Genomic DNA, 70012 nt, shown 5'->3' on the forward strand with positions numbered 1-70012 from the left:
CTTACTCCTTTGAATTTCAACCTTGATTTGTTGAATTCTGTAGTAATTGAAACAATTTTTTTGATAATTTGTCACAAATTCATAGAAATATTCAGATTTGAAAATGCAAAAAATGGGTGTAGAGCGAGAAAATGTAGAAAATGGGTGAGGAGAGAGAAAGTAAAATGAGAATGATGGTTTGATTTTTTTTTTTTTTTTTTTGTATATATGGGGGGGGGGGGGACAATACATTTATGTAGTGAAAGTGAGTATTTGGGGGAAGGGGGTGTAGGGTAAGATATCTAGACTAGAGTCTAGCCATAAATAATTACTCTCTTTATACTACGTATATTACTATAGATATATTAAATTTTTAATTTTAAATCATTATAAAGCCCGACCCATTTATTTATTGGACGGATCTGATTCATTTGTAACTGGGGCAAGTTTTTTATTTTTTATTTTATTATAGAAACAAAGTGGGGCAAGTTAGGGCTTTTATTAACCCATTGAATTAATTGCTCTGTCAATAAGGAAAAATAAAAATAAACGGATGAACATAGCCCTGTGCCCCTGTCTGGTGCCTCCTCTCGCTCCTTCCTCTCTCTCAGTTCTCCGTTGAAGCGCACTCAACGTCGCACTTGACGTTCGTCATTACAAACTATTTGTTCTCAGCATCTTCTGAGGTAAATTGTCTCTTTTATTTAGTAATCATATCAATTTCACAATCTAGGGTTCATCTTTGATCTTATTTAATTTATGTCAGTGCAGTAAATTTAGGGTTCGAAAATCTTAACTATTGGTTCTAAATACTAAGATTATGAAAGATCATTACAAGCGACTATGTTGATAGAAAAGGAAATTATGTTTGTTTGATAACTGAATCAAATCTGGTTGCTTTAATGTTAGGATTGAACTATGAAATGAAATTAGACCACTTCCTGTGTGACCGCCCCTTCTGCCCTCTGCTTATTTTCATTTTAATTTCAATTAATAAGTTAATCGTACGATAATCATTGATTAATGTAGTTGCTTTCTTTTAAGAATTCAATTTTAGCATTACAATTAGTAATTTAGTTGCATTCTTTCTAATTTGATCTACCAATTCAACTAAATTAATGTAGTTTCTTTGTAATCTGATTCATTATTTGATTTTTAGCATTTTCATCAATAATTTACTTATGTAATTTTTGAATTGGCCAATAAAATTTTTAATATCTTCAGGTGATGATGGCATAAAAAATTAATGAGTCGCAACTAAAAATTTGCCTACTAGTGGAGCATGGAACTGATGAGATGCCTCATTCGCTGTATACGATTGACCTACCAAATGATCTGGAGCGGCAAAGGGAGGTCGATTCTGAGGGGTTTCAAGTGTTGTCACCCTCGCTAGTCTTCCCTCAGCGTAAGTTTCTGTACCATACTGAATTCGTTAACCTCGGATCGAAAGTATACTTCTTTGGAGGTGTTAGATCTGATAAGCTTGACGAAGACCTATATAGAGCTGTACATGTCCTTGACATGAACAATTCTGAGCATGGGCTGCGCCGAGTTGCTTCCCTGAATGCCTCCAAGGAAGATGCTTGTGTGTTTGTGGCTGGATGGTATGATCTACACGCTTGGGAAGGCCATGAGAGTAGAAGCATCCGGCAAGTCAGGTTGTTTCGAGCGTTATATTCCTCGTATTGACAGGTGGGAAGTCCTTCCCGACCCCCCACTTCCGCGGGTTGAGCTTTATATAGCTGACTGGACTGGTCGTGTCACGGTTGTGGGTCGTGAGGTCTTCATAGGGAGTGATGGCAGGTATGCCATTTTTAACTTGGATACGTTAGAGTGGGCTGAACCGCCATCTGCATCTCTGGCTGAATGTTTCCCTTATGGTGCGCTTTATGTCGATGGCTTCCTCTACCACCTAAGGGGAGGAGACCTTTGGAGGAGACCAGGTCCAGTTTGGGATCCTCACTATGTTCCTAACCCTCTACAGATTGTTAGGAGAGGCCCCTTTCCCAAACATGATGGTTTTGGTAGTAGCAGCAAGGATATTCTCAAGAGCGCCTCTTTACAACCTGGGAAAGCGCAGGTCATGTCTACAGCTGCCGAATTAGCCGGCGAAGACAATACCTTCTTCACACATAAAAATTTTGATCCTTGGCGACTTCTCCTCCACTTGGGGGGCCCTTACTTCTGCTATCTTATCACTGCACAAAATATAAACTTGAAATGCCAAACGGTTGATTACTACACTCGTTTTGTAGGTATCATGATCTTTAAGAAGCCCCAAGGGGAAAATATCAATATTAATGAAAGCTGTCTTGTATCCTCGTTGATCTATAGAATCCACACCCCGTTCCGTAACTTTGCATATCGCATCCGCTCCTGCGTTCTTGGTGATGTCCCGGAATGTAAGTTTTGTCTTTTCTCCCTTTGTTGTCTTAAAAATTAATGTGGTCTGATTGGTGGATTGCATGAGGCAGAATAAGATTGCTTTCTTTAATATGTAGCTGCGATGGCTTTAGTTGTAGTCTGTAAAAAGTTGCCAGCTTATCTTTGAATTCATGTTATTATTTTTAAAATCTTAACTTACACTATCAGATTTTTAATGTCTTAAGGAGTAAGGACCTTAGTATGAGCCTTGGTTTCATGGACTTGAATACTTGAGCTTTGCTGGACTATGAAAGAACTTTTTGTAATTGAACAATACTTCAAATGGGTTTTTTTATGTTTGGGCTCACCAATTACTATAATGAGTTTGAGACGAGCAATGGCCCAATTTGACAAGCACGCTTTGAGCTAGAGGTTATCGAACTTGGCGAGTATAGATCACGTTGTGTTGAGCACAGTTCAACTACGAACTGCTCACTCAGCAAGAATCGGAAGCTCTCTGGTTACTCTGTCGGGTACATGCATTGATAGGCCTTTCAACATGATATCTTCTGATAGCTGTGCTATGAGGCATGATCTGCCTGTGCTGCTGTGCATTGCTATTATTATTGCTGTTCTGACTTCTGAGATGTCAAATTTGTTCAGTACTGCAGTCAATATGTATGGTTTTGCAATTGAATTGCTGATTTGTGTTCAGATTAAGATTTTTTAATTGCTATTGCATGAATTACATACACTATGGTTGGATAGCATTTATAGCAACGTGGAGGGAAAGGTAGGGGAAGGAAAGATGAATCTTTCCAACCCCTTCCCTTCCACCATGGGGTGTCAACTGTCAAGTAAGTGATTTTGAACTTCACCCTCTCTCTTTCTTTGACTGGCTTAAACCAAGGTAGTCTGTGACGAAATAAGTTTTAAAGGTATTTTTAGAAAAAGAGGGAAAAAAGGAAGATAAAAAGGATTTTTCCTCAACTACCCCTGAGGTTTGGCCTAATCCCCCATATACCCCGAATTTTAGGAATTGCCTTAGGTATCCATGAACTTTGACCAATTCCCTCATATGTCCTTACTCTAACAAAATAGCTAACGCTGTTGGTCTTTTTATACCTTTTAGTCTTTTACCTCTCTTTCCTTCACTTGTCTCCCTCTTTCCTCTGTTTTACGTCTTGACATGAGTACATGGGGGATTCAGCCAAACCGGGTACCTTTGAAACATTTGTAGCGACAAAATCCATTTAAATATTTTTATCTCAAGGGTAAGAAACTAAGAATCTCTTTGGATGCCTAAGATCATTAAATTACCATGTTAAAAAGTCTGGGGCATTAAAGTAGTTTATAAATTGTAAATCGTTATTGTTTTTTTCCTTAAATTTTTTATTCCATCTGATTTTAAGCATGATTGTGTTACATAATAAGGTGTTAATGGTGTTTATTGAATGAAATTATTTGTTATTGATTACTACATAGCTTGAGGCCCTCTCTCATTATTCTTGTTTACATTTGTGTTATTAGTTGCTGCTGAACAGTTTGTTTTCTCCTCTTTAAATTCACTGTCCATGGGGTATATTAAACTTATACTTCTACTGAAGATTGGTGCATATATCAATCAATCAAAGATTGGTGCATATACAATTGTTAAATTTATAATTACAATCATGTTTGGCGGTCTTGAGTAAATCTTATCTGGCGTATCTTAAAATGCAGCCTGGAATAGAGTGGTGCCAAACAAAAAGCAGGAAAGCACCAGGAGGACTAAAAAGAATGAGCTCTTTCATATGGCTGCGACCCAGCAGGGTAATCGTCTTCAGGTTGACAAGGACGTGTCAAAGGAATCTAAAACAGAGAACAATGTCCGTGTTGGTGATGTTGAGGAGGTTGGCAACCTTAAGAAGGTTTTGGCAGGTAGAGTACTAATATCGTGTTGTCCTATTCTTTTGTCCTTAATTTTCAATTCCATTCGGTACAGTTGAAACGAACATGGCTTAACTCTCTACTTCGCAAGTTTTATTCTGAATGTGTTATTGATAATAGTGTGTTTTTTGTTGCAGCTCAAGAGGAAGAACTCAGCAGGCTATATTCTGAACTGGCAAAGAAGGATACACTTTTGAAGACCTATGAGGTGGAGTTGGTTAAGAACAAACTTTCGATTTAGTAGAGAGATGGGCGCTTACAGTGGTATGAGATAAGAAAGCAGAAGTATTTAAAGTAATAAGTATTTATGTGTATCTTGTTTATTGTTAATAATGTTAAGCTTGGAAACACCGTGAACTTTCACTGTTATAACTATTGTGCTACTACTTTATTTTTTGTTCTTGATCTTGCCTTGACAACTGCATAGTAGTAGCAAAGAATATTTTCTTGCCAAAATCTTTTAAAAGAATATTTGTGTAATATGATTTCCTTTTTTGGCATATTTTTGGGTAATCATGCCTTTTTGGTTTCAATGACTTAAACTGTTAGCATTCTTTTAATAAGTAACCAATGACTTAAGGGAATATGATCTATAGTTTTGCTTTTTAGGTTTCAAAAATAAAACCAAAATCTCACTTAATAATCATATTGCTATGCTTAGCTCTTTGTGATTTAATGACTTAATAACGGGCTTAAGACGGACATGAAGGCCTAGAGTTGAATTTAATCAATACAAAAATCTGAAAGAATTCTTTTCTTGATTCTTCCCCTTATTTTGCTTTCTCAAATGAAATAATACTGTATTTTACGCTTAATCAATGGGGTCATGGAGAACTGCCTTTACAACATCTTTCATGTCATCAGAAGTAAACCCATCATCCTTCATGTAGAAAAAGTGCAGCACCTTGCTCATTTTCCAGAACACTTCCCTGCAATCTTTTGGAACTACACCTACATTGCCTCGCAATACTATTCTCAGCAGCTCTCTTCTTTCGTCTTCAATTGTCTGTCTTATGTCTTCAATAGCATCTTCTTTGTTTATAGTTCCATTTTCGTGAAGGATGCGCAAGGACACTGCGTTTAGCTTCCCCTCCTCCGCTTCCCTCTGATGCAACAGCCAAGATATTAATCTTTTTTAAGCAAAAGCAAACAAACTAGCTAATCCTATTTGGAGATTAGTATGACCAAAGTGACTTACCTGAAAGCCTTGGTAATCATTGAGGAGGCGGCCGCAAGTGCTCATCAACTTGAATAGATTTTGGTACTCATCACTTCTAATAACCTCTTCAGATAGCTTGGGACCGATGAAATACAGAGCTGGAAGAACGATTGGTCCCAAGGCAAAAGATATGTAGCCATTGTCCATGTATTCTTCCTCTGTAGGTACTGACTTGTTCCTCTCTACCTCTGCTTCTTTCCACATTGACTTTACGAGGCTCAACCACTGTCACACAATCAGTCCCAAGGTACAGATTAAATATTACCCCGTCTCATGGCTTGCATATTATGGAAGAGCAACAAAGAAGGTATGAAAACTTACAATCTCAACCAAATGATTGGTTATGTTACGATCTTGCCAAGTACATGCTTTTTCAGCAATTTCATAAATAGTGTCCTGGACCGCTGAGAATATGATGTGAACATTCTCCGAACAGGTTTGGATACTCTTATCTGCATCCCACCTGCCAATTTCAGCTGGTTTTTAATCACACGACGCAATTTAGAGGGAGAGGGAGTTGTGGCTTGTGTGTTTAGGGAGAAGTGGGGTAAGAACACATACTTGTCAAACAACTGAATAAGATTTAGTTGCTCCTCTTCTGAGCTGCCAACATCAAAGAAGTCATCAACCACAGTAGTCAGAATGCCGCTCTTTGCCCATGAAATGCGTGCATCAGCTAGTTCAGGGGAGGAAAAGCTTGCAGCAGCAGAAAAGTAGCAGTAGCTAAGCTTCTGCCTAGAAAAGGCTAACTGGTCCAATTTGCATTCTGCAAGCCATCTGCTTTCAAATGGAAAATAATTTTGGAGCGTTCGATGAGAACATAAGAAATCGACATTACAGGTGTGATGTTGTGATCAAAATTATAAAAGAAGTTAGGGCAGTTCATACCTCTGAAGTTGTTTAAATTCCTGGAAATGTATGGATTGGCAATAGCTGAAATCATCCTTTGCTAGTTGTAGGAGAACTTTATTGCAGAAGTTAGTGCAGCTGAGATATGAAGTGTCTTATCATGAACACTTGAGAACAGATAGGCAATACAAACGAAAAAATTATGAGTCAAACATGATACAGATGCAGAAAAAACATCATATTGCTACCTTAAAGAAGACTTCAAAATCCTTATTCCATCCAAGTTATTATGTTCGATGAATTTTCTGCTTTGCAAGCACTCCAAATTTGCATGATAGGGGCTCTTTAGGCTGTCAGCAACCTGTGAAACAGAAAGGTGATGAGCCTAAGAGATGCCTCTGATGTTCTATAGAAAAGGCATGTATATATGAACATCTTGCCTCTTGGATTAGATTTTTCCTGAGCCTGTCTGCTAGTGTTGAATGTTCAGAGATTTTCCCTTCAAGAAAGTGCCTTGAATTTGTTGCTTGCTTCTCTAGATAAGATTCATGAGCATAAATTCTAAGTTGAGATGCCCTAAAGAGCTCCAAAGCAGATCTTATGTCCTCTGAGTGTCCTCCGAATTGGTGAAAACAGCAGTCTTCATCATGGACTTCAGCCAACAGTTCTATACAAACAAGAAAAAATGCATGTTGATTCAATAACTAGTATATACTATCACCACCAAAACCATACATAGAATATCTTATTACCATTGAGATCAAACACCAGGTTAATGATAAGTATAAAAACATACCTGAAGATACATCATATCCATTGTCACGTAGCAACCGAAATGCCATCCTAGTGGTAATGACATCAGAAAATATCTTTTCATTTCCGTGCTCCCACAGTCTGCCCATTAACAATAAGTTCACAGGTTATATAATATACCAACTAGAACTAACTTTGATGATATACTCCATACTTTCATCAAATGTTATTTGATCAACACGTATGCTCAAATCTTACCTGAAAGTTTCATTCAACGCAGAAGCAATCTCTTCTTTAAAATGCCCATTGATTCCTAATTTTTGAAGGGTGTCAACCATATGAAGCCGGAAATATGCATCAAGTGGGTATGCAGTTGGGACTGAAAATCAAAAAACCGTAAAATTTAAGCATAATACATAAATGTTAATACAGTAGACATAGCAGAAATAAGCAGGTAACCTGCATTTGCAAATTTCTGCAAGACTGAAGACAGATAGCTGTAACAATTTGTATCTTGGAGCGCAGAAAAAGCAGCTGCTGTTGTGGATGGTGAATTAAACAAAGAGCCATTCTTCCTTTGATAATCCATTACCATTTTCCAGTCTTGTGATCCTCCCATTGCTTCCGAAATATATGCCAAAAGTAAATTCCTTGCCTTGGAGTCCTTTCCACGGATTCTGACAATAATACAAAGAAATGTTATGTTTTTGTTCTGAAAGAACAGAACTTTATCATCCAGTATAAACTGCACTTGCATGGATTTTGACAGCTCTTAAATGTAAATTGCAAAGTGTAAACATCACAAGATTCACGGCTATAAAAAAGAGAACTGGAATGAAACAGCATACCTTTTGAGCTCTAAATCCTTCTTTCGAAGCACAGCATCGATATCTGAAGGCGCCAAATGAAGATTCACTTTCATATTAAGAGCCTTCTCAATCATACTAGGAAAAATAACATCAAATCCAATCGGAGGATGCTGCTCTTCATCCATTGCCGAAGCAAAATGTGACACAACAAAGTCAAGGCCTGCCAAAGGGAAAAAAAAAAAAAAAAAATCAGTTTCTTCCTCTAAGAAATTCATGCAGAAAGTCCCTAAGAGTTTACCCTTTGTCATCTGTTCTTCTCCTACAGACCATCTTTTGAGCGCGAGGACACAAGCCAGTGTGGAAGAAAGCGAGTCTTTGATTAGAGAAGTATCACGATGATCAAGAACACCCCATGAGCCATCACGCAGCTGGTTCTCTAATATCCAGTCTATACTCTTTGGAAAACAAGGAGTACTTGGAGCAGCAGGAGAAGGGGCCATTGCTACCCATGCAGTGTCATAAGCTGATATTGAAAGTTCAGCTTTTCGAAACATGTTTCGTATTCTTTCTTTGGCATCCTCAAACCTCTGGTTATCGAGTTTGACATATCTAATTAGTTTACATACGGAGTTTTATTTCTGTAATAATGTAGAAGAATGAAATGATAAAATTACACTACCTGTATATCAGCATTAGCTGTTCTGTTTATAGAACAGGATATTCTACTAAAATCTGGCCAAGTAATATTAACAAAGTCAGATATTGTGCCAGAAATCGGCTAATTACAGTAATAACGTAACACAATAAATGTACATACGCCATAAATATAAGGCCTAACAATGTCCAATATGACTATACGCACGTGCACATATAAAAGCGAAAACAGGAATTAGATAAAAAAAATGGGAAAAAGAGAAAAGGGGAAAAACCTGGTGGGAGACGAGGACAGCAGCTGAGTTGGTGAGGAGAAAGGGAGAAAGACATGAAGAAACTTGGCAATCAGAAACCCAAAAACTGAGTTTCAAAACAGAAAAACCCTGAAACTGATCAAAATTCAAAATTTCTGAATTTCTTGGAATTTGATACTTGGTATTGATGTTTGACACTAGAAAACAAAATTATATAACTAATTTAATTTTTAATTTTTGTGTTCTTATTATTACCCCTTTTCCAAAAATGGTAGTGTATCACATTGTTGGCACAGTTGCTACACTGTGAAATGAAAGTGATAAAGCTCCTCTTTCTATTGTCTGCTTTCCTACTTTTTCTTTGACCTTATCATGTGTGATTTGTTTCCAAATAAGGGGAAGGTGGGATTAACAGATGATTTATTACCATAAAATTTTGATTCTTTTCTCACAGAAAAAATATATAAAAAAAAAAAATTACAGTAAAAGAAAAGATTTACACTGTCATATACCATATTTACCTTAATTACACTTAATTATGAAAACTTAAGCACAAATAAAGGTTAATGCAATCAAATAAGTTCATATCAATAAGTGGATAGGACGTTAGGTGAATCCTTCATACTACGTATCTTATTTTCTGATGGAATCATTTTCTAGCAGCTACCAATTTCACTTTCCCAATTTTCTGTTGATTAATTAAACAGTATCGTCCTTAGAATTAAAAGATTTTCAAGCAACATTCTAGAGTTGAAAAAGAAAAAAAATAATAAACAGCTTTCATGAAGGGTTCTCCCTGTTTGAGGTGCACAAATCGAGATATCCATAAAACGAAACAAATTACAAATATATTCAGTAAAATGCACTGGAAAGAATGTCAATGTGCCTTCTTACAAATCTTTCGTTCTAATGCAGAGCAACAAATGTATTTTGGCGAAAATTGGAGTTGCAAGCTTAAAACTCCACAGGAAAGAGATCATACACAATTCCTAAGTGAATCCCCTGCCCCTTGGAAGAAAAAATAAGAAAGAACGAAATCTGCAATAAAGATACCAACCAGAGATAAAACAACAGCTGAAGTAGTTGACTCCCCAACACCCTTAGCACCACCAATGGTTGTTACACCCCAAGCACAGCTCACGATTGCAATTATTCCACCAAAAACCTGGGACTTCATCATGGCACTAATAATATCCCATGACCGAAGTGCTCTCCGAGCAGAGTCCAAAATCATTATGTAGCTAACTCCGTAAACACTATCAGCCAAGAAGGCACTAGCTGCCATCCCCACTATGAAACACATCAGGGTCAAAAAAGGCAAAGCTACACAAGAAGCAATTACCCTAGGTGTGACAAGGTAATCGACAGGATTTGCCCCGAGAACTCTCAGTGTGTCGGTCTGCTCAGAGACCTGCATGGTTCCGAGCTCCGCAGCAAAAGAACTTCCAATACGACCTGCCACCACAATTGATGTAACCACAGGGCTTAGTTCACGAGAGAAGGCAAGAGCTAAGACCCCACCAATGGATCGGTTCAGCCCTAACCGGGTGAATTCCCGGACAAATTGGATAGTAAATGCCATCCCCACAAAAGCTGATGTCAGAAGACAGACCCCAACTGATTTAGGACCAACTCTTTCCAGCTGTTGGAGGGTGTTTTTCCAGTGGATTTTACCCTTGAGAGCCCGGTATATTACTTTCCCTGCCAAAATGAGAACTGATAAGCCCCTCCACAAGTACCTAGGAGGTGACCAGTTGGCAAATAAAGTCTCCATCTCAAGAGTGGGAGAATGATTTATGCTTGAGCTTTCATCGGTTGGTACAGCATCTGGAAAATTGTCATTGGAATTAGGAATGGCTGACAATGCTGTACGTTGGATGGGTTTAAGTAAATGAATAAATCTTCCAGCAGCATGAGGTCTTTGAGCACAGAGAGAAAAAGTACGAGTTCTGATTTTGGTCCATTTAAAATGTCCAGTAATATCTCTCCTGCAGTTGGTCCAGCAACTCTGGGACTTAAAGCTGAAATTCACAAAGGAAAGTAATTCAATCATTAGGTGCAGGAAATTACAATAGTAGTCTATGAACTATAGAACTACTTCAAAATGGAACAAAGAGGAGATACCTGCTAGAAATGCAAGGCATGGACTGCAATAATTGAACTGTATGCATGATCAGTTCTTCTATTCAACTCTAACACAGTTTTATTCAGAAAATAATTCCCTAAATCTCTACTTTGCCAAGTAGAGGTGGTGGAAAGGTATAACGCCTCATGCCAGAACACTCCTTTAGCTGGTGACCAGGCAACCTAGATCAGTTGATAGTAACAAAAAAGTTCTAAGATATGAAGATGAAAATTCATAGAATGGAAGTGTGCAATTTTGAAAGCTGAGAAGCCAACACTAGCTATTCTAGTACTAAGCTAGATGTAACAATGCGATCAAACAATCTAAAGTGATCTCAAAACATTAAATTGGACAATTAATCTTCAAAAGAGAGATATTTGAGCATCTTCAAATATAAAAGCACTAGTCAAATGAAAAAGAAGAAGCCTGAAAAGAAGATTTATTTTTTATTTTTCCAAATTCTCTTCAAATAAATCTCTCTCAAACTTGCAACTGGCACACTATCTATGGTACATTAAAGCTTATATTGATGATTTGGCCACAATACTATCATATGAATACTCAATGATAGTTGTGATTGTCAGGCAAAGCCCACAAATATAATTTGACAACTGGCATATGCAACTGGCACACTATCATATTCATGATTTGACAACAATGGAAGGAAGCCAAGAGCATCGTGAATTGTTAAAGGAGTCTAAAGCTTTAGAGCAAAATCATGATCAGCTTGTTAGAGTTTTCTTTTGCTAACAATTAGAGCGCCATTTAACACTACACCTGGATCCTTAAATTCATTTCCCCAATAGCTAAGCTAAAAGCCTTTTCATGTAGTCTATTAACTTTCTTTCTAGCTGATCTTGCTCCTAACAACTTCTGCCTATGTAACCACCTATTTCAATTGTAGAAGACCAGAAGCTAACAAGCAGTGAATTTACTAGTTTACATTCAACTTGCAGTTCGGAAAGAGTTTCAAGCGTGAGATAACATTATAACCAAGGATCAAACATCCATCCAACTAATCCAAGCCAGCTGAAAGCAACGCAAATAATACTCCTATTTCACAATGACTCTTAACTCCGTATGAGCATCAAAAGACTCAATCATGCCTGAATCCATTGGAAACAATTAAGATACTTCATCAACAAAACTCAATTGAAAGCTAATCAATATCAAGGACCTACCATCCATCCATTCCGATATCCTCCGGTAAAACCGTAAAACGAGTAATAGGTTGTTAACAACCAATTAGACTAACCCTACACATAATAAACTGTTTAATCCCTCTCTCAATCAAATCCCTAGCCCAAATCACCTTTTGAATCCTACCCAGGTATCCAATTTCACAAATTCCTCTTAGTTTCTATTTTTTCACTAAATAAAACTTCAATTTCTCCATAATTAAAGCTTTAATCAGTATTTTGTTAACCACATTGAGTCTAGCTCTCAAATAAGAAATTTCTTCTAGCTATAAAATAAATAATCACAACAATCAATTCACACACACCAACAATATATGAAATACAATAAAAATTCCGAAGATAAATTACAGACAAATGACAACAATTAGTTCAATGACAAAATGGAAATCTAATTCTAACAACACTATATCAAAATTGAACAAATGGCGCATAATTACTAACCAGTAACAATTATAGAATAATTGGATAGAAATTAAGCGTCGAAAACAAGAGAAAAATCGAATTATGGAATGATAAAGAAGATCGGTTTATTCGAAGGAGATACATACCTTTTCTTTGTCTGCTTTAGTGAAGTTAATTCAAAGTATTAAATTTTGACTTCAGAAAATTGAAGATTGGAGCTATTCTGGAGAAAAATGGAGGAAAACAGTGAACTAAGAACAGCGAACTGAGAGGCGTGAGAAATTTGACGAAGAAATGATGTAGGGAGGAATTGAGGATGGGAAAAAAAAATGATATAGTGAGGTAAACTTTTTTTTTTTTTTTTTTTTTTTTTTTTGGGAAATTCTCTTTGGTAGACCTCTAATAATAAACATTCTCAGTGGTAAAATGCAAAAAAAGTTAATATCCTTGGTAAACTATGTTTTAAAAAGTTTAGCCAATAGTAACATTTAGCAAGATAATTAGCATTTTAAGCATAACTATGGTTAACCATGGTTAAGAACCACCTCCCCACCACTCCCCCACCACCACCTCTATCCCTCCTCTGCACGCAGCCCCCCTCCCCCACCGCCTGAAAACTGTCGTCGTCCCTTTCCCCCTAACCAACCGGCGCGCAGCCTCCTCCCCTACCGTCGACTTCATCCCCCCTCCCCTTTCCCCTACCCTCGACACCACCAGCCCCCACCCACACCCTTTCCCGAAACCCTAAATCCCCATTGGCGACACCTTTTGCTTCAACAAACATCAAATTAATTTCAATTACCTGTAATTCACATAATTTCTTATTCAATTGTGAGGAATTAGGGTTTCGATTACCGGAAATTCACAAATTTAGTTCGATTTTTTTCATCGTTTTCAATGGTGGTGAGGTGCGAGAAAGGAGAGAAGACGGGGAAGGGTGGTCGAAGGGGTTGGGTACTTGGGGGTATTTTAGGCATCACAACTTTTTTTTTACTTAGAATGGTTAACCATGGTTAAGAAATGCCTAATTACATTTATTAAGGTTACCATTGACAAAACTTTTTAAAACATAGTTTACCAAGGATATTAACTTTTTTTGCATTTTACCACTGAGAATGTTTATTATTAGAGGTCTACCAAAGAGAATTTCCCTTTTTTTTTTTTACAATAGTAACTAAAAACTAAAACACAAACCGCACACCAAAATCAAAAGGTCCAAAACAAAATCCGACGTTCGCAAGCCCTTCTAGCAAGCCAGTGAGCTGGTCTAACCCAATCCCGCAGCACCTTGGAAATTCTGCAAACGGAAAGGTCATCATGAAGACGGTGAACGTCACGAAGAAGCCATAAGCACGAAACATCTGCAACTCGATCATGCTGAAGGAGCGAAGTCATAATAGCGCTATCCGTATAAATACTGATACTCTGAAAGCCTTTGTGAATAGCAGCTTGGAGACCCCAAAGACAAGCTTGAAGCTCGGCCTGGAAAGGGGACGAGGCACGACATGCTCTCGAACCGCCCCCTAAAACCTCAGCAGACTCGAACCTACGGAAAATCCACCCTGCACCTGCGAAACAATCCACCGCAGACCACGCTCTATCCACAATTAGAGCAACCTGCAAAGGAGCAGTCGAGCTACCTCGAAGACAAGGAATAGGACGGGGCACAGAACGGACACCCGGACCCTGCTGACCAGACTAAAGAAGGAGCGAGAACTTACCAGCTTGATCCCCACGAGACATCCACTCATCAGCGATGGCAAAAATAGAGGTAGGAGAATACAGCGCCTGCCGGAAAATGAAGTGATTCTGTGACAGCCAAATAGCCCATAAGAAGCATAAATAGGAGCGAAGAGGCCTCCATTGCTGAAGAGAACCCAACCTCGTGATCACATCAGAGAACCAAAGCTCAAAATGCTGATTTGACCAGGAAGACCTATCCCACAACGGATACCTAGAAGCATACAGACTTACAATAAAGGAACAATCCCTGAAAAGATGAGAAGTCGATTCAGGAGCCATCCTGCAAAAGACACAAATAGGATTAACTGGAATTCCTTTTCGACAAAGAGAAGCCAGGAGAGGTAAAGCGTCGTGAAGAATCTTCCGACAAAATATCTTCAGCTTCGGAAGAATAGGCATTCCCAGAACTTTTTCCACCAGGTATCCGAAGCAGGCTGACTGATAATAGTCTCCATGAAAAGACGAACGAGCAAGGAATAGGCAGTCTTAGTGGAAAAGGTACCATCCCGTGTAAATTTCCAGTATAGAAAATCATCCATGGGATGCCGAGCTGCCGACAGAATACGGGACGCCGAGGGAGAATCAAAGTACTTGTGAACCAAAGAAGGTTCCCACGCGTAAGAACGCGGATTAATGATAGAAGAGACATGAGTTGGAGCATCCGACTCATTAACACCAGACCTAAACTTAACGGGGGCCCCTAGGGCCCAAACGTCTTCCAAGATGCGCACCTTAGTGTAGGGAATATTTCAAGCCATCCCAAAACTTGAACCCCACTGTGATCATACACTTAAGTATGGTGGCGTCAAAAGGGAAGAAAGCTAGAGCAAAAGAGTCGCCAATAAGTTTTAGGAACTTGTAAACCGTTCACAGGGTGAAGGTTACACCCCTTCACGATCCATGAGATCGCTAACTCCATAGTGGTCTGGAACCATGACTGGATATTTGGGGATGAAGGTACGAATCCAATCTAAAAGAGAAAGAACTCGCCCTGAAATAGGCCTCTACTTTATTCTTCTCATATTCATGTGCGCTTTCTGACTAACATGCAATCAATAGGTTAATCCTAAACCTGTTTAATCTATGTTGGTTGAATATTAATGCACATATAAAGCTATTATTGGCGATCACTAGAATTAAAATCATATTAGCCTAAACAAGATTATTAATTATCTTATTAAACGTGATTACAAGTATAAATTCCCTTTAAACATGCATCAAAGGCGTGATCAAGCAATAACAATAACATACATCAAGCAGCATAATAACAACAATCATCATCATCAAAATAATATTCTCATTAAAGCATAATAATATTAATAGCAAGATCCTAGGCATGATACTAACATGATTAATAACAAATCATAGCATGTCACTAAACATTAAAGATCAAAACTTTAGCCCTAAGATGATACTAACATGATATTAGAAAGAATAGGAAGCAACCTAAACATGATACTAGGAATTAAAATAATCTGAGCATGATTTCTATATCAAAAGAATAATAAAGAAATAATTAGATTACATACTTTGTTGCCTCATATCTCTTTCTAATAACAAAATACACGCGTTAGTAGCTTCAAGGAAAATACTAAATCAAACAATTAAATTAAAATAATTGAAAGAAAAAGTTAAAAAGTTTAGACTGGATTTGGGACCAAACCCTCAGAAATTATCAACCTTTCACGTCTAGGGTGAAGGCAACTTCGAACTTGGCTAGGTGTATCTAGATCTTGTGAATCCGGAATTGTGTTTGTAAAAGCTAGTTTAGAAAGAGAATAGAGAAAGAATTGTGATGATTGTGATTGATTGTGATTGTTGGTGATTTGAAAACGGGGGTCAAGGACCCTATTTATAGAAAAATAGTCCGAAAACGATAGAAAATACTTCAAATTCTATACGGAATAAAACTGGCATCTGTTGCCAGGCGACAGGATTAGCGCCATGCGACATACATTAGCGTCATGTGACAGGCTAAAGTCGTATCACCTAATCAAAAGTAATTCCTAAAACCACTAACTAAAATATAGATAGGGAAGTAGGGTCGGATCCATAGGGAAACTAGTCTTTCTATTCCTAATTAATTAATTATAATCTAAATTACTAAAGTAACCAATTGTTGTTGTAAAAAGGAATCAAACTACGGAGATCAAGTTTAGGGAGAAAATCAATAATAATAAGAAGGCCTAGGGTCACAGGTTCACCAATAATTAATATTCCGGGATAAAACATAACAATCAATAATTAATATTGCACATATAACATGATTAACAGGCTCTCGCAATTTATTAATCAACATAGATCTAACAGGCTCTCGCAATTTATTAGATCTAAGTTCCTATTGAAAATAGCCTTTAATATCAAACTAACATTTGCTCGATTCATCAATTCAATATTGCTAAACATTTACAATCAAATCACATCTGCTCGATTCATAATCTAATTGCAAAAAATTAAAACAATTCAATAAGAAATTATCATGCAATATCAATAATCAATAATAACAAATTATCCCTTCATATTAATTATGGATCCCCATAAACCACTACTCGCACATAATTAAAACTAAACTAAACAAAACAATTAAACAAGTCATGATAGAAGAAAGAGATTAAATTACTAAAAAGAATAGAGAAGAAATTGTTACCAAAGTGAGTTGTAGAGAGAGAAACAAGAGAGAAAATAATACTAAGAGTTTGAGAGGAGAGAGAGAGAAAAGTTAGGGAGAGAAAGAAAGAAAGAAAGAAAGAAAGAGTAGAGAGAGAGTGGTCAAAAAGAAGACGACTAAACTAGCTTAACAGAAACGTATTTATACTAAGCTAGAAAATCCTAAGCTTAAACAAATTAATCTAACGATAAAACATCCTCCAGAAACACGCGCCCGATCGGGCGCGCCTTTTTCTTCGTTTCCCTTATGATGTAGCTGTGCCCGATCAAGCTAAAGCTTGCCCGATCGGGCCCGACTCCTCCTCGAAGCTTGGACTTTGATTGGGCTTCGATTCTTCGGCCCAATCCGGATTTCCTCTTCGGGTCTTGAATACTTGGTCCAAATGCCTCGGTATTCCAAATACCGAGCCCTTAATCACCGGCTTGATAACTCTAACCGGCCTTGGGCTTCAAAGACGGTCGTGCTCCTCCAATGTCCGTAGTCGCTCCATGAAAACCCGGGAAAATGCTCCAAAAGTGCAATTTCCTACAAAACTCAACCAAAACTACGAAAACACTAGAAAAACACCAATTAGTAACAAAAGTGGCTCTAAAGAGCCAAAAACACTACCAATTGCGACCAAGGGACGGGGTAGAATACTATATAAATTAGACAAATCACCATGCGATAGACTCTGTCGTCTGGCGACAAACTCTGTCGTTTGGCGCTAATAAAAAGATAAGACGCGCTTTGTGAGGAATACTTTTCCTAATATAATTAAGTAATTGGAATCCGCGTAAAACAGTTTTTCGATCAGATTTATCATAAAATACTTATTTTATTATTCCAAATAAAACTCTTTAAAATATAATTATCAATCCTAACACTTTTAGAATTTAAAAGAAACCTTCCTAGAAGATTAAAATCAATCCTAATAACTTTAGGAATGATAATTAATAACAGGCCCTCCTCTAGATCATTGGGCCGCATATAAAAATCGTTTCGGGCCAATTTAGTATTTTGGCCATAACTTCCTCATTATTCATCGGAATTGGGCTTATAATATATCGTTGGAAAGCTCTTTTCGAGCCCAATCCAACTACACTATTATTGGACCCTTATCATGGACCAAACTAAATTGGACTGACTATTTTCATAAAATAGCGTAGATTTTCAAAAACAGAAAGAGAGTTTTTAAATAAAAACAACCGCATCACTAGACTTTTCACACTTTCACTTCGTTCGATAATCAATGACGTGAAAGATATTCATCACCAGGTTTGGTTTTAGGGAGACACATTTGGCTGTCTACACTTAGTACCAGTGCCCACCTTCCAAGCAACACCCTTAGCCACTGTCTGCATGCCAGTAGCTAACCCCTTACTCCCCCAAGACCCACCACCAATCCTGGTCGGAGGCAGAGACAACAGAGAGGGATACTTTGCTGCTAAGAGCTTGGAAACCAAAAGCTGAGGATGTTGACGAAGGCCCCAGCATTGGCGAGCTAACAATGCAGAGTTAAAGTGCTCGACAGTACGAAGACCCAAGCCTCCCATACCTTTAGGGAGATGTAACAAAGAGGCTGATCGGAAGGCCAACCCTCGCGAAGGTTCAGAAGCCTTCCACCAAAACCGAGTCAACATGCCGTCAATGGTACGACAGATCGAGGCTGGAACTTTAAAAATAGACAAAATGTGATTAAAAGACGCCACCAAAACCGAATTAATGATAACCAACTTAGCTGCTGAAGACAAATGAGCTGAACCCAAATCTGAGAGGCGCTGAGAAATTTTATCGATCATAAACTGAAACTCAGAGACCTTACTTCGCCCAAGATCAACCGGCAAGCCAAGGTAAGAACCAAAAGACTCCTGACTCCGCAGCTTCAGACAACCCGCCAAATAATCACGATAGTCAGAGGGAGTATTCGGACTAAACTTAACATACGACTTCTGCAAATTGATCATTTGACCCGACATATTACAAAAGTCAGACAAAATGCTCACAAGCATCCGAAGACACTTGGAAAAACAGCAACGAGTCATCCGCAAAAAATAAATGAGAAATGGACGGAGCTCCTTTAGAAATACGAATGCCATGGAAAAAAGAACGTGCTTCAGCTCTACGAAGCATAGCAGAAAAAACTTCCATACAAAGAACGAACAAATAAGAAGAAAGAGGATGCCCCAAGCTTTTCGGTGGGAAATGCACCAGTTTTGAGAAAATCCTTGATGATTGACAAACGGCGAGATAAAGAAAACATGGGGGAGCTAGCAAAAAATTGTGTCATAGTAGCCCAAACAAACACAAGGACGTCCTGAGCCTTTAAACACCAATTTTCAATCCTATAGGGTTTAGCACCCAAAGATCCAGAAGCAGAATCGGACAGGATAATAGCTGCATGATCCGAGAAGAGTATAGGGTGATGGACTACTTTAGCATGAGGATGGGCCTCAGCCCAAGAACGAGAAGCATAAGCTTTATCCAGACGCTCAAAGATAGGATCTGAATCCAGTCTATTATTTGTCCAAGTAAAACGTGGCCCAGAAAAAGATATAACAACCAAGTCCAACTCTAGATGCCAGTTAAGAAAATCCAACCTCCCTGGGATTAAATCCCGACCCCCAATTTTATCAGACGCATAATCCACCTGATTGAAATCACCGATCAGCAAAGCATTAGGGATAGAAACTAGGATATCAGAAATTGTTTGCCAAACCGCAAATCTATCAGCTACACGCGGCGAACCATACACAAACACTACATATTTTATATCATTACCCAGAAGCACTCTACAGAAAATAACGTTTGAGGAAATATAAACAGGCTCCAAACGAACCGGAGCAAACCAAAAGACAACCAACCCTCCGCTAAGACCAATCGCATCCATACCACAACTACCCAAAATAGGTAAAGATGCTAGTTTCTGAACAACACTACTAACAGGAAGTATAGTTTCCATAAGAAATCCGATATCTACACCACATGAGCGGACTAAATAGAGCACATAAGGAATTTTAGGGGAGTCCGCTTGTCCTAAGCCCCTACAATTCCAAGCCAAAACCTTCATGGATAACCGGGTGGCTCTTTAGGGGAGGCCACCGACCCCATTGAAGAAGAACCAGAAGATACTGAAGCTGGAGATCCCTTGCGCCTCTTGCAAGGGAGAAGACAGGGGAAACAATCTTGTTTCGGAGAAGCCAGAGAAGTCGAGAAAGGAGGAGCCGACGGCTCGATGGTGGAACTGCCTCTCTTAGCAGGACAGGCAGAGCCCTTCGCAATCAGACGTGCTGACTGATGGTTTGGAGTTGAGCGTTTTTTCTTCACCGCCACGACCTGGAGAAGATGACGACACTACCGGCGGAACCACTACTGGAAGTGAAGTCGGAGGCAAACAGGCCATAGGTTTGACACCTGATGAACCCGGACTAATGGACTGAGCCCAGTTGCTCCGCCCATCTCCAAGCGGGTCTTCGAAATTTGGACCATTAAGACCCATAGGCGGAAGAGAACAATCCGGAATTCCAACTGGACTTGGAGTTTCTTCATGGCCCAAATAAGAAGAAGTAAAGAGATCATTAGCCGTAAAAGAATAATTATTTATGGCTAGACTCTAGTCACTATCTTACCCTACACCCCCTTTCCCCAAATACTAACTTTCACTGCATAAATGTATTGTCACCCCCCCCCCCATATATACAAAAAAAAAAAAAACTCAAACCATCATTCTCATTTCACTTTCTCTTTCCTCACCCATTTTCTGCATTTTCTCGCTCTACACCCATTTTTTGCATTTTCAAATCTGAATATTTCTATGAATTTGTGACAAATTATCAAAAAAATTGTTTCAATTACTACAGAATTCAACAAATCAAGGTTGAAATTCAAAGGAGTAAGTGATTTTGTTCATATTTAGTTCAAAAAAGAGTATAAACCCTAGTTTTAATAAATTTTTGTTGCAATTGTGTTACAGGAAAACATGGAAAAAGAGTATTAACTATTGTATTTTAATAATTTTTACTAATTTTTGTTAAATATTAGTAAGCTGAACAAATACATTTTGATTTTTTGGTATGAAGTTTTTTTTTTGGCAGTACGAAGGAAACGGTTTCATAGAAGAACATCAAAGAATCTGGAGAAAAGTAAGAACTAATTTAATTAGTTCGTAGTGTTTTTTTGTTTTTTTTTTAATGAATGTTCATTTTCATTTTGATAAATGTTCATTTATATATTAGTATACATTATACAGTCATTCACATGTTAATAGATGATTAATATAATTGTTCATTTATATATTAAGACATAGTCATTGTATTAATGTTCATTCTTTTTCATAGTTTGGCGTGGAAAATTATTTTGATGAGTGCTCATTTGTATTTTGGCAAATGTATGTTCAAACACATAAAAGTATATGATTTTCACATATATTAATATACGATTATTAGAATTTTGATAAATATTTATATTTTGGTCATCCTCTTCAAATATTTCATGCTCGGTTCAATTTTGAGTTTCAATATATGTATTTTTCATATGGATGTATGGTAAATATTTATTCACGTATATATTTCATGTTCATTTATCGATATCTTTCATTAGCATTTTTAAACCAATGCATGTTCATTTATATATTAATAGATGTTCATTTTCATATTGAATTATGTAAAAATGTTCATTATTTATTAATAGGTGTTCATTTGCATATTAATGGATGATCATTTATACACTAATATATGTTCATTTATATATTAATATATGTTCATTTCCGTATTGATCATTTCAATTGTTATACTATTCATATTCATATGAAAATTGGTTCACAATATATATGAGCGTCTTTAATATACGATTAATAGTATATTAATGAATATATATGAGCGTCTTTAATAGATGAAAATCATTGAAATTCACGTGTACATGAGTACATCATATATATTCAAATACAACTACATTAAACCTATAGTTTACTACAGAAAACATACATTAAACATAAATGAACATTTACTATTGCACAAGTGATCAATTTTTTTAACCCTAAGCTTATTTTTATACGACACACCAAACTGATACTCCGTAAAAATAATCGGTTAGCAAAATGATAACAACTATAGATGTTCATATAAGACGCACAAAACTGGAAATTAAAGGCAACAATCAAATAATAAGATTATAATCAAAATTTCAAAATAAAAACAATAACACAAATAAGAATCAAATTAGAAGAATAATACAATAATACAACCAAAACTATGAATCAACTAATATCCACAATAACAAAACTAAAACCAGAGCATTATCAAAATTAAAATCAATACAACAAAACTATGAAATCAAAATATTATAATCATGCAATCACTATCGAAAAACATAGCATTATCAAAATCAATTGATTGATTATCATTTAAAATACGAATTACTCACAATCATCAAATGCAATTGAGCTTGAGATGTCCATAGAAGAAGAGAGAGAAAATTGAAAAACAATAAAAAAAAAAAAAGAGGAGAGATAAAATGAAATCAATGAAAAATAGGAGAGAGAAAATTAAAAATTAGATCCTTTAAAATGTATATATGGTTTTCTGGAGGAAAGTAAAAAAAAAAAAAAAGCAAAAAAAAAAAAATGTAGAAGATAACGTAATTACAAGGGGGTGTAGGGGAAGCTGCCTACCCTAGAGTGTAGTGAAAAATTTGTATAAAGAGAGGGGGCATCTTAGGTGATAAATTTCACTATCCCCAAATTGCCCTTCTCAATTTACAAAATTACCTCTCCTATTCCGAATTTAAAAATTAAAAATTAAATTTTATTTTAATAAAAAAAACTACTCTATCATTGGTTTCAAAAAAAAAAAAACTGCTCTATACTTTTCGCACAAAAAAAAAAAAAAAAAAAAAAAAAAAAAAAAAAAAAAAAACTCTATCATAACTACTCTTCCACGTTAAACAACCGGTTATTCTTTTTTTTTTTAAAAAAAAAAAAAAAAACTCATCAAGCATATCTGCTAAGATATGCATGTTATCTCATATTTGACAAGTTTTTTTTCCCCTAAACAAATTTATTCAAAATTATTAGCTTCAATCCTCAAAATCTATAATTATACAAGCTAAGAGGCACACGTGTATAAAAATTTTATAATGTACACATGTAACGTGTACCTCTTAGCTTGTATATATAAAGGGAAGTTTTTTCTTAAGTTTTTAGAGAGCCACGTATGATTTAATTTTCTTATCGCCGCCATGTAGAATTATAAATTTTAGTTGTAGCCAATCAAATAAGAGATTATTATTTTCTTTTAGAATTAAATAATTCAAATGCCACGTAAGCAAAATTGGCGAATGAGATTTTTAAGTTTAAACTAATTAAATATAAAATATTATCTTTATTAGGAATTTTATCTAAATATGTAACAAAATTTAGCACATAAATAAATAAATAAATATTTTAAAAAATTCAAACAAACAATGCATCGCATGGGCTTCATCTAGTAAACCTATATACTAATCACATTAGCAAAAAGTATGTTGAGATGTGAGGGTAATATCAAAATTCAAACAACTTTATTTTCATTCTCCAATTAAATCTCAGTTCGACTTGTTTTTCTTTTTTCAATCTATTATAAACCATATTTCTATGATTCTTCTCTAATTTTTTTTGTTTCTCTCCATAGTTTAACACTTGGTATAACGGATATAAAAAGTCAAAGAGTCATATACTAGTTTATTTACGGAGAATAAAGAAATAGATGTACTTTTTTTCAAAAGTAAAAAGGTCGGGGCAAAAATGAATGGTCTCGACCTGACCCGCCCCACTTAAATTTTAATGTGACCCACAATTTACCAATTTTACTAGCCCTAGGGACCCCTCCATTGACTCAACCCATTGAACAGGATTATTGACAATATCCATCAAATTAGTTTGTATTTCGTGTTATTATGTATTGTATTTTGATCTCTATCGTAAATTTATAATACTTGTCTTATTCGTTCGTTTAAGGGGAAGTATGTATAATAACACAAAATCTAATTTATTAGCAAATTTGGGTTGATGATATTTGCGATTATATGAATAGTTATACATTTTTTTGGGTTTCCTTTGTAAGAATATTTGTACTAACCCCTCAAGTCAGCCGCCCCTCCCCCGCCCCCCGCCGGCGGCCGGCGCCCAGAACTAATCTAAAGTCATGCACACTTTTGGTTGCAAACAATTACAGAGTACATAGTACTCGTAATAGAAAGTACTCAAAATAAAGCTAGGATGTTTAATGTGCGGACCAAATTATCAAAGAGTTTTTAAAATTATTTACTATTTAGTTATATACAAAGTACATTATTAAAATATTTTATGTTAGGTTGTTTAAGGAGCTAATTGGTTATAACTTTGCAAATTCATAAAAGGATACGAAAAGATTACTAAATAGGATAAAGTACAATTCAGATGAAAAAAAAGAACACTTAAAACAGCTTATTAAATGCTCCGTAGGATAAATGAGGGGTGGAGTTAATTAAGATTACTTAAATATTCAAATCAAGGGAGGAAGAGGGAACACTAAGGTTGGAGCTGAACAAGAAAGATATGAATGAGTATGAGATAAGAAAGAGGAGAAATATGAGAGAAAGAGCATTCATGAAGATTTTCTCGTCAAAATAAAATCTATATACCTTTCCAACTACTTTTTTAGGTTAAATGACTACTGCCTTGATTTACTTAAGCCTACTTGTTACAATCAGTTTCACATAGTAGAACATTCACGTAATATTGTGTTAATACTTTGTGACATTCTACTTATAAGTCATACATTAATACAAATAACCCACATAATTCTAAAGTCAGAAATTGTGACCTTCTATGTATTGTAACAAACAATACAAATTGTGACCACAACTAAAAACTATATCAAATAGTCTCTTAATTGTAACAAACAAAACAAATAATCATGACCTATCATTTTACAAACAATACCGATAACTTGGGGAACCGCGCGCAGGTCCACAACTAGTAATATCAGAAAAATAGAAGTCTTTTTTTTTTACACAAAGGAAACGAACTTATATATATTAGGCTATAGCCAAACATCCAAGTACAGCAGTCAGAGAGATATATTACAAGGTTTAGAAACTTGCTGCTCAAAAGATAAACTTGCTGCTCAAAAGATAAACTTGCTGCCCAGAAACATAGAAGTCAATTGTATGCCTCTTTTCATGCACTCACAATAAAAACATTTTACTTCGACACATACTACTATAAATCTCCATTATGTAGTTTTCGAATAAGTGAGACAGTGCAGCTTCTATATAGCGCAAATCAAGATCAGCTCCTCCGTTCTCCCGGAAGTGGTGCACAGTCGCCCTCATGTATCGTACTACTTCAGTGATATCACCTTCTGTATACTTTTTCACCCGACATTGGTCCTCATCCAAATCATCTCCACACAAAATCTATTAAAAATTTTGAAACACAACTATAGATCATTAACAAGGTTAATAGTACCCAAAAAAAAATCAAAAAACAAAAAACAAGCACCTAGTACTAAAGTGTAATCTAATAGATACCTTTTCAAAAATAGTGTCAGGTGGAATTCGTGACATCCAACCATGTAGATACTGCCTGCTTAATCCAAGGGACCATTTGAGACTGTAGCTACTCTTGGGATTGGAGACCAAATGAAAATACAAGGTGACCAAAAATTCAGCTCTTTCCAGGCCATCCCAAAAGGCTGGATAGTTTTTAAGCAACAAAGTCTTCCAAAAGTGCCCCTCTTCATAGGGATAATGAAACAGAAGATCGCCTAAGTATTTTAATTCAGAATTTTCGGTTACTCCTTCAAGTAGTTTCTCCATGATCAGCAAGACATTCTGCATATCACCTTGCTTTTTCAATATCATCACGGAATCATCAAATGTCACTCTATCTCGAAAAGATAGTGTAGTCTCAAACCTAACCATTTTGGAACCAATATGATTGATAACAACTTGTGTTATCAAAATATTGGTCCAATCATGTAAACCATCATGAGCACCATATTTCTCATGATAGTCAAGCACCCCTAATACTATACTTTGCATAATTCTTAGGCATTCCCGTTTCAAAAGATTAGGACAATCGACTTGAGGCAATATATCTTTCCAACCAAGATAAACACCTAGACACCTATCTTCTTTCTTTTCATGATCCTTTAACCAAGATGCTAAGGTGAACGGTTTTGAATAATATGAAATTGCATCCCCATCATGAAAAATTGGAAAATCTAACGGTAGGAGTGGCATTCCTCCTGTAGATGTTTGTTCAATGAGGTCCACTTTCTCATCTAACACTTCATCCAACACCTTATCCACCACTTCATCCACCTTATCCAAATCCCCAACAACTACTATTGACTCCTCATTCAAATCTTTCCCAAAAGAATTATCATCCTTTTCTAGCTTTTCTTTTCCCTTTGATGTGCCACTTTCTTTGGATCCCTACAAAATATTGAAAACAAATATATCGTATATATATAACCCATCATTAAACATTAATTTATTAGCTGGAGATCGAGAATTAACGAACTCTCCACATTAACAAACTTACATACACCAAGTAAAGTAAAGAAACATATATAGATATATATATATTGCTCATGAATCAATTCATTTAGAATGGAAATACTACATAAAGATATGTAAATGAAATAACTAACATAAATCAATCAGATACACTCACTATCTACATCTTAGTTAATTTTATGGGTAGCATATGTATAGTACAGTACAGTGTTTACATACATACTATATTCCATATATTACTTACTCGTATCATATTGTAGCAATCAAAGAAGTCATTTACCTTCTTGGAAGACTTTGAACTTCGAAGGGTAGGCTTTGAACTTTGAGGGGTAGGCTTTGAACTTGGAGGGGTAGGTAGGAAACCAATATCCGTCAGTTTTTTTTGATGTTCTTTATTCCACATTTTGAGCCTTAAAAAAAAAATACAAATTATAATATCAGTGTAGTGTGACAAAAATGGTCAATTGCATATATTTCATTAGCTACAACCTAATTAAATTCTAGTTACATACCAGCCTACTTGAATTTTTGGATCAATAGTTTCCAACAGTGGCTTCAAATCCTGCATAGTCACGTCATTCATAATTAATGAGATGACGACATTTAATAATAATACGTAGTAGAATAAATCATCAAAGATTGTAATGGCTCGATTATTAATTACCAAACGAATTTTATCCATTTGCGTGTCACTTTGCAAATGTAATTGTAACTTGGGAGACAGAACCTAAAATTACAAGAAACTAAGTCAAGAAACACATTTTGTATATATACCAAAAAGTCGGATACTATACAAGCATATATATTACATTTACACAATTTATGAGCATCATATTCTACATTGTATATACAATGCAACATATTCAATAATGATCACCCATCATGTGATAAGTTGAAAAAAACTTGAAGTTAAAAAATCTCTAATCCATTTCTAATTTAACACTATTTTTTTCTAATGGGAAGCTATAGTAGCAAACAAATTTGGTAACAAAAGCTCAAATTCTTGGATTTGGAGAAATAAAAGTCATGCATAGGTGGAAATACAACAATGAAACAACCAATTAAGAATAGTGAAAATCTTATCCTCATAAGGAAAAAGGAATTTTTTTGGAAGTATAGGCTCTAATCTAAAGCTAATTAAAAAGCTCTTATGTGAGTTTGATCTAACTGTCTTACATAACTTATGTCAATAGGGTTATATAATCTAAAAGGATTAAAAAAAAAAAAAAAGGAAGAAAATAACAAAATAAAAAACTAATTTACTTACAATAAACAACAATGCAGATGCTCTAGTCACAGTGGAAAAAAAATGCTCTAATTGCCAATACTTGGAATTGGTTAGCGCATCTGAATGTAACACCAAATCATCCTGAAAAAATCATTATACAATAGAGCATCATATACTATGCAACTTAATTTTATTGGAAAAATTCAAGAATTCGAACAATAATAATCTCACACGTACACTCAAATGTTGGATCGATAAATTGAACATTAATTCTTACTCTGGTACCCAAAGAACATCAACCTTTTTAAGGTCATGGAACTTATTACTATCTATTAACACAATTATTCGATAATCACCATCATCAACCTCACAGCAACTTTCGACCCCTTTGCCTCTTAAAGAAAGTTCAAAGTCCTCTTTTGATTTGGCCCTCTTCCTATAGTTGTCAATTGATTTGTTCTCCTGGTCAACCTCAGCGGATAGAGTTTTATGACTTTTATCATCCTGAAAAAGTCAATTAATTAATATATCAGACTTAGCAAATAATAACCTGCCTTATTAATAAAAGGTCAGTTTAAAAGTCAGCAAGTAAAATGGTGCCAAATTACTCATGTAGACTTCTAGTTAAACTGCATATGTGTGGAACCCATGATTAGATTATCATTTGAGATTCTGATAAGAAATTATTTAGGCCAAAGTGAAAAGGTTTGTCTATTATATAATTCATCAATGCATAGGTATTATACCAGGTAAGATTTTTTATTTTTTTGGGTGAAGGAGAGGGGCAAAGCCCCATTCATTTACCTCAAAACAAAAGAAACAAACACACCAGCAAAAGAACAAAAGAAAAACAAGCAGAGCAAAGTAAAAAAAAAAATAAAAAAAAATAAAAAAAAAATAAACTAAGGCTGAGAAGCAGCCCCAGCTAGCCATCGCAAAACACGATCAGGTTATTCCTATTGCTCGGCACCATACGAGGAAGAGCAACACATCCCAAGTCCTCCAATAAAACTACATGAAGATCCTTCGGGATCGCCTCAAACATGATTAGGTTTCGCTCCGCCGTCACCCCATAGTTTTCAAGCCAATCGGCTGCCCAACAGTGAGACACTACTACTTCCCAGTCCCTGTCTCAATAAGTGCCTTGCACTTTCGAATCATATAAATGTATGGAAAGTTGGTTGGAATTTCATCCACTAACATGCTAGCTATTACCCAAAATCCACCAATATGTGAACTTTTCGATGCCCTCCCTCCCAAGCAATCTGCAAGCCTCGCATAACAGCCATTAACTCGGCCTTAGTACATGTGCATACTCCACATTTGACAGCAAAATATTCAAACTCCCCTGAGCTTCCACGAATCAGTCCCCCAGCTCCTGCTGCACCAGGATCACCTTTTGCCGCATCAGTATTAAGTTTAACCCACCCTATGTCAGGTTGCACCCATCTAATATAAGCATGTTCCCTTCTCCTTTTGCCTCCTTGATCGAGCAGAGCATATATCCCCTCTCCATAGCTTGTTTAATTAGACCAACCCGAGCAAATATAAAGCTAACTTGGTCAACTGGAATCCTTGGCTCATTATTGAAACATCTTTCGTTGTGCCACCTCCATAACCACCAACACACAACAGCAAACACTCTCGGCCATTCCTCACCTCTCAACACATCACCACTTTCAATGTTCTCCAGCACCCAATCCATCACAGGATTATTACTCAAGTTGAAAACAGAACTCCCACCCAATTTCTGCGAAACTATACAAGCAGCAGGACAGTTTTTTAAGATGTGAATTTCTGATTCTTCATTGGCACCACACATCTTACAACGAGGGTCATCAGTTAAGGATCTAATGAATCTAATTTGTTAGTCATTAGTCTTCCTTGAACAGCCAACTAAACAAAAAATCTGATTCTCTGAGGTACAGGAAGCCTCCAGATTAACTTCCATCCTTGAACGTCTTCAATTAAGGCTGAATTCTCATCTCTTAGATAAATTATACCACCTAAGATAAATTAAGATAAGAAACAATATTCCTAAAACATATATATATCTCATAGCAATAAAATTCAGCAAATCATAAAGATATTATCATATCTCAAACAGATTCTCATACAGATTTATTATTAAGGAAATAATCCCAAAATAAAATTATTATTTCTCTAATGTACACGTACCTGAATGATGTTATATATAAGTCCATTGGTACACTTCTCGATAACAAACATCACCGCCATTTCATCATCATCTTTTTGCGGAAATACCCTTTGCAAAGTCAATTTCCACCCCAACCAAAATCGATGGTACAAAAAAGCTGATTAAAAAACAGGAGAATATATTAAAAGCAAAATTATTTATAAAGTTTGGAAATAAATAAATAAAATTTATATTCAATACCCAGTGTATTATCCCAATATAATTTTGTTAGGATAATAAATTTGCCTCTGAACCCTAATAGATCTTTCACCTATATAGATCAAAGAAAAAAAAATTTAGTCAATAAAAATAATGAAATTAGATATTTTATAACATAAACTTGAAATAAATATATAATAACTAACATTGTGAAGATATTGATCAAGACACTTGTCACCCTTATTCATGTGATGAGCCCATAAACAAAGGCAGTCAAAGCACCCTTTGTCCAAAATTACATCATACGACCTTGGAATGAGAATAGGTGACTCCTGAAAATAACAAAACAAAAAAAAAAAATCATTGTCTCAAGTAATTCAAAATTATAGGTTAGTTCAGCATAAAAAGTAATCATAATATAATGCTCTTCGTACTAAATAATTGATCGAACCTGAAGTGGGGCTAGAACATCCTTTGTTAGCCATTGCATTCCAACTTTTTCTCTGTGTTGATTCTTCATTGTCTTGATCAATTCACTCGAATAATCCACGCTAGTAATATTATGGAAGCCACTCGAATAAAGTTGCTCACTTAATCTTGAATTGCCACAAGCCGGAACAAGTATATTAGGTGATTGTAGAATTTCGAGATTAGGCATAATATCGGGGCTCAATTCATCCCACGATAAATACCATTCTACAGCAGATGATTTTTTTTTCCTCTTGTAAAATCTGTTCCATTCCTTACTATTATTGAATAAGTCAAAGTTATCCATATCACTGATATCAGTTACCACCTTCATATTCAAAAAGAAAAAGAGAAAAAAAATCACTTAATTATGCATGCAGAAATTAACTCCCAAGGGACAAGAAAAATAAGCACACTGACCTTCTCTTGTTCCGTCATAACTCACAGTAGTAAACTCCAAAGTCCAAACACTAAGTACATGCAAAAACACATATTATTATAACAATATATTTTCAATATAATAATACATGAAAATATAAAATTGAATTATTATAATAAAATTGCATTAATTACTTTAGTTCTATAGTTAGGTTGGTAGCTTAATATTATTGAAGAGTATTCTGTTTGGTTTTCCTTCGATCATAAAAACGAACCCATAATTACAATCAAATCAAACCATTTACCATAAGATTGATTAAACCTTAATTAGCAACTGTGACAACAAAAATATGAATCAAATTGCACAATTATAGAAAGCAGTTAAACAAGGAGAGAAAACTGACAGTGCCGGAGATGATCGGGAAAGCAGAGGTGGCGACGGAGGTAGGTCCTGAATACGGTGGTGTAAGTTAGGGTTTTTGGAGAACCTAAAGAAATTTAAAAAAAAAAAAAATCAGACGGCTTACCTGGGTGGCGGCGACGGAAAAAGGAGGAGGGACGGGCAGTGAGGATATCCGGCGACGGTGGTCCTGCGAAAGGGGTTGATTTGCGACCCAAAATTAGGGTTTTTCGCACAAATTAACGAAATTAAAAATATATATATATTCAGAACACTTACCGACGAGGAGCGTTGCCGGCCGGAGGACGCCGCGTCGGTGGGAGGAGTTGCTTGGGTTAGCGCTGTTTTCGCCTTCTTCGTTGTTGCCCTCTTTCCCCTTCTTTGTTGAAACTCAGTTTCGTTTTGTTTAAATTCTTTTTTCAAAAATCTACGACCGGTTCTGGTACAGACCGGCTGTAAGTAGGGATGGCAATCTAGTCCGGATCCGACCCTACTCCGCCCCGATCCGAGGTAAATATTCGCTCCGAGTCCGAGAAAACTGTAATCCGAGTTCGACTCCGTTAAAATAATCCGACTCCGAGTCGGAGGAGGGTCAGAGTCGGATCCTACAAAAAATCCGAGAAAAAAATCCGACTCCGACAAATGTCCGACTTTAACGGATTATCCGACTCCGACTCCAATAGATAGTGAATTTTTGTGTGGGTCATGGTGGCATTGGGTGTGGGTTGTAAAGGCCCAAATAGCCCAACATCTCAAAGTATATTGAATAATGAAAAAAAAACTCGGAGTCGGGTCGGATCGGATGTCGGTTATTGAAGTTGGAGTCGGAGTCGGAGTCGGATTTAACCTCCGACTTCCTGTCGGGTCGGAGTCGGATTTAGCATAATCCGCTCCGAGTCCGACCTGTTGTCATCCCTAGCTGTAACCATTTTGGCAAATTTTAACATGCACCATGGTGCACGTTAAATTGTGTGCACCACCAATAATAAGATGCCACGTGTTTTACAATTTTTCATCACTACCAACATTATTATCTCTCGGTATTTTCTCTCTCCTCTCTTCTCCTCCCTCACACTTTCTTGATTTCTGATTTCTCTCTCCTCTATCTTCTCTCTTCTATTTTTCTCTCTCTTAAATTCATTCATTATTTTGTTTTTGATTTAATTTCTGCATCACCGTTGTTCATCACCATAGATTGAGATCCTTCATCTCCTTTTCTTACAATTCATAATTTCAAATTTCTCTCACCTCTATTTTTCTTTTTCTTAAATTCATTCATTGTTGTTGATTTAATTTCAAAATTCGTTTTCTTCAACCTTCAATTTGAAGCTTTGTTAATGGAGTTTTTGCAAAGAATTGAAGTTTAAAATGGCGGATTTGACGAGGATAAGGTGTTTAAGACGACGAGATGATTATTTTCCAATGAGATTCCATTGTCTAAATCACTATGGCTAGGTTTGAGTTTCGAAATATGTAGTTTTCATATTATTTTGATTTTTTTTGTTAGTGATATTTATGTATTATATTATCAACAGTTCTGTTTTTTGTTATCTTTTGGTATTTTGACATTTAAGTTAAAAATATGAACGTAGGATACGTTTCCTATAAATATATATTTTTACTGATATATATTTTTGGATTTATGAACATCTTAATTATAATTTTGAACATGTGATACATTTCTTATGAACTTTTTTTAGATCTATGTATTTTGTAATCATCCTAAAAAAATGGGTGTTTTGTACTTTACAATGCATATATCTGAACATTTGATTATTTGCATATGAAAATTTATTTTGGTTTCGATTTATGAATTTTTAAAACCTTTTTATGTTTTGTAATTATGAACCTATTATGTTAGATATCATGTTTTTTTATGAAAAATTGAGTTGGATTGATTATTTGAAAGATATTCATATATTTAATGTTATTTAAGCTGCTAAAAGTATGTTGAATTTGATTTTTGATTTTAATTGTTTTTTATTTTATGATTTTCAGTTTCATTTATAATTTAATTGTTGAATTGATGCTTTAATTTGTATTTTATGAATATAATTTGTTTATATCAAGTCTTTGACCATTTTGTTCATATAATTCGAGTAACGTACTTTTCATTGTATTTATTATCAAAATTGTTATTAGCAATATCATATTATGAACACTATTTCTATTTTTATGAACATTTAGGTTACTTTAATGAACCTTTCTGTTTTACATAATTCTTTGAGTATGTATATATGCTTTTTAGAATATAATTGTAAACGTGATGAATTTGATCACTTGTTGATTGAACTATTCATGAATTTTGTTTTATACGATTCTGAACATTCGGTTCATATGATTTCTAAACTTGATTTTGATATTTGATTATAATTGCTTATTTTTTCCCGTATTTGAACTTTGTTGTTTTATTTTTGAACTCTAGTAATGGTTATTATGAACTGTGTTTGTTTACTGCAGTTAGAACGTATGCAGTTGTTTATAAGGAAAGTCTGAAGGCTGAGCAGCATTCTGAGCAGTGTCTTCGGGTGCAGAAGTTTTTGAACGGTGATCAGTGTTTTGTGGTTGGGTTCAGAAGTTTATGTAGGGGGTTTAGTGGTTTTTGTAGGGTGTTCGGTGGTTTGTGGTTGGGGTTCAGAAGTTTTTATAAGGGATTCAGAGGTTTTTGTAGGGTGTTTAGTGGTTTGTGGTTGTTGTTCAGAATTTTTTGTAGGGTGTTCAGTGGTTTGTGGTTGGGGTTCAAAAGTTTTTGTAGGGTGTTTAGTGGTTTTGTGGTTAGGGTTCAGAAGTTTTTGTAGTGTGTTTAGTGGTTTGTGATTTGGGTTCAAAAGTTTTTGTAGGGGTTTAGAGGTCTTTTTAGAGTGTTCAGTGGTTTGTGGTTGGGGTTCAGAAGTTTTTGTAGGGGGGTCAGAGGTTTTTGTAGTGGGTTCAGTGGTTTGTGGTTGGGGTTTAGAAGTTTTTGTAGGGGGTTTAGAAGTTTTTGTAGGGTGTTTAGTGGTTCGTCATTGGGGTTTAGAAGTTTTTGTAGGGGATTCAAAGGTTTTTGTAGGGTGTACAGCGGTTCGTGGTTGGGGTTCAAAATTTTTTATAGGGTGTTCAGTGATTTGTGGTTGGGGTTCAAAAGTTTTTGTAGGGGGTGCAGGGGTTTTGGTAGGGTAAAGGTGGACATCGTGCCGTCGCGGGCCGTGCCTGGGTGGGGCTCGTGTCGTGCCGTGCCGTGCCAAATTTTGGCACACCCCAGCCCACGGCACGGCACGGCCCACGGGCCAGCCCGTAAAATTTTAATTTTTTTTTTAATAAATATATATGTATATAAAAAGAATTAGATATATATATTTTTTTTTTTGAACAACTTAAGTTTATATAAATAATGTTATTAATTTATGTTTATGTTAATGTTAATATTTTTTTTAATTTAATTAAGTTATATAAATAATTTATGTTTATGTTTATATAAACTTAATTAAATAAGTTAATATAAATAAACTTAATTAAATAAGTTAATATAAATAAACTTTGTTTAGGGTAAAAATACCCCATGCGCGTAGTCCAGTCCCGCAGCGACACGTGGCCCTGTCAAAAGGCGACACGTGTCCCAATAGGAAGATGACACGTGGCCTGTGTTCGTTGGAGCACCTGAAAAAGAAAAGAGATTAAAGGCCTCCTTACATCAGGAGGCCCAACTACCTTTAAGAGCCGCAAAATGGCGCCCTAGAGGGACACGTTCCCTACACTGATTGCGCAGCCAATCAGAGCACATTTTCCTAGGTCACTTACCCTAAGGGGCACAGATTTCCACCCCTGTAAATACCCCAATCATTTATGATGGGAGGGGTGGATTGTGACAATACAGAAAAAAGGCATTAAATAGCTCTAACTTCTCTCTACTTTCTCTCTCTAAACTTATTCCGTTTCCGGTCACTAACTTGATCGTCGAAGGCGAATATTCCGTAAAGGGAATATTCGTTGATTTTGCAAGTGTCCGAGTCTATCTGCCAGGAGAACGTTACCAGCGTCCGAGGATATCAAAAAATCACCCGAAACATTTGGCGCCGTATGTGGGGACGCTCGTACGTTATGGCAGTAGATGGTCAGGCACCGAACACCGGCTCTCGTCTTGGCGAGGACGGTCATGTAGAGCAGTTAGAAACTACAATACATACCAGTGATCCTTTGACCGCCTCATTTCAAGAGGTCGAGGATCCTCCAGTTACAGTTACTTCCCTGCAAGCTGCGCTCAACAAACTTCGGAAGGAGTTTGAAAGCAACAGACCTTCTACCTCTAGGCAACAGCCCAGGAGAGAGGGAGAAGGTGCTTCGAAGAGGACGCAGAGCAAAGCGGCTAACGCGACGGATGCTGGGAACACTCCGTTCCGCCTGCCGCAGGGAAGGACTCCTAGGGTCCCTCGGACAAGCTTGTCTTGTTTGATGGCGAAATCACAGCCGGCTGGGGGGGGGGGAGGCAGACAGTCTCAGAGAGAAGAGCCAGAGCCGTCTCGACGTTGGAGGGACGCAAGAGACTATCTTCGGCACAAACAGCGGGAGCGTGCCGCCTCCTCGGACACGACCTCTACTCCAACAATGCCGGATGAGTTCCCTAACCACTCTCTCTCCAACATACCAACTCGGCCATCTCGAGTAGGAGTCAAGCTGTTTGTACTCCAACCCCCCCATCCCAGTTCAACAACTTCAGTATCCTCAGATTTTCAATGGCATGATGCCGCATAGTCCCCAGGTCTTAGGGTAATGCGGGCCGTACGCCCAAGTGCTCGGTCAGGCTCCATATATGGCCGGACAAGTCACGCAACCGCAACCGATTGATTGGCAGATGCGCTTGCTGGCTCTTGGGGACAAGCCGCCTCCGTTTTCGCAAGATATCCTGAAATCTCCTCAGCCAGCTAAAGTAAAGAGTGTCCTGGTGGGTGCCTATGACGGCACAGGCAACCCCGAGGAACACATCACTTCATACAGAAATCTGATGTACTTGCAGAGCGTCGATGACGCTACTTGGTGTAAATGCTTCCCGGCCACTTTGAAAGGTGTGGCGCAGGATTGGTTCAACAGCCTTCCGGCCGGGTGCATCAATTGTTTCACAACTCTCAGTCTACTGTTCGTAGGGAATTTCTCTTATAACATTCCACCTCGAAAAACAAGCCTCAACTTGGCAACGATTGTGCAAGGAAAGAATGAGGGCCTGCGCTCGTACGTGCAAAGGTTCAACCAGGAAAAAGCCCAGATTCATAATCTCCCGGATGAAATGGCGTACTCTGAATTTCTCCGGGGATTAAGGCATAATGGTTTTAAGTTTGATTTGGTAAGAAAAAAGGTTCGGACATACGCAGGCGTACTGCGGGAAGCCGAGGCCTACATTGAAGCGGCTGATTTTTGTTCGCTTACTAAAGTAGAAACGCCGGCTAAGGGGGCCGAGAAGAAACAATCTTCTCAGCAAGACTCGGCCGGTAAAAAGAAAGAGGCGAACAAAAGAAAGGAAGTCTGGGTGGCGGACGGCCAACAACCAAAGTCAAAGAAGGTGAAAACGTACGAGCCGCAATATGAGTTCAACAAAGATTGCTATTCAATCCTGATGGAAATCAAGGACAAATTTGATTTTGAGAAGCCTCAGCCGCTGAGAGGCTCGGCGCAATTCAGAAACAAGAACATGTACTTCCACTACCACAAGGATGTGGGACATGATACGAATGATTGTATCAATTTGAAGAAGCTGTTGGATAAGCTAGCCGAGAAGGGCATGTTGAATTCATATGTAATGAAGTCCAAGTTCACATATACGCGGACAGACAACACGTCCGAAAAGAAAAAGAAGAAGAATGACAAAGAAGATGATGGGAATAACACCGATTCAGGCTTCGTGGCCGTAATATAGGGGGGATTTGCCTCAGGCGGCCCCACAATGAAAGGGATCAAGTAGGATGCCAGGAATTTAGGAAAGGTAATGCAGGCGGACGTTGTGAAGCCCGAACACTTTCCCGAAATAGTCATCAATGAGGCCGACAGAGGACAGGTCAAAGCCATGCACAATGATCCAATGGTATTTATCATGAAGATCGCCAATCTGAAAGTAGGCCGAATACTGATCGACACGGGCAGTTCGTCCGACATCATTAGTCTGGTCGCGCTGAAAAATTTGAAGTTCCCAGAAGATGCCCTAAAAGATATCACCCACCCCTTGGTTGGGTTTGGGGGGAATGTTATTCATCCGGTGGGGCAGATTGACTTGTCCGTCCGTTTCGGACAGAAGGGGGAGGGAAAGGACATGGTTGTCCGCTTCCTAGTGGTTAAAGAGCTCACTGGCTATAATGTAATACTTGGCCGCCCCACTTTGAATGCAGCAAAGGCAGTCATCGTCCCTCATTTAATGCTGTTAAAGTTTGAAAGGACGGACGGGAAAGTTGGCACAATTCAGGGAAGCCAAAAGATGGCCAAGGAATGTAATCAGCTGGCGGTGAAGCCAACTATATGCGGACCAAGGATGTCCGAGTCAAAAGATGAAGAACCCTCACTCCCAACATACCAGGTCGGCCAGAAGCGTAAGGCGGCCAAGACAGAGCACGCCTAGCGGCTAATGACTGTCGGCCGGCCAGAAAAATTAAGGCCACAGTCGGCCGGCGATCATCAGGTAATAGTGCTGGACTCCGATCAGCCAAGTCGGACGGTCAGGGTAGGCACTATAGCCGTGAGTCTGCTTGGGGATGGGCTGGTTCAACTGTTGAGAAAGTTCAAAGATGTCTTTGCGTTTGAGGTGAGGAGCTTACTGGCTATAATGTAATACTCGGCCGCCCCACTTTGAATGCAGCAAAAGCAGTCATCGTCCCTCATTTAATGTTGTTAAAGTTTGAAAGGACGGACGGGAAAGTTGGCACAATTCAGGGAAGCCAAAAGATGGCCAAGGAATGTAATCAGCTGGCGGTGAAGCCAACTATACGCGGACCAAGGATGTCCGAGTCAAAAGATGAAGAACCCTCACTCCCAACATACCAGGTCGGCCAGAAGCGTAAGGCGGCCAAGACAGAGCACGCCTAGCAGCTAATGAGTGTCGGCCGGCCAGAAGAATTAAGGCCACAGCCGGCCGGCGATCATCAGGTTATAGTGCTGGACTCCGATCAGCCAAGTCGGACGGTCTGGGTACGCACTATAGCCGTGAGTCTGCTTGGGGATGGGCTGGTTCAACTGTTGAGAGAGTTCAAAGATGTCTTTGCGTTTGAGGTGAGTGAGATGTAGGGTATAAGTCCTGACCTGGCCGTGCATAAGCTGGCTGTGAACCCAGTTGTTAAACCTGTTCGTCAGAAAAAAAGGAATCATGGAGAGGAAAGGAATCAGGCGGCAGCAGCTGAGGTAAAAAAGCTGCTGGACGTTGGTTTCATCCGGCAATGTTATTATCCTGATTGGGTAGCTAATGTGGTACTTGTGAAAAAGCCGAATGGAACTTGGAGGATGTGTGTGGATTATACAGATTTAAACAAGGCATGCCCTAAGGATAGCTTTCCCTTGCCCAAAATCGACCGTTTGGTCAATTTGACGGTCGGGCATGCCCTAATGAGCTTCATGGACGCCTACTCCGGATTCCATCAAATTCCTCTATGGGAGAAAGATCAGGAAAAAACTGCGTTTGTTACTGAGCAGGGGTTGTATTGCTACAAAGTGATGTCGTTCGGCCTAAAGAATGCCCCTGCTACTTTTCAGCGTCTTGTTAATACAGTGTTTAGGGATCAGCTCGGCCGGAACATGGAAGCATATATTGATGACATGATTGTCAAGTCAAAAGTTCCGGCCGACCATTTGAAGGATCTACAAGAAACTTTTGCCGAACTCAGGCGGCATAGAATGATGTTAAACCCGAAGAAATGTGTCTTTGGTGTTGAGTCTGGAAAATTTCTCGGATTTTTAATTGATCAACGTGGGATAGAGGCAAATCCCGAAAAAATCCAAGCCGTCCTTGACATGAAGTCACCAAGAACAATTAAAGAGGTGCAAAGGCTGACCGGCTGTTTGGCAGCACTTGGTCGATTTTTGTCAAGATCAGGGGATAAATGCCGATATTTTTTTTCAATCCATCAAGAAGAAAGCCATGTTTGAGTGGACGGAAGAGGCCGAGGAAGCATTCGTACAACTAAAGAATCATTTGCATACGTTGCCTCGGCTAGTCAGTCCACTCAATAATGAAAAGGTGTTCGTCTATCTTGCCATCTCAGAGCACTCACTAAGTGTCGTCCTACTTGCTGAAAGGGATGGTCATCAAAGTCCAGTCTATTTCATCAATCATGTGTTGCACAATGCCGAGTTTAGGTATCCCCCTGTTGAAAAATTTGGCCTAGCATTGTATATGGCATCGAAAAAGCTGCGACCTTATTTCTTGGCGCATTCAATTGTGGTCTACACTGACCAACCCCTCAAGAAACCGTTTGCAACTCTAGAAGCTAGTGGCCGAATGCTTAAATGGGCTTTGGAATTAAGAGGCTTCGACATAGCGTTCGAGCCCAGAAAGGCGATAAAGGGGCAGGCCTTTGCTGATTTCTTGGCTGAAATGACACGGCCGGATCAACAACCGGCCGGAGACCAGACCTGGAAGGTATATGTAGACGACAGTGCAACAGCAACTGGATGTGGAGCTGGGATTATATGTCAGTCTCCTGAAGATGACAAGTTTGAATATGCCTTGAGATTTAAGTTCCAAGCCTCAAACAATGAAGCCGAGTATGAAGCTCTCCTTGCCGGCCTTAGGATGTGTAAGGCGTCAGGAGCCGTGAAGATTGATGTGAGCTCGGATTCCCAGCTAATAGTAAGCCAGGTTAATGGCGACTTTGAGGCTAGGGAGCCGGCCATGATGAAATATTTGAAGATGGTAAAAGGAGAGGCCGAGAACCTAGAGCATTTTACTTTGCAACATGTTCCTCGTTCGTCCAATAGCCAGGCGGACGCCCTTTCCAAGTTAGCCTCCTCAGCATCATGTGATACTCCCAGATCAGTGTTTTGGGAAGTAAAAGAAAAGAGAAGTATTGATGCCGAACCGGTTCAGACCATTGATAGAAGCTCAACATGGATGGATGGAATCGTCTCTTATTTGAAAGATGGATTACTTCCGGCCGACCCAAAAGAGAGCTGGTTAATGAAAAGAGAGCAGCCTGGTTCGAGTGGAAGAATGGGGAGCTGTTTAAAAAATCTTTTGTGAAACCTTATCTAAAGTGTATTACCCCTGAAAGAGGGCATGATGTGCTGGACGACCTCCACCAGGGGCATTGTAGTCCCATATTGGAGGACGAGCCTTAGCTGAAAAAGCCACTCGCTTAGGGTACTACTGGCCGAGCCTAAAGTCGGACGCCATGGAAATGGTAAAAAAATGTGATAAGTGCCAGAGGTTCGCAACCCTAATTCATCGCCCCGCTAACAGTCTGACGGCCATAAGTAGTCCGCTTCCCTTTGCAAAATGGGGCATGGACATCTTGGGTCCGTATACGCCGGCCTCCGGACAAAGGCGATATGTGTTAGTAGCAGTGGACTACTTCACAAAATGGGTTGAAGCTGAGGCCGTCCGAGGAATTAAGTGGACGGATGTTTCCGCCTTCATTTGGAAGAGCATAATTACTCGCTATGGAATACCTCAGTCAATGGTGTTCGATAATGGGGCCCCAATTTGAAACGCCCCAGCTCAAGGATTGGTTGGGAGACCAGGGCATAACTCACCGTTTTGCCTCAGTCGGCCGACCAAAAGCCAACGGTCAAGTTGAAGCCTACAACAAGTTGATCTCCAATGGTATCAAACGCAAGCTTGAAAAAGCAGGCGGCCTGTGGGCTGATGAGTTGGTTAATGTGCTATGGTCCATACGAACAACAGCAAAAAGCTCCACAGGGGAGACTCCCTTCTTTTTGGTCTATGGGGCTGAGGCAGTACTCCAAATTGAGATGTATGAACCCACCCTTCAAGTGATGTTGTACGATGAAACGGCTAATTGGGAGGCCATGAAGACCGCCCTGGACTTTCTTCCTGAAGCCAGGGGCAATGCTGCGCTTAGACACGAAATCTATCATCTAAGAATGAAAAAGGCATACAACCGCCGAGTGTCTAAGCGTCCGCTCAAAATGGGAGATCCAGTACTAAGAAAAATGGAAGCGGTAGGCCAAGCTAATGAAGATGGCAAGCTAACCCCGAACTGGGAAGGGCCGTACCAAATCAGAGAAGAAATTTGAGATGGCACGTACCGTCTTGAAGCCCTAGATGGCCGTCCTATTCCACGAACATGGAATACGGACAACTTGAGAAAGTATCATGTTTAAGTCTCTTTCTAGCACTTAGCCAAAAGCTGTGTATACAGCCAGGTCTTAGCGACCGAGCAATGTAATTAAAGCCGTATGGCCTCAACAATGTAATTTTGACAAATTAATGAAAAAGTCAAACATTGTTATCATATCTAGTTGTTTTGTTATGTTTGTTTACACTGATATTATTTAAGTGGAAACGCCGAGTAAAACTGGTAATAAGATTGCTTGCAACATAGCAACACGACCTCATAATGGCTAACCAGGGATGCCGAATGAAAACGGCTACAAGATTGCTTGCAACATAGCAATCCGGCCGCCAAAAAAAAAAAAAACACTAACGTCCGTCTCTTACCAGGACGGACGATATGGCAATGGGTATCCTAAATTCTTTCCTACAAGTAGGGCAAGGGCATACCTAGGCGGTTTAAGCCCAGCCAAACCTAGAAATTTCCAAGTTGAGATATTACTTGGAATTTCTCGAGTGTGTCCGAGCGATAGTTTCAACGGACGGCTCGCATAAAGACAATGAAACGGCCGCATGAATTGTTAATTCGGCACTTCACCTAGTCCAAGGGCAATCATTACTATGATTTAATTAACTTACTAGTTGCCATACCCTTCGAGGCATGACTAACTACCAAGTCAATCAAACCGCTCAGAGTATGGACTAGGCGAACGCCGAATAAAGGGGCATACCCACATGAGACTCGTACGAGAGCAATAAAGCGTAAAACTACGGCAAAATTTGCTAAGTAGGGAAGAGATACATAAAAAGAAGATGTTCAGAAAACGACAAAATCAATATTGAAAATTAAACCGCTCAGAAGGCGGTGAAACGTCTTACAAAGCCGCTCGAAATAGGCGGCACAAATGGGATTCAAAATTGTTCAACAAAATGAAGGAAAATAAACTAAGGGTTAAATATAAAAAGCTGAAGCTTGGGAAGAGGACTTGAGCTCTAAGTAGCCAGATTATCATCGTCCGCCTTTTCCTCCTCCCCTTCGACCTCAGCCTCTTCCTCGTCTTCTTCAGATTCGGGGGAGGTGACGGCGAGTTTAGGAGAGGGCTGACCGGCCTTCTTAGCCTCTTCCCTGAGGCAGACAAACTCCAGCGCTTGGTGAAGCGTTCCTGGTAGTAGGCGACTTCACCCGCGTCCACCATTAGTTCGAAAGCATCGAAGAAATGGGCCTTCAGCCGCTCCTAAGCATTGTGCTCGATGCGGACGATCTCTTCGGCACTGGGCGGCCGAGGTGCTTTCAGCTGTTCGGTCAAGTCCGAAACGGACATCTTTAAGGTCTCCACCTCGGCCCTCAGAGCGTCCGCCTCGTCCAAAGCCGTCTTGAGGTTCTGCTGAGCCAGAGCCAGGTCCCCCTTCAGCTTCTCAGAGGCTTCAAAGCCCTCTTTCCATCTTTGCCCCTCCAGGATGGCCGCATCCCTCTCTTGGCGCATAGCTTCCCGAGCTAAGGTCTCTTGTTCAAGAGCCCTGCCCAGTTTAACCAAGTCTTCAGTTTGCCGCGCAGCCTTGTCGGACAGCGCGTTGATTTGGGTTTCCAGATGAACCCTCTGGAGAGCGGTCGTCCCAGTAACGGCGTCCTCAGCTTTCCGAACTTCTAGCCAAGCCTTCCTCAGTCGTTCTTTCTCATTCTCCTTCCATTCAAGGAAGGCATTTAGACGAAGGAAGAGCTGTGAACAGAACCAAGCAAGTTAGCAGTTACTAAGGAAAAATATGACAAGAATAAAGTCGGTAATGTTCGTGGAAAAATTACCTCGGCGCTGCAGTTTATCATAGGGCCGAGGAAACCCTCATGAATTCCCCTAAATTTGTCGCGCTGTGCCGGGGGAACGGCTCTGGCCATGGCCTCACGCATGGTCTTTCTGTCCGCGCCATTAAGGGACTGGCCGTGCAGCTTCATCTGCATCTCCTCCGCAATATCTGAGATCGGACGCAAAAAGAGTGTTAGATTGTGCAAACGGACTTGTAAAAGTGAAGAGTAATGTAAAAGGTTGGCTAGACTAACCGTCTGAGAAGCTTGGAGGAGATAGGGTGTGGAAGGTAGGAGGAGGCGGCATCGATGCGTCACCTTCCCCACCGAAGCGGCCGGGTTGTTCACCAGCCGACTGAGAGGCATCCAACCAGTCAGATTTTTGTACTCTCTCGACATGCGGAGTCGAGAGGGAGCCGTTCGGATTTGCCAGGGCCGACTTACCCTTTTTGTCCGCTTTCACGGACTCCTCATGGATTGGCCCAGCGGCCAGATTCACGGACTTGGAGGCCCCGCTATCACCCAGCCGGGGTGGCTCTCCTTCAGACCGCTTTAAGGCAGTCTGCGGCCTTGTCTTGGCCGCCGATGCGGAAGAGGCCTTGCCAGGGACCGTCTTCCTTTGTTTGGACGACTTCCCGTCCTGAACAGCTGCAGACGGCTGCTTACGTTTGGATCTGGGAGTGGGAGTGGCCAGCTGAAGAGAGCAAGTAAAAATTAGAAAAAGTAAGAAATGCCCTATCGTCCGTGCAAAATCAGGAAGTAATCTCCTCCCAGCATACCAACACGGACGTAAAAGGATGTCCGCATGGAATAGGGAAGGAGTCACCTCCCAGCATACCAACTCGGACATAAAAGGATGTCCGCATAGAATAGGGAAGGAGTCAGCTCCCAGGGTAGCAACATGGACGGAAGCTCAGGAAGAGAAAATCTTTACCTCCTTAGTTTGCTCGTACATCTTCTTCCGAGCCTTGTATCTGACCAAGTCAAGTTCTGACATGTCCACCTCCCCTTTTTGCTCTGGGTAAAGCATGGCGTACGCTTCCGCTGAAAATAAGAAAAAAGACGAGTTAGAAATATTTTGGAAAGAAATTAGCATGCGTACTTGAAAGAAAATCGAGGCGTCCACCTTGGGGCAAATTTTTATACAGGCCGCAGGCCGACATGAGGATTGGGTCCCAAAGCCAGCCGGACAGGGGAACCCAGTTTTGAGGCACGGTCACCATCTTCCCGCCCCTCTTTACCTTCTTGACTCTGAAGTAGTCAAGTTGGTACTCTTGGCTTGGGTGGACGGGTGGCTTATATGGCTTATGCTCCCCTCGTCCAAGTTGAATCGGTTTGGCATTGAACCGATTCATCCGCAAGTTGAATTCAACATCTTTGGTTTTGATGCGGTAGAAACGGTTTTTCCAATCGCGCCACTTGGACACACGGTCGTAAACCACCATGTAGTCCTTGATGGTGCTCAGAATGAACCAGCCGTCCATATACTTCTCCAGCTTGGTCATGGAGTACATCTCGCAGAAAACCGCAAAGTCCGGCTTGAAGCCCTTGCGGATGCACGTCACCAAGTACCCAAAAATGTTCAACCAGCTGTTCGGCATCAGCTGGAAGAGGGCTATGTTATACTCATCCAGGACTGTGCGGACGAAGGGGTGAAGAGGAAAGCGGAGCCCGACATCCAGGGCGGCCCTATAGACGCAGAACGCCTTACGGCGCGCCCTCTCACTCTCCCAGGCGGCCACGACACGAGCCCTCCGTGGCGCGACAATCTCGAATCCCTCCCCAAGTTGGAGGAATGCCTTGTATTCTTCAAAATTGTCGTTTAGGTAGCCCAAGGCCGTGCTACCCACCATACAGGTGTACGGGTCTCTGAAGTTGTCAACATTGGCACCCTCGTCGGCCGCCGCATCACCGTCGGCCGCCTCACCTGTGGCTTCATTTTCACCTTCTTTTTTCTCCTGGTGAGGAGTAGCCCCAAATTCAGAAGACATCACCCTATCCAAGTGTGCTGCCTCGGCCGAGCTTCGGCTCTTAGAGCCATGGCCGCCTACAGTAAGAGGAAGGTCTTCCTGGATTAAGGGGCCCTTGCCCTTGTCTTTTGCAGCGGCCGCCCGATTTCCCGAAGGAGGGTCGCTGCGAGGGGCAGGTCGGACAGATCTCTGATAAAAATTCATGCTCTTGGTCTGTCCGACCTGCTATGTTGGAGATGGGGTTGAGAAGGTGTTGAGACGGACGGTTTAGTTGCGTCCGCCCGAGAAGGGGAAGGAGGTCTCTCGCAAGATAGCAACTCGGCCGGGTCTATGACCGAGTTGATACATTGGGGGAACTTAAGTTCCGGGGTTTGCCCGGACACCCCTGTAGATGAAGGAATGCCTTGTGTTCTTTGGCGCTCCTCCAAGGAAGAAGTCATTTCCATGGCCGAGCAATGGGTGCCAGTGGAAGTTGTGTTTGTGGTGGATCCGGTCTCTACACCCAGATATGGGTCGCAAGCTACCCTGGGGTCAACCAGACTGCCGTCTGGGTTTCTGGCCGCATTAGGGTCGTACGTACTCCTGACTCTGGCCATGTTCGACTGCAGGGACAGAGAGGAATAGGTGGAAGTGAGTTGGTACACACTAGAAATGGACCCACTCCATGGTGGAGACCACTCGTCCTCGTCCACTCTAGACTCCTCAGTCCCAGGCGAACGGCCGGCCTCATGAGGAGAAACAGACGAAGCCGAGTGTTGAGCCAGACTTAAAATAGAGAAAAAAATAATACAAGTAATAGAAAAAGAAAGAAAAACAGTCGGACTACCTCTGTACGTGTTGAAAACTTTGCAGGTTCAGAAAAGTCTTGGAGGTTGACCGGAAAACTCAAAAATGTGTCCGGAAACCTCAAATGCGCGGCGGAGCTCTTGAAGATTCAGGGGGCTGAGCACTCTCTCTCTAAAAGCTCTGACCTCTCTCTAAAAATCTCAAGATTGCAAAAGTGCCAAAATGAGGTCAAACCTCTTCTATTTATAGGCCGAATTTATGAGGGCAGGATGATAACTTCATGATTCCCGCCCAAAGGTTCGAACAGTTATATTTTGAATAAGTTAACCTAGAATTCAAAGTCACAAGAAAGTTCCGTCTGTTTGAGCGGAAAAAGAGGCAGACTGGTAACGGCGAGTCCCAGGCGGACGGGTAGCCAGCCCTACGCGGCCACACCATATAAGGACGGACATCTTTGTACGTCCTCTCAGCCACAAGCGTCCGGGTGAGTGACAGGCTAAAGTCGTATTACCTAATCAAAAGTAATTCCTAAAACCACTAACTAAAATAGATAGGGAAGTAGGGTCGAATCCACAGGGAAACACGTCTTTTTATTCCTAATTAATTAATTATAATCTAAATTATTAAGTAACCAAATTGTTGTTATTTAAAGGAATTATACTACGAAGAATAAAAGTAGGGAGAAATAAAAGTAGGAGGAAAACAATGAATAAAAGACCTAGGGCATAGGTTCACCAATAAATAATACTTCAGGGTAAAACATAATAATCAATCATCAATGCATTAATCAATCAGATCATAAAGGGCTTTCGCTACGTATTACAATCACAGAATTAATTTACCGGTATTAAATCTCATCTCTCGAATCTCGACCTAACCATTTATAAATTAAACTGCCTATTGAAACTAAACCCAAACATCAATTCTCATCTCTCGAATCTCGAATCAATATTGCTAAACTCATACAATTAAACCTGGCCAAATCTAATTGCATAGCATTAAAACAATCAATAGGAAATCAATTAAGCATTAATAATCAACAATCATAAAATTACCCTTCATATTATTTATTAGATCCCCATAAACCCTAGAAGGAAAACTACTCAGACATAATTAAGACTAAGCAAAACATAATAATTAAACAAGACATGAAAGAAAAATAGAATGAATAAAATACTGAGATTAATTAAGAGAGAAATCGTACCAAGACGGCGGAATTACAATAGAGTTGAGGAACAAGAAAGAAATAAAAGTCTAGAGAGAGAAAGTCTAAGTAGAGAGAGAAGGAATTAAAAACTAGAGTCAGAGAAGTGAAAAGAGGGTATCTAATCTTGCCTAATAAAATTACATTCATACTAAGCAAGCCTTATTCGCTTAAAACAAATTAATCGGAACTAAAGCTCCCTAAAAACCACACGCGCCCGGTCGGGCAAGGGGCCGCCCGACCGGGCCCGCCTTTTTCTTCCAAAGATTGCTTCTCGCGCCCGGCCGGGCAGTGGCTCGCCCGACCGGGCCCGTCCTTTTTTTTCTCAAGTGTCTTCTCGCGCCCGGCCGGGCGAGCTCCGGGCGCTCTATTGTTTCACCCCGCCTGGCCGGGCGCGCCTTCGGGCGGGGCTCCTGGTCCGGGCAACTTCTCTTGGGCCACAAAACGAACCTCGATTGGGCCTCTTATCCTTGGCCCAATCCGAGTTCCCTCCTTGCATCTTCAATACCGAGCCCTTAACCACCGATTGGTAACTCCGATCGGTCTTGGGCTATCGAACGTGGTCGCGGTCTTCCAACACTTGTAGATGCTCCTCGAAAAACCCGGGAAAATGCTCCAAGTACGCAAATTCCTACAAAACTCAAGCAAAACTACCAAAGCACTGGAAAACAATAATTAGTAATAAAAGTGGCTCGTAGGAGTCAAAAACACTACTAATTACGACCAAGGGACGTGGATAAAAATATATATAAAATGAACACATCAAACTCCCCCAAGCCAAACCTTTGCTTGTCCCTAAGCAAAGAGCTCCTCAATGAACAATAAAACATGCCTCACCCTAATATAAAAACCAAGCGCAAACGCTTCAAGGCAAATCAAGTGAACATGCTTCAAAATCAACCAATCCTATCCATCTAATCACCTTTCCTCCCCCACAATTGTCAAGTAGAGCAAACCACAAGAGCATATAGAATTCAAGACTAGTGCTCACACACTCAACTCTCATTTATGTGGCGAGTAAAAGATGTACTCGATCTCTCTCCATCCCAACCCCTTTAATGTGAACAATGCCCTCCCAAACTCACAACACTCGCGTGTTTAAAAAGACATACACTCAACCTAATAGTCGACTTGGAATATGTCAAGTCATAACTTGCATTGATAAACAACACTTTCACATTTACACAACTCTATGCACAAGGTCAAAAGGTCTTTTAAAGCTTGTAATGTAAGGCTAGGGTAAAGGGTAGGATAAATTTGGGAATATGTGAGAGAAAAGCCTTGCTAAAAGGGAGCCATATCCTAATAAACCCATGACCAAATATAATGATCATACACATCTCCAACAAAACTAACTCCAACAAGAATCCACCAAATATACTCCAATCATAAAAATCAATCCCAAAACTTACAAAATTCACTCATAAAAATATGATAATATGGAACAAGAGTGAATATCAAACTTTGAACTCAAACTCAAATATTTACAATGAAACTCAATTTTTTTCTTTCTTTTGATAAACCTTCACTTAGATAATTTGAACATGAAACTTTTTTTCTTTTTGCTCTTTTTTTCCATTTTTTTTCTTTTCTTTTTTTCATTAGAAGTTCACTTTCTTTTTTTTTTATTTTCTCACCTTTTTCTTGAACTTCTCTCTTTTTTTTCCTATCACACTTTTATTTTTCTCAAATATATACACTTTTAAACTCATCAAAACAAAAATATGATCAAGAACAAATTACTTCTCAAAACCCACCCAAATTATGCAAATAATGTGCACACTACAAACTCCCTCACCTCACTCACTAAAAGCTCCCCCAAGCCAAGCTTGGGACTAGTAACCAATGGGGCAAACATGACTTGTAATGTGGCTAAAAACAATAAAAGGGCACAAGCAACAACATGGGTAGCAAGAAGGGAACAAATGTATCTAAATAAATCTGAAGGCTACCTAAAAGAACAAATGCCTTCGTCCTCCTCATGTGCATAATAATGAGTTATGAAACACTACTCATAGTTGCAAACCAATACTCAAATTCATTGACATACCAGGAACTAATCACACATTCTTAACCAAATCAACTAGTCAAGCACTATATTCACAAGTAGTTGGACAAAATTGACGCAAGTTTAGGAATCCAAGTAACTAAATTTCAAATCATGATCAACAAATCCACAATGCTCAAAATCAAATACCAAGAATCAAAACAATTTTTTCTCAAGTATGGGGCACAGGGAAGCATGATTTACAGTTCATTGGTTCGTATTTTTTTTATTTTTTTTTATTTTTCAATTTTTTTTGTATTTTTCATATAAGGAAAGCAATAAACTAATCTAAAAAGCAATAAATCTAAACTAACAAAACACACCAAAAATAAACAAAAAAAAGAGAAAAAGGAAGAAGAAGAAGAAAAATATATACCAAATCCAAAAATCTCCCCCAAGCCAAGATCGGACAATGTCCTCATTGGCTCGAAAGTAGCCCAGCTGGCTACTCATCCTCATCCTGGTCCATCCGAGAGGACCCACCTGCTCCACCACTGGAACCTGCACCATCTGCACCAAAGGAGCTACCACCAAAATAGTTAGCATGAAAAGTCCCCCCCGGCGGTCCCCCAAAAGGAATGTCCTGGCCGTACCCATGGAACGAGGAATAGTCTGTGTAAATACCATGGGCAGTGGGATCCCTATCGTATCCCTGAGGTGGGGGCTGGAACCAGTCTGGGTAAACAGCATCGTCGGGAATGTTGCCCCGACGAGCGTAATCATCATAAATAGGGTAGAGCCCCCTACCCTGGTTCCTCTCTAGGTAGCCTAGAATATGGTCGACAGAGCCAATCATCTGTCTGAACTCGGTCTGGGTCTGCTCTATGCGACCTATGGCCTGGCCAATACTCTGCAAGTCCCAAACTGGGTCAGAGTCACCGTGAGGGACGGAATAGGACTGTCGGGGTGGTGATGGTGGCTGTGGAATGGGTTGAACTACAAGCTGCGGTTGGGCCTGGGCCTGCTGTGGATCCTCACCCCTAGCATGGGCAACTAACAGGGCATAAGTGTAGGACTCTTGCCCTGGGGGAAAGGCGATCAGGTCTGGGTTGGGCAAAGGAAAAATGGGCAAGGGTTGTTCAGTCCCTGTCCTAATGCACCAATGGGTGACCTGGTTCTCGTCTACCCGCAACCACCCAAGCTCCTCAAGGTACCTAGAGGTCATGTAGGTGTCGGGTCCCATGTTAGTCATCCGGTGGGGTCCACTCTCTACAAAACCGGCCTTCTTGATGGCTATCCTAGTGATAAGGCCACCAAGACGGATGGGGGTAGTGTGGTGGTTGCTGGCCGTAGCATGCCTACCTAGGTGGTGGATGATATACCGGGCTATGTTCAATTTCTCATACCCAAACATGTAATGGCCAATTACAGCTAGTTCATTGGTCTGACAGTTATGGGGTTCATTCCTACCTAGGAAACATACACCGGCAAATCTCTGCCACATTTTAGGGACGGGGTGGTGAATAGGCCTAGCACTAGCGTGTTGTGCAGAAACATGAGAAATGCCAGTCAAAGCTAAATACACATCCTCCATTTTAAACTCAGCATGCCATTGTCTATTTAAATCAGGTTCCAGTTCAAACAATTTACAAAATTCCACAAAAGAGAGAGTGATGTTTTTATTATTAAGCCTAAAAATTAGTTTTGGACCACTTTTATGGTTTTGAATAACAAGAGAAGATAAAAATTCACAAGTTAATTCACGGTATGTCGAATAATGCATATCTACAAATTTACGCATACCAATATCGTTTAAAAATCTCCTAACAAAACCATAAATACCTAAAGCTTCTAAAGTGGGACGGTGTAACCACCGTGAGGGAATTACCTCTCGTCCGTAGAGCACCTCCAACTTCTCCCGTTGCTCCGCCGTCGCGATCTTGATCGTCGGCCATTGAGGGAGTTGAAGAGCCGGGTCATATTGTTGGGATGACCCGCTTGAGCTACCTTCGAGAAAGTTTCTCGCCCTTTTAGCCGCCATTGGGAGTGTGGTCAAAAATTTAATTTGTGGAAAATGGAAATTTTTGATATAGGAATGTAGAGGATGAAGAGAGGAGTAAGAATATGTGAAAAGTTTTGGATTTGGGTAAGAAAAGAAGGAGAAATCTTAGAGAGAAGTTAGAGGAAAAATGAATTTAGAGAGAGAAAGTGTCGAAGGAAAGAATGGAAGAAGGAGGAAAGAAGAAGAAAAGAAAAAGAAAGAAAGGAGAAGGGGAAGCCGGGTGATCGCGCCCGGTCGGGCGAAGCTCCGCCCGGTCGGGCGATCTCAAATATTTTCTCGCGCCCGGTCGGGCGATTTTCAACGTCCAGGGTCCTGCTCTCGCGCCCGGTCGGGCGCCTCACCGCCCGGTCGGGCGATTTTCAACGTCCAGGGTCCTGCTCTCGCGCCCGGTCGGGCGCCTCACCGCCCGGTCGGGTGATTTTATTCGATTTCAAGTTCCTCTTCTCGCGCCCGGCCGGGCGTTCATTCGCCCGGTCGGGCCAATTGAACGTCCGTGTACGTCAACTCTCGCGCCCGGTCGGGCGAAGCTCCGCCCGATCGGGCCCGAGAGTGGGGTTGGACGACTCAACTTTCTTCAAATTTGGCTAACTCTTTTCCTCTAATCTGTACCAAAAACTCATGAAATTCATTAAATTCCCTCCTCTCTCCTCTCATAAGAAAAAGAAGAAAAAGAAAAAATAAAAATAAGTAAAATACGGGTTGCCTCCCGCAAAGCGCTGGTTTATCTAGGTCCCGCACGACCTTCTTACCATAGTATTCTCAAGGTGAGCTGGAACTAGTTAGGTGTAGTAATTCAACTGCACCAATCGTAGCCCTGTCATGATAAATCTTAAGCCTCTGACCATTTACCTTGAACTTATTACCATGCTCGTCAAACAACTCTACAGAACCGAATTTGTTGACCCTTTTTACAGTGAAAGGACCCGACCACCTTGACTTCAACTTTCCTGGGAACAGTTTAAGCCTAGAGTTAAATAACACCTTATCACCCTCTTTAAATTCTCTCGGAAGGATCATTTTGTCGTGTCATCTCCTAGTCTTCTCCTTGTAGACTCGCGCACTATCATAGGCCATCAACCTAAATTCGTCAAGTTGGTTAAGTTGTAGAAGCCTTTTTTCTCCCGCTAGCTTAGCGTCCAAATTGAGCTCCTTAATAGCCCAATATGCCTTGTACTCTAACTCCGCCGGAAGGTGACATGCTTTACCATACACAAGTTTATAGGGAGTGGTACCTATAGGGGTCTTAAATGCGGTTCTATATGCCCAAAGGGTGTCATCCAACTTATCGCTCCAATCTTTCCTAGATTTTGCTACCACCTTCTCTAAGATGACCTTAATCTCGCGATTAGACACTTCGACTTGGCCACTAGTTTGGGGATGGTAGGCTAGCCCTGTCCTATGGTAAACACCATACTTCTTTAGGAGGGTATCTAACTTCCGCTCATGAAAGTGGGATCCTCCGTCACTGATTATGGCTCTAGGTACTCCAAATCTAGGAAAAATAGTTTTCTTGAAAAGCCTATGGACCACCTTGGCATCATTGGTAGGAGTGGCAATGGCTTTTACCCACTTGGATACATAATCTACGGCGACTAGTATATAACGGTTCCCTCTAGAAGAAGGGAACGGTCCCATGTAATCAACACCCCAAACATTAAAAATTTCAACTTCCAAAATCCCAGTTTGAGGCATCTCATGCCGCCGCGAGATGTTGCCAGTCCTCTGGCAAGAGTCACAAGCCTGCACAAAAATGTTAGCATCCTTGAACATGGTGGGCCAATAGAATCCTGACTCGTTTATCTTGGCCACCGTTTTAGAGGGACCGTGATGTCCTCCATAAGGTGAAGTGTGGCAGCTAGTGAGAATACCATGTACCTCCCATTCAGGGACACACCTGCGAAATAATCCATCTGCACACTCACGAAACAAAAAAGGATCATCCCAAAAATAATGTTTAACATCATACAGGAATTTCTTTTTTTGTTGGTAGGACAAGTCAAGAGGTAGAGTACCACCCACTAAATAATTTGCAAAATCGGCGTACCAGGGGTGTTGCTCTACAACTGCATACAGGTTGTCATCAGGGAATGAATCATCGATAGGGAGAAAATCTTTACCCTCATCATACCTGATTCGTGACAAGTGATTTGCCACAACGTTCTCTGCACCCTTTTTGTCCCTTATTTCAATGTTGAAGTCCTGGAGCAAGAGAACCCACCGGAGTAGCCTAGGCTTTGATTCAGCTTTGGCTATCAAGTACTTTAAAGCTGCATGGTCAGTAAAAACAATAACCTTAGAACCAACTAGATATGATCTAAATTTTTCTAAAGCATAAATGACAGCTAAAAACTCCTTCTCCGTGGTGGCATAATTGACTTGAGCCTCATCCAAAGTTTTACTAGCATAGTAGATAGCATGTAAAACTTTGTCCTTCCTCTGTCCAAGCACGGCTCCTAGAGCAAAATCGCTTGCATCACACATGATCTCGAAAGGAAGATTCCAATCGGGAGCACATATGATGGGTGCCGATGTCAAAGCCTGCTTAATCCTGTTGAAAGACTCAAGACACTCGTCAGTAAAAACAAAAGGGGCATCCTTAAGCAAAAGCTGAGTCAGTGGTTTAGCAATTTTAGAAAAATCTTTGATAAAACGGCGATAAAACCCCGCATGACCCAAGAAACTCCTAACTCCCTTAACATTAACTGGGGGAGGTAATTGCTCAATCACTGAAATTTTAGCTTTGTCTACCTGTATGCCCTTATCAGATACAATGTGACCTAGGACTACTCCCTAGGTCACCATAAAGTGACATTTCTCCCAATTTAAGACCAAGTTGCATTCTTCACATCTGTTAAGGATTTTAGCTAAATTAATTAGACATGAATCAAATGAAGAACCATATACACTAAAATCATCCATAAAGACTTCCATGATAGACTCTATGAAATCAGAAAAAATGCTCATCATGCAACGTTGAAAAGTAGCAGGTGCATTACATAAACCAAAAGGCATTCTACGATATGCAAAAGTGCCATAAGGGCATGTAAATGTAGTTTTTTCCTGATCTTCAGGGTGGATCGGAATTTGGAAAAATCCCGAATACCCATCCAAATAGCAAAAGAACTTATGGTTAGCTAACCTCTCAAGCATTTGATCAATAAAGGGGAGAGGGAAATGGTCCTTTTTAGTGGCGACATTTAATCTACGATAATCGATGCACATACGCCACCTTGTAACAGTTCTAGTGGGAATTAATTCGTTTTTATCATTTTTAATCACTGTCATCCCACCCTTCTTAGGAACCACCTGTACAGGACTTACCCATTTGGAGTCAGAAATAGGATAGATAATACCTGCATCAAGTAATTTCATAACCTCTTTCTTGACCACCTTTTGCATATTGGGATTCAACCTCCTCTGGGGTTGAATACAGGGCTTGTAGTTGTCCTCTAGGTGTATCATGTGCATACAAAAATCTGGGCTTATACCCTTGAGATCATCAATACTGTACCCTATTGCCCTTTTATGGGTTCGGAGAACCTCTAGAAGTTGGGAAGTTTGTGGGTCATCAAGTGCAGTACTAATGATCACAGGGTGCATTTCCTGCTCATCAAGAAAAACATATTTTAAATGAGAAGGGAGAGGTTTTAGTTCGGGTTTCTTTACCTCTGCAGGTTTCGATTCCTGAACTAATTTTACTACCTTCTTATTCTCTTTGTCATCAAGTTCTTCTATGGCAAGAGCTTTCTCAATAATATCCACCTCCTTGCTCCAGACACTTGCATCACCTGGAGACAAATTACCACAAAGTATTTCTTCCAAGGGATCCCTTGCAAGAATCTGTGTCAAGCTATCTTCACAAATATCATCCATTATATCAATAACATCAATCAAACAACAGTTTTCCTCAAGCATAGGACCTTTTAAAACCTTCCCTAAATTAAAAGTAATATTATCATCACCAACAGAAAGGGTTAGTTTACCATTTTTAACATCTATAATGGCTCCTACAGTATGGAGAAAAGGCCTACCTAATATAATGGGTATTTGTGTATCCTCAGCCATGTCTAAAACAACAAAATCAACAGGGATGAAAAATTTACCAACTCTAACAGGGACGTCCTCTAAAATACCTAGGGGATATTTAACAGAACGGTCTGCCATTTGCAAAGTAATATTAGTAATTTTTAATTCACCCATATTCAATTTAGAACAAATAGACGATGGCATTACACTAACAGAAGCACCCAAATCACATAATGCTTTATCTATGAAGACATTACCAATATGACAAGGGATAGAAAAACTACCAGGATCCTTTAATTTAGGGGGATATTTATTTTGTAACAATGCACTACACTCCTCAGTAAAAGCTACAGTTCTACCTCATTAAAGGCCCTCTTCCTAGTCAAAATATCCTTCATAAATTTAGCATATGCAGGAACCTGTGTAATAAGTTCAGTAAAAGGAACCGTTACCTGCAAATTTTTAACAACCTCCAGAAACTTACCAAACTGCTTGTCCAACTTAGTCTTTAGTTGGCGATTTGGGAATGGTAATTTGATAACTGGTGGTGCTTCCCTACTTTCCCCCTGGGGTGCATCCTTCCCTGAGGTTGTACCCTGCAATGAATCATCAAAAATATTAGCATCAGGAATTTTACCCTGCAGCCCTGCAGGGGAAATTGGTACAACGGAATCAGGATTAGCAATATTAGTTAATTCAGGTTCATCCTCTTTGGGCATCTGGGGCCCATCGTAGTGTGAACCACTCCTTAGGGTGATTGCATTAGCATGATCCGTAGGTTGAATTCCCTGCGCTGGTAAAGCTCCCTGCTGACGAGATTGAAGGGTAGAGGACAATTGGGCAATTTGGGTGTCCATGACTTTATTATGGGCTATAATAGAGTCAATCTGTTGGTCTCTACTCTCCATATGTTTTTGCATACTGGTCAGCATTGCCTAAATTTCTGATAAAGCAGGGTCAGAAGACGTAGTAGGGGGCTGTGATGGGGGTTTCTGGTTAGCATGAGGATGGTAATATTTCTGCTGTGGAGGGGGTGCTTGTTGTGGTTGTTGTGGAGGTGGAGGATTTTGAACATTGGTGCTACGGTAAGATAGGTAGGGATGGTTCCGGTAGCCAGGATTGTAGGAGTTGGAGTATGGGTTATTTTGCTTGTAGGTTTGAAAAGCATTAACTTGCTCCATTGAACTCCTGCAATCTTGTTCATAATGACCTACACTTCCACAATTTTCACATAAAGCATCATTAGCATTATTAGAAACAACATAAACATTAGCAACAGAATTAGGATTGTTAGTAGTAAGATTATCTAGTTTCTGACAAATAGAAGTAAGCTGGGCTTGCAATAAAGTGACTGAATCAACATGATGCTTGCCCTTGTTAGCATAACCTCTATCATTCCCATATTGGGAATTATGGATTGCCATATCTTCAATAACCTGACCTGCATCATCAACATTTAAATTCATAAATCTACCGCTAGCTGCGGAATCTAAAATTGTCCTAGATGCATTTCCTAAACCATTGTAAAAAGCTTGAATCAACTGCCACTTCGCCAAATTGTGGTGGGGACACTCCCTCTGCAGATCCTTGAATCTTTCCCAAGCTTCATATAATGCTTCATCTGTCTCTTGGGCAAAATTCTGGATAGCGCTTCTCAATAAAGCTGTTTTCTCTGCAGGGTAATATTTATTATAAAAATTCAACGCAAGAGTCTCCCAGTTAATAATACCAAGTGCAGCTCTATTCAAACCATTAAACCATAATTTAGCTTTTCCACATAAAGAAAAGGGAAAAAGAATCTCCCTGATTTGATCCTGCGTTACCCCATTCTGCCTAATAGTATTGCAGTATTGACAGAAATCTGCAATGTGAAGATTAGGATCTTCACCCTTTGCTCCACTGAATTGCTTTCTTTCTATCATCGTTATGAACTGGGGCTTGATCTCGAACTGGACTCCCTCGAGATCGGGCGTAGGAGAAAGATGTGGAAAATCCGTCAGGGATGGTTGCGAATAATCGCTAAGCTTGCAAGGTGGAGGTGGTGGTGGTGTACCCATCTCTAGTTCTGAATCAGTAGAATGCTCCGAATCACTAGAAGTAGGTAATGGATTGCTAGGAATATTATTACTCCCAGAACCTGCTAGGATCTGCCTGTAAAAATTCTTCTGTCTATGAAACGAGCGTTCGATCTCAGGATCGAATGGAATGTAACCTGATCTGGAACACCTGGGCATAAACAAAGAACTAAAAAGACAGATATTAGAACTACCTCAAAGAACTAATGTCCTTTGAGGCAAAAAGGGAAAAAAATAATCTAAACTACAAAAACAATTAGAAATAAAAATAAAACCGTTTCCCCGGCAACGACGCCAAATTTTGACAGGCTAAAGTTGTATTACCTAATCAAAAGTAATTCCTAAAACCACTAACTAAAATAGATAGGGAAGTAGGGTCGAATCCACAGGGAAACAAGTCTTTTTATTCCTAATTAATTAATTATAATCTAAATTATTAAGTAACCAAATTGTTGTTATTTAAAGGAATTATACTACGAAGAATAAAAGTAGGGAGAAATAAAAGTAGGAGGAAAACAATGAATAAAAGACCTAGGGCATAGGTTCACCAATAAATAATACTTCAGGGTAAAACATAATAATCAATCATCAATGCATTAATCAATCAGATCATAAAGGGCTTTCGCTACGTATTACAATCACAGAATTAATTTACCGGTATTAAATCTCATCTCTCAAATCTCGACCTAACCATTTATAAATTAAACTGCCTATTGAAACTAAACCCAAACATCAATTCTCATCTCTCGAATCTCGAATCAATATTGCTAAACTCATACAATTAAACCTGGCCAAATCTAATTGCATAGCATTAAAACAATCAATAGGAAATCAATTAAGCATTAATAATCAACAATCATAAAATTACCCTTCATATTATTTATTAGATCCCCATAAACCCTAGAAGGAAAACTACTCAGACATAATTAAGACTAAGCAAAACATAATAATTAAACAAGACATGAAAGAAAAATAGAATGAATAAAATACTGAGATTAATTAAGAGAGAAATCGTACCAAGACGGCGGAATTACAATAGAGTTGAGGAACAAGAAAGAAAATAAAAGTCTAGAGAGAGAAAGTCTAAGTAGAGAGAGAATGAATTAAAAACTAGAGTCAGAGAAGTGAAAAGAGGGTATCTAATCTTGCCTAATAAAATTACATTCATACTAAGCAAGCCTTATTCGCTTAAAACAAATTAATCGGAACTAAAGCTCCCTAAAAACCACACGCGCCCGGTCGGGCAAGGGGCCGCCCGACCGGGCCCGCCTTTTTCTTCCAAAGATTGCTTCTCGCGCCCGACCGGGCAGTGGCTCGCCCGACCGGGCCCGTCCTTTTTTTTCTCAAGTGTCTTCTCGCGCCCGGCCGGGCGAGCTCCGGGCGCTCTATTGTTTCACCCCGCCCGGCCGGGCGCGCCTTCGGGCGGGGCTCCTGGTCCGGGCAACTTCTCTTGGGCCACAAAACGAACCTCGATTGGGCCTCTTATCCTTGGCCCAATCCGAGTTCCCTCCTTGGATCTTCAATACCGAGCCCTTAACCACCGATTGGTAACTCCGATCGGTCTTGGGCTATCGAACGTGGTCGCGGTCTTTGATGTGTTCATTTTATATATATATTTATCCCCGTCCCTTGGTCGTAATTAGTAGTGTTTTTGGCTCCTACGAGCCACTTTTATTACTAATTATTGTTTTTCAGTGCTTTGGTAGTTTTGCTTGAGTTTTGTAGGAATTTGCGTACTTGGAGCATTTTCCCGGGTTTTTCGAGGAGCATCTATAAGCGTTGGAAGAATGCGACCACTTTTGATAGCCCAATACCGATTGGAGGTAGCAAATCGGTGACAAAGGGGCTCAGTTTTGGAAATACGAGGCGTTTGGGCCAAGTTGGAGAGCCCAAGGAAGAGCCTCGAGGCCCAAGAAGCCTCGCCCGGACCACCAGAGCACCGCCCGAAGGCGCGCCCGGCCGGGCGGGGTGAAGCAACAGAGCGCCCGGTGTCGCGCCCGGCCGGGCGCGAGATAACTCTTAAGGGAAAATAAGCGGGCCCTGTCGGGCGCGAGTAAGCACTTGAGGAAGAAAAAGGCGGGCCCGGTCGGGCGGCCCCTTGCCCGACCGGGCGCGTGTAACTTTTAGGGAGTTTTAGTTCCGATTTAATTTGTTTTAGCGAAGAATACTTGCTTAGTATTAATGTGTTATTATTAGGCAAGATTAGAGACTTCTTTTCACTTCTCTTACTCTAGTTTTTAATTCCCTCTCTCTCTACTTAGACTTTCTCTCTCTAGACTTTTATGTTCTCTTTTGTTCCTCAACTCTATTGTAATTCCGCCGTCTTGGTACGATTTCTCTCTTAATTAATCTCAGTATTTTTTATTCATTCTATTTTTCTTCCTTCTATCATGTTTTATTTTATTGCTTTGATTAGTTTAGATTTAATTATGTGTGAGTAGTTCTTTTTCTAGGGTTTATGGGGATCCATAAATAATATGAAGGGGTAATTTATTGTTGTTAATTATCAATGCTATATTAATTTCCTATTGATTGATTTAATGCTCTGTGACTAGATTAGGCCTGATCTTTTATGCATGAGTTTGACAATATTGATTCGAGATTCGAGAGATGAGAATTGATGTTTAGGTCTAGTTTCAATAGGCAGGTTAATCTATAAATGGTTAAGTCGAGATTCGAGAGATGAGATTTAATACCGGTAGATTAATTCTGTGATTGTAATACGTAGCGAAAGCCCTTTATTATCTGGTTAATTGATGCATTAATGATTGGTTATTATGTTTTACCCTGGAATATTATTTATTGGTGAACCTATGCCCTAGGTCTTTAATTCATTGATTCCTCTTATTTTATTCTCCCTACTTATATTCTTCATAGTATAATCTTTAAATCACAACAAATTGTTACTAATAATTTATATTGCTATTAATTAGGAATAGAAAGACTAGTTTCCCTGTGGATTCGACCCTACTTCCCTATCTACTTTAGTTAGAGGACTTAGGTAATTACTTTTGATTAGGTGATACGACTTTAGCCTGTCAAAATTTGGCGCCGTTGCCGGGGAAACGGTTATATTTTTTATTTCTAATTGTTTTTGTAGTCTAGATTATTTTCCTTCGTCCCGGAGAACATAAGTTCTTTGGGACAGTTCTCATATTTGTTGTTTAGTTCTTTGTTTATGCCCAGGTGTTCTAGATCAGGCTACATTCCATTCGATCCTGAGATCGAGCGCTCTTTCCATAGGCAAAAGAATTTATACAAGCAAATACTGGCGAGTTCTGGTGGTGAAATTCCTAGAGACCCTTCATCTGATTCTAGTGATCCAGACACTTCTTCAGAATCAGAATTAGAGATGGGAGAAAATCCATCTAAAAAGCTCAGCGACTATTCTCAGCCATCTTTGGCGCATTTTCCCCACCTTTCTCCTACGCCAGATCTCGAGGGAGTTCAATTCGAGATCAAGCCCCAGTTCATCACGATGATAGAAAGGAAGCAATTTAGTGGAGCTAAGGGTGAAGACCCAAATCTACACATTGCTGACTACTGTCAATATTGTAACACTATAAGGCAAGCTGGGGTCACGCAAGACCAAATAAGGGAGATTCTCTTTCCTTTCTCTTTATGTGGAAAAGCTAAACTGTGGTTTAATGGTTTAAATAGAACTGCACTTGGCATTACTAATTGGGAGACTCTTGTTTTGAATTTTTATAACAAGTATTACCCTGCAGAGAAAACAGCTCTATTGAGAAGCGCAATTCAAAATTTCGCCCAAGAGCCAGATGAGTCACTATATGAAGCTTGGGAGAGATTCAAAGACCTGCAGAGAGAGTGCCCTCATCATAACTTAGCACAGTGGCAGTTGATACAAGCTTTCTACAATGGGATCGGAAATTCTTCTAGAGCAATTTTGGATTCTGCAGCTAATGGGAGGTTTATGAACCTCAATGTTGATGATGCAGGTCAGGTTATTGAAGATATGGCGATCCATAATTCCCAATATGGGAATCCTAGAGGTTTTGCAAACAAGGGAAAACACCACGTCGATTCTGTATCCTTTTTGCAATCTCAATTAACCTCTATTTGTTAGAAATTGGATAACCTTACTACTGCTAATTCTAAAATAGCTAATGTTTCTGCAATTGACAATAATGCTAATGATGCTTTCTGTGAAAATTGTGGAATTGTAGGTCATTGGGAACATGAGTGTAGGAGTTCCATGAAGCAGGTTAACGCTTTTCAGTCCATCAAGCAAAATAACCCATACTCCAACACCTATAATCCCGGGTATCGGAACCATCCTTATCTTTCCTACAAGAGTACTAATGTGCAAAATCCCACACCTCCACAACAACCACAAGAACCAGCACCACCACCTCAGCAGAAATATTACCATCCCAATGCTGGCCAGAAAAACCAACCACAAACTCCTCCACCACCTTCTGACCCAGCTTTATCAGAAATTAGAGCGATGTTAACCAGTATGCAAAAGCATATGGAGAGTAGAGACTTACAAATTGACTCGATTGTAGCCCACAATAAAGTCATAGATACTCAAATTGCACAGTTAGCCGCTGCTCTTCAGGTTCGCCCACAAGGAGCCCTACCATCGCAACCAGTACAACCCACAGATCAGGCGTTTGCAATTACCCTCAGGAGTGGTTCACACTATGATGGGCCTCCTATGCCCAAACAAGATGAACCTGTTTCAACAGAAATTGCTAATCCTGATTCCTTTATACCAAGGGATATTAATCCTAGCCCTGCAGGGCTAAAGGGTAGTACTAATATTTCTGATGTTACATTACAGGGTAAAACTCCAGGAAAGGTTGTAACTCAAGACAGGAATAATGATGTGCAACAACCAATTATCAAACTACCATTCCCAAATCGACATTTGAAAACCACCATGGATAAGCAGTTTGGTAAGTTCCTTGACATGGTGAAGGATTTGCAGGTAACAGTTCCCTTTACAGAATTAATCACGCAAATACCTGCATATGCAAAATTCATGAAAGAAATATTGACTAGGAAAAGGTCTATTAGTGAGGTAGAGACTGTCGCTTTCACTGCTGAATGTAGTGCCGTACTACAAAATAAATCTCCACCCAAACTAAAAGATCCCGGTAGTTTTTCTATCCCTTGTCATATTGGCAATTTAATGATTGATAATGCATTGTGTGATTTGGGCGCTAGTGTTAGTGTCATGCCATTATCTTTGTGTTTAAAGCTAAAAATGGGTAAATTAAAGTCTACTAATATTACTCTACAAATGGCCGATCGTTCTTCTAAATACCCCATAGGCATATTAGAAGACGTCCCTGTTAGAGTAGGTAAATTTTATATACCTGTGGATTTTGTTGTTCTTGATATGTCTGAGGATTTACAAACCCCAATCATTTTGGGTAGACCCTTCCTTAATACTGTAGGAGCAATTATTGATGTAAAATGTGGTAAATTAACACTATCAGTAGGGGATGATAAAATTGTTTTTAATTTGAATAATACCCCTAAAAGCCCCATGCTAGAGGAGAAGTGTTATAAAATTGATGTGGTTGGTAATTGTTCTAATAAGCCCCAAGCTTTTGTTAAAGATCCCTTGGAGGCGGTATCGTGTGTTGCATCTTCTACAGGTACAACTAACCGATGGATAGAGGAAGTGGACGCAATAGAGAGAGCCTTATACTGTGAAGGTCTTGGTTTTGAAGATGAGAAGGTGGAAATAAGTACACAAGTTGCGGAAACTGAGCCTATAGTGAGAGTTTCACCAGATCGTGTTGTAATAGCTCAACAAAGTGATAAATCGAGGCAACCAATGGTCAAAAAGGGTTCTCAATCAAACAAAAGTAAAGACCCACCAGTTCAAGCCAATGAGGATCCACCCAATAGGGTGAATTGGCGCCTTACAGGGCGTGTTAGGAAGCCGAGTCGTGGTTTAAAAATCGCTCAACCGGGTGAAGAACCACCCGACCAGGCGATAGGCCAAGGGGCTTAACTTCCCGACATGTGGTAAGAGGGTCGTGCGGGACCTAAATAAACCAGCGCTTTGCGGGAGGCAACCCGTATTTTCTTGTTTTTTTAGTCTTCTTTCTATTTCTTGTGAGAGGAGAGAGGAGAGAGTTTAATGAGTTTATTGAGTTATACAGGTTAGAAGGAAAAGAGTTAGTCAAATTTGGAAAAAAGAGAAGGAGTCTCTCGTACCAAACATTGCCTCGGGCCCGGCCGGGCGAAGGACCGCCCGACCGGGCGCGAGAGCAAGGGTGAAAAATTGACAATTTTTGCCCGACCGGGCGAAGGACCGCCCGACCGGGCGCGAGAGTTGACGAGTACGGACATTTCGACTGCCCTACCGGGCGCGAGAGCGGATCAGCAAAACTGCTCAACTTCGATAGGCCATAACTTTTGCGTTTCTTATCCGTTTTGGGCGTGTGACCTATCGTTGGAAAGCTCTTTAAGTCTACTTTCCAATGAAATTAGAATCATTGCATTATCATCTATATATCAAAAGTTATGGTCATATTAGTGCACCTGACTCAATTTTTATCTTTTTTTTTCCACTAACACTTTGTTTCTTTCTTGCTCACTTTTGTTCCAAAGAGATGCATTGCAATCCTGCGGCTTTGGTGACATTGATGTGGTGATGATGAAGAGTAGTCACCTTGAATACTTGCTTCCCCTTAAGACAATGAGGACATTGTCTGATTTAGCTTGGGGGGAGGTTCTCGTGTTTGTATGGTATATCTTTCACTCTCTCTCTTTTTATTGGTATGCTTAGTGTAGTTTTACTGCTTTCCTAGTGCAGTTTTATTGCTTTCCTATTAAGAAAATACAAAAAAAAAAAATTGAAAAATTAAAAAATCCAAAAATACGTTCCAATGAATTGTAAATCATGCTTCCCTGTGCCCCATACTTGAGAAAAAATTGTTTTGATTCTTGGTATTTGATTTTGAGCATTGTGGATTTGTTGATCATGATTTGATGTTTGGTTACTTGGATTCCTAAACTTGCGTCAATTTTGCCCAACTACATGTGAATATAGTGCTTGACTAGTTGATTTGGTTAGGAATGTGTGATTAGTTCCTGGTATGTCAATGAATTTGAGTATTGATTTGCAACTATGAGTAGTGTTTCATAACTCATTATTATGCACATGTGGAGGACGAAGGCATTTGTTCTTTAGGTAGCCTTCAGATTTATTTAGATACATTTGTTCCCTTCTTGCTACCCATGTTGATGCTTGTGCCCTTTTATTGTTTTTAGCCACATTACAAGCCATGTTTGCCCCATTGGTTACTAGTCCCAAGCTTGGCTTAGGGGAGCTATTAGTGAGTGAGGTGAGGGAGTTTGTAGTGTGCACATTATTTGCACAATTTGGGTGGGTTTGAGAAGTTATTTGTTCTTGATCATATTTTTGTTTTGATGAGTTTTATTGTGTATATATTTGAAAAATAAAAGTGAGAAATTTGTTGAAAAAAAAGGAAGTGAACTTCTAATGAAAAAAATGGAAAAAAAGAGCAAAAAGAAAAGAAAGTGTTTAATGTTCAGATGTTCTAAGTGAAGGTTGATCAAAAGAAAAGAAAGAAAAAATTGAGTTTCATTGTAAATATTTGAGTTTGAGTTCAAAGTTTGTATATTCACTCTAGTTTATATTATCATATTTTTGGGAGTGAATTTTGTAAGTATTGGGTTGGTTTTTATGATTGGAGTATAATTGGTGGATTTGTGTTGGAGTTAGTTTTGTTGGAGATGTTTATGATCATTATTTTTGGTCATGGGTTTATTAGGATATGGCTCCCTTTTAGCAAGGCTTTTCTCTCACATATTCCCAAATTTATCCTACCCTTTACCCTAGCCTTACATTACATGCTTTAAAAAACCTTTTGACCTTGTGCATAGAGTTGTGTAAATGTGAAAGTGTTGTTCATCAATGCAAGTTATGACTTGACATATTCCGAGTCGACTATTACACTAGTAGAAAAATTGAAAAAGGCAACGCTCATTGGCCACCGGTTTTTGAAAACCGGTGGCTTAATTAAGTGGCGGGATGAGGCAAAGAACAATTGCCACCGGTTCAACCAAACCCGTGGCAAAAATTGGAAAGGCCACCGGTTTGAACCGGTGGCAATAATGAGTTTAAAAAAAAAACCGGGCTTAGTTAAAAAAAGAATAAAAAAATAACAAACCCCCCCTTTATAAACCCCTAACCCTAACTTCCCTCTCCCTCAGCCTCTCTCCTTCACTCTCTCCTCTCCTCCTTCTCTCTCCTCTCCTTCTCTCTCCTCCGAACTCACTCTCCTCTCGTCTCACCACCACCACCACACCACACACCACCGTCTCTCTTCACCCTCGTCTCTCCTTCTCTCTCCTCTCCTCTCCCTCGTCTCTCCTTCTCTCTCCTCACCCTCGTCTCTCCTTCCCTCTCCTCTCCGTCGTCTCGTCTCACCTACCGCCACCACGGCCGCCTCGCTCAGTGCATGCATGTTTATGGGTTTAATTATTCAAGGTTAGGGTTTATGGGTTTAATTATTTTTGTTAAATGTCTTGATTTTTTTGGGTTTGATTGTTGTAATATTATTAGGAATTGATGGGTTTAATTGATTTTGATTCGTTTTTTTTTATTTTTAATTTCTGGGTTTTTTTTTTATTTTGAATCGATTTGATTTTGAATCGATTTTAATTTCTGGGTTTTTTTCGATTTTGAATCGATTTTAATTTCTGGGTTTTTTTTTTTATTTTTAATTTCTGGTTTTTTTTTTTGTTCTTGGGTTTTTGTTTTTAACTTTTTTGGTTTTTTTTTTCTGGATTTGATTTTATTCGATTATAAAGGGTACATGCAGTTGTTCTTGGTTTTTGTTTTTTTTTCGCATCTTAATTATTTTAATCGATTTTTTTTTTTGGATCAGGTATATTGATTTAGATCTAAAATTGAAGAATCAAGCCGAAGAATCAAGAATCAAGATACAAGAATTTTGATTTTGATGTTGTAGTATTTTTTTTTATTTATATTGTAATTTTTTTTATATGTTGTAATTGTTCGGTTTATTGTTTTTTTAGGAAATACTGATCGATTTTATTGGTCGATTTACATTGTAATTTTTTTTGATTATATATTATAAATTTTCGATTACATTCATCGATATTGTTTGATTTGTATTTTGATGATCTAATTTTTTTTGATTTAATTGTTCTATTATATTTCTTTTTGAAAAAAGCCAAAAAAAAAAAAAAAAATTATATAACATGTTTATTGCCACCGGTTAACCGGTGGCTTTTATATTTAATACGAAAAAAAATAAAGCGGGAATTGTTTTTTGCCACCGATTAACCGGTGGCAATACTAGATTTTGCCACCGGTTTTGAACCGGTGGCCTTTTGTCCTAGGTTTTGCCACCCCCCCACTGGCCACCGGTTCAAAACCGGTGGCAAAGGGGGGTTTTGAACCGGTGGCCAACCCCTTTTTTCGCCTAGTGTTAGGTTGAGTGTATGTCTTTTTAAACACACGAGTGCGTGAGTTTGGGAGGGCATTGTTCACATTAAAGGGGTTGGGATGGAGAGCGATCGAGTACATCTTTTACTCGCCACATAAATGAGAGTTGAGTGTGTGAGCACTAGTCTTGAATTCTATATGCTCTTGTGGTTTGCTCTACTTGACAATTGTTGGGGAGGAAGGGTGATTAGATGGATTAGATTGGTTGATTTTGAAGCATGTTAATTTGATTTGCCTTGAATCGTTTGCGCTTGATTTTTATATTGGGGTGAGGCATGTTTTATTGTTCATTGAGGAGCTCTTTGCTTAGGGACAAGCAAAGGTTTGGCTTGGGGGAGTTTGATGTGTTCATTTTATATATATATTTATCCCCGTCCCTTGGTCGTAATTAGTAGTGTTTTTGGCTCCTACGAGCCACTTTTATTACTAATTATTGTTTTCCAGTGCTTTGGTAGTTTTGCTTGAGTTTTGTAGGAATTTGCGTACTTGGAGCATTTTCCCGGGTTTTTCGAGGAGCATCTATAAGCGTTGGAAGAATGCGACCACTTTTGATAGCCCAATACCGATTGGAGGTAGAAAATCGGTGACAAAGGGGCTCAGTTTTGGAAATACGAGGCGTTTGGGCCAAGTTGGAGAGCCCAAGGAAGAGCCTCGAGGCCCAAGAAGCCTTGCCCGGACCACCAGAGCACCGCCCGAAGGCGCGCCCGGCCGGGCGGGGTGAAGCAACAGAGCACCCGGTGTCGCGCCCGGCCGGGCGCGAGATAACTCTTGAGGGAAAATAAGCGGGCCCGGTCGGGCGAGCCATTGCCCGGCCGGGCGCGAGTAAGCACTTGAGGAAGAAAAAGGCGGGCCCGGTCGGGCGGCCCCTTGCCCGACCGGGCGCGTGTAACTTTTAGGGAGTTTTAGTTCCGATTTAATTTGTTTTAGCAAAGAATACTTGCTTAGTATTAATGTGTTATTATTAGGCAAGATTAGAGACTTCTTTTCACTTCTCTTACTCTAGTTTTTAATTCCCTCTCTCTCTACTTAGACTTTCTCTCTCTAGACTTTTATGTTCTCTCTTGTTCCTCAACTCTATTGTAATTCCGTCGTCTTGGTACGATTTCTCTCTTAATTAATCTCAGTATTTTTTATTCATTCTATTTTTCTTCCTTCTATCATGTTTTATTTTATTGCTTTGATTAGTTTAGATTTAATTATGTGTGAGTAGTTCTTTTTCTAGGGTTTATGGGGATCCATAAATAATATGAAGGGGTAATTTATTGTTGTTAATTATCAATGCTATATTAATTTCCTATTGATTGATTTAATGCTCTGTGACTAGATTAGGCCTGATCTTTTATGCATGAGTTTGACAATATTGATTCGAGATTCGAGAGATGAGAATTGATGTTTAGGTCTAGTTTCAATAGGCAGGTTAATCTATAAATGGTTAAGTCGAGATTCGAGAGATGAGATTTAATACCGGTAGATTAATTCTGTGATTGTAATACGTAGCGAAAGCCCTTTATTATCTGATTAATTGATGCATTAATGATTGGTTATTATGTTTTACCCTGGAATATTATTTATTGGTGAACCTATGCCCTAGGTCTTTAATTCATTGATTCCTCTTATTTTATTCTCCCTACTTATATTCTTCATAGTATAATCTTTAAATCACAACAAATTGTTACTAATAATTTAGATTGCTATTAATTAATTAGGAATAGAAAGACTAGTTTCCCTGTGGATTCGACCCTACTTCCCTATCTACTTTAGTTAGAGGACTTAGGTAATTACTTTTGATTAGATGATACGACTTTAGCCTGTCAGTCTTCCAACACTTGTAGATGCTCCTCGAAAAACCCGGGAAAATGCTCCAAGTACGCAAATTCCTACAAAACTCAAGCAAAACTACCAAAGCACTGGAAAACAATAATTAGTAATAAAAGTGGCTCGTAGGAGTCAAAAACACTACTAATTACGACCAAGGGACGTGGATAAAAATATATATAAAATGAACACATCAGTGAGTGGAATGGAAAACTTCACCCTGAACTCCCGGGCGTCCGGGCTTTGCTTTAAAAATCTAGATAGCATACCCAGTCTGTCTAACTCTCAGACCCAAGTGTCCCCAAGGAGAGTCCCAGGCGGACGGGTAGCCAGCCCTACGCGGCCGCACCATATAAGGACGAACATCTCTGTACGTCCTCTCAGCCACAAGCCCAATTTCAACGAATTTGCACTAAAAGGTGTGGAAGGTCAGAGGAGGCGGCTAGTAAGCGTACGTGTCACCCCCTCTGAGGGGCAAATGTTTAGGGTAAAAATACCCCATGCGCGTAGTCCAATCCCGCAGCAACACGTGGCCTTGTCAAAAGGCGACACGTGTCCCAATAGGAAGATGACACGTGGCCTGTGTTCGTTGGAGCACCTGAAAAAGAAAAGAGATTAAAGGCCTCCTTACATCAGGAGGCCCAACTACCTTTAAGAGCCGCAAAACGGCGCCCTAGAGGGACACGTGCCCTACACTGATTGCGCAGCCAATCAGAGCATATTTTCCTAGGTCACTTACCCTAAGGGGCACAGATTTCCACCCCTATAAATACCCCAATCATTTATGATGGGAGGGGTGGATTGTGACAATACAGAAAAAAGGCATTAAATAGCTCTAACTTCTCTCTACTTTCTCTCTCTAAACTTATTCCGTTTCCGGTCACTAACTTGATTGTCGGAGGCGAATATTCCGTAAAGGGAATATTCCTTGATTTTGCAGGTGTCCGAGTCTATCTTCCAGGAGAACGTTACCAGCGTCCGAGGATATCAAAAAATCACCCGAAACAAACTTAATTAAATAAGTTAATATAAATAAACTTAATTAAATATTTATTTATTAATTAAATAAGTTTATTTAATTAAATAATTTTATATATATAAGTTTATATAAATAAACTTAATAAATAAGTTTTATAATTGGGCATGGGCCGTGCCGACGTGCCGTGTCGGCGGGCGGACGACCGTGCCGCCCGCCGTGCCCTTGCCGGATTTCAATTTTTTTTTCACAGCACGGCCCACGGCCCACAAGTGGGCCGCCGTGCCGTGCCG

The 70012-nt window shown here is 39.6% G+C and overlaps 7 protein-coding genes and 1 non-coding gene across 12 annotated transcripts; 1 reads left to right on the forward strand and 7 right to left on the reverse strand.

The window, feature by feature from the left end:
• The first annotated feature begins 494 nt into the window (after nt 1-494).
• Nucleotides 495-4674, forward strand: LOC145589945 (uncharacterized). Of its 2 annotated transcripts, XM_081646661.1 has the most exons (5): nt 498-665; nt 1204-1384; nt 2235-2381; nt 4066-4263; nt 4410-4674. In XM_081646661.1, the coding sequence occupies exons 2-5, from the start codon at nt 1276-1278 to the stop codon at nt 4511-4513; spliced, it is 558 nt and encodes a 185-aa protein (XP_081502787.1). In that variant the 5' UTR covers nt 498-665; nt 1204-1275; the 3' UTR covers nt 4514-4674. The 2 variants fall into 2 exon arrangements, with proteins under 2 accessions (XP_081502786.1, XP_081502787.1); XM_081646660.1 differs by having other exon boundaries at nt 495-665; nt 1204-2381.
• A 247-nt stretch (nt 4675-4921) lies between these two features.
• On the reverse strand, nt 4922-8946 carry LOC145588269 (ent-kaurene synthase-like 1). The gene is made up of 14 exons (XM_081644913.1): nt 8832-8946; nt 8582-8634; nt 8201-8489; nt 7942-8122; nt 7553-7770; nt 7352-7472; nt 7137-7234; nt 6781-7007; nt 6589-6701; nt 6380-6478; nt 6053-6268; nt 5813-5954; nt 5471-5716; nt 4922-5377 (listed from the first exon to the last, which is right to left on the reverse strand). The coding sequence occupies exons 1-14, from the start codon at nt 8884-8886 to the stop codon at nt 5084-5086; spliced, it is 2352 nt and encodes a 783-aa protein (XP_081501039.1). The 5' UTR covers nt 8887-8946; the 3' UTR covers nt 4922-5083.
• Nucleotides 8947-9642: 696 nt separating this feature from the next.
• LOC145588270 (protein TRIGALACTOSYLDIACYLGLYCEROL 1, chloroplastic-like) lies at nt 9643-12835 on the reverse strand. 2 transcript variants are annotated; one of them, XM_081644915.1, is made up of 3 exons: nt 12683-12835; nt 10935-11101; nt 9643-10831 (listed from the first exon to the last, which is right to left on the reverse strand). In XM_081644915.1, the coding sequence occupies exons 2-3, from the start codon at nt 10979-10981 to the stop codon at nt 9787-9789; spliced, it is 1092 nt and encodes a 363-aa protein (XP_081501041.1). In that variant the 5' UTR covers nt 10982-11101; nt 12683-12835; the 3' UTR covers nt 9643-9786. The 2 variants fall into 2 exon arrangements, with proteins under 2 accessions (XP_081501041.1, XP_081501040.1); XM_081644914.1 differs by having other exon boundaries at nt 10935-11117.
• Nucleotides 12836-13742: 907 nt separating this feature from the next.
• LOC145589179 (uncharacterized) lies at nt 13743-14678 on the reverse strand. The gene is made up of 2 exons (XM_081645728.1): nt 14258-14678; nt 13743-14104 (listed from the first exon to the last, which is right to left on the reverse strand). The coding sequence occupies exons 1-2, from the start codon at nt 14676-14678 to the stop codon at nt 13743-13745; spliced, it is 783 nt and encodes a 260-aa protein (XP_081501854.1).
• A 3534-nt stretch (nt 14679-18212) lies between these two features.
• On the reverse strand, nt 18213-18905 carry LOC145589180 (putative mitochondrial protein AtMg00310). The gene has a single exon (XM_081645729.1). It carries the CDS (start codon nt 18903-18905, stop codon nt 18213-18215), a length of 693 nt encoding a protein of 230 aa, XP_081501855.1.
• A 143-nt stretch (nt 18906-19048) lies between these two features.
• LOC145589181 (uncharacterized) lies at nt 19049-19996 on the reverse strand. The gene has a single exon (XM_081645731.1). It carries the CDS (start codon nt 19994-19996, stop codon nt 19049-19051), a length of 948 nt encoding a protein of 315 aa, XP_081501857.1.
• Nucleotides 19997-24939: 4943 nt separating this feature from the next.
• On the reverse strand, nt 24940-31733 carry LOC145589946 (uncharacterized). 3 transcript variants are annotated; one of them, XR_014101843.1, is made up of 11 exons: nt 31576-31733; nt 31424-31486; nt 31301-31347; nt 30939-30988; nt 30502-30846; nt 30257-30382; nt 30093-30162; nt 29873-30009; nt 27972-28198; nt 27734-27835; nt 27130-27193 (listed from the first exon to the last, which is right to left on the reverse strand). XR_014101843.1 is itself a non-coding variant. In XM_081646663.1 (10 exons), the coding sequence occupies exons 4-9, from the start codon at nt 30954-30956 to the stop codon at nt 27968-27970; spliced, it is 927 nt and encodes a 308-aa protein (XP_081502789.1). In that variant the 5' UTR covers nt 30957-30988; nt 31301-31347; nt 31424-31486; nt 31576-31733; the 3' UTR covers nt 27734-27835; nt 27932-27967. The 3 variants fall into 3 exon arrangements, 2 of the variants coding, with proteins under 2 accessions (XP_081502788.1, XP_081502789.1); XM_081646663.1 differs by lacking the exon at nt 27130-27193 and having other exon boundaries at nt 27932-28198; XM_081646662.1 differs by lacking the exons at nt 29873-30009; nt 30093-30162; nt 30257-30382; ... (3 more) ...; nt 31424-31486; nt 31576-31733 and adding exons at nt 24940-25359; nt 25474-26382; nt 26747-26876; nt 26979-27028 and having other exon boundaries at nt 27131-27193; nt 27932-28107.
• A 29450-nt stretch (nt 31734-61183) lies between these two features.
• On the reverse strand, nt 61184-61290 carry LOC145590349 (small nucleolar RNA R71). The gene has a single exon (XR_014101972.1). It is a non-coding gene; the product is annotated as a small nucleolar RNA R71 (small nucleolar RNA).
• Nucleotides 61291-70012: the final 8722 nt, after the last annotated feature.

Source organism: Chenopodium album, chromosome 17 (genome assembly GCF_948465745.1).
Source record: "Chenopodium album chromosome 17, dcCheAlbu1.1, whole genome shotgun sequence".
Taxonomy (NCBI): Eukaryota; Viridiplantae; Streptophyta; class Magnoliopsida; order Caryophyllales; family Amaranthaceae; genus Chenopodium; species Chenopodium album.

Bases quoted from the DNA above. Each gene is read 5' to 3' on its own strand.
- LOC145589945 (XM_081646660.1), top strand. From the start codon at position 1,544: ATGCCTCCAAGGAAGATGCTTGTGTGTTTGTGGCTGGATGGTATGATC. The intron at 2,382-4,065 runs GTAAGTTTTGTC...CTTAAAATGCAG, and splicing joins TCTTGGTGATGTCCCGGAAT to CCTGGAATAGAGTGGTGCCA. The intron at 4,264-4,409 runs GTAGAGTACTAA...TTTTTGTTGCAG, and splicing joins CCTTAAGAAGGTTTTGGCAG to CTCAAGAGGAAGAACTCAGC.
- LOC145588269 (XM_081644913.1), bottom strand. From the start codon at position 8,886: ATGTCTTTCTCCCTTTCTCCTCACCAACTCAGCTGCTGTCCTCGTCTC. The intron at 7,771-7,941 runs GTATGCTGTTTC...TATTATTGTCAG, and splicing joins AAGGATTTAGAGCTCAAAAG to AATCCGTGGAAAGGACTCCA. The intron at 7,473-7,552 runs GTTACCTGCTTA...TTTGATTTTCAG, and splicing joins GCAGAAATTTGCAAATGCAG to TCCCAACTGCATACCCACTT.
- LOC145588270 (XM_081644915.1), bottom strand. From the start codon at position 10,981: ATGCATACAGTTCAATTATTGCAGTCCATGCCTTGCATTTCTAGCAG. The intron at 10,832-10,934 runs GTATCTCCTCTT...TGTGAATTTCAG, and splicing joins ATGCCTTGCATTTCTAGCAG to CTTTAAGTCCCAGAGTTGCT.
- LOC145589179 (XM_081645728.1), bottom strand. From the start codon at position 14,678: ATGCCTATTCTTCCGAAGCTGAAGATATTTTGTCGGAAGATTCTTCAC. The intron at 14,105-14,257 runs GTAAGTTCTCGC...ATTGTTTCGCAG, and splicing joins GTCTCGTGGGGATCAAGCTG to GTGCAGGGTGGATTTTCCGT.
- LOC145589180 (XM_081645729.1), bottom strand. From the start codon at position 18,905: ATGTCGGGTCAAATGATCAATTTGCAGAAGTCGTATGTTAAGTTTAGT.
- LOC145589181 (XM_081645731.1), bottom strand. From the start codon at position 19,996: ATGAAGGTTTTGGCTTGGAATTGTAGGGGCTTAGGACAAGCGGACTCC.
- LOC145589946 (XM_081646662.1), bottom strand. From the start codon at position 27,961: ATGTTCAATTTATCGATCCAACATTTGAGT. The intron at 27,194-27,733 runs GTAAGTAAATTA...TTGTAATTTTAG, and splicing joins CATCTGCATTGTTGTTTATT to GTTCTGTCTCCCAAGTTACA. The intron at 25,360-25,473 runs GTATCTATTAGA...AATTTTTAATAG, and splicing joins CTGACACTATTTTTGAAAAG to ATTTTGTGTGGAGATGATTT.